The sequence below is a fragment of the Lepisosteus oculatus genome, chromosome 14, assembly GCF_040954835.1.
Source record: "Lepisosteus oculatus isolate fLepOcu1 chromosome 14, fLepOcu1.hap2, whole genome shotgun sequence".
In the NCBI taxonomy this organism is placed as follows: domain Eukaryota; kingdom Metazoa; phylum Chordata; class Actinopteri; order Semionotiformes; family Lepisosteidae; genus Lepisosteus; species Lepisosteus oculatus.
In genome coordinates, this window is record NC_090709.1 from 10,289,482 (window position 1) to 10,361,570 (window position 72,089).

The 72,089-nt window shown below is 39.9% G+C and overlaps 9 non-coding genes and 2 pseudogenes across 9 annotated transcripts in view; 6 read left to right on the top strand and 5 right to left on the bottom strand.

The window, feature by feature from the left end:
• Positions 1 to 3,613: 3,613 nt before the first annotated feature.
• Positions 3,614 to 3,686, top strand: trnak-uuu (transfer RNA lysine (anticodon UUU)). The gene has a single exon. It is a non-coding gene; the product is annotated as a tRNA-Lys (tRNA).
• A 22,717-nt stretch (positions 3,687 to 26,403) lies between these two features.
• Positions 26,404 to 26,475, bottom strand: trnat-cgu (transfer RNA threonine (anticodon CGU)). Its single transcript has one exon. It is a non-coding gene; the product is annotated as a tRNA-Thr (tRNA).
• A 2,978-nt stretch (positions 26,476 to 29,453) lies between these two features.
• trnaa-ugc (transfer RNA alanine (anticodon UGC)) lies at positions 29,454 to 29,525 on the bottom strand. The gene has a single exon. It is a non-coding gene; the product is annotated as a tRNA-Ala (tRNA).
• A 6,496-nt stretch (positions 29,526 to 36,021) lies between these two features.
• On the top strand, positions 36,022 to 36,191 carry LOC138243659 (U1 spliceosomal RNA). Its single transcript, XR_011192307.1, has one exon. It is a non-coding gene; the product is annotated as a U1 spliceosomal RNA (small nuclear RNA).
• Positions 36,192 to 38,522: 2,331 nt separating this feature from the next.
• Positions 38,523 to 38,641, top strand: LOC138216234 (5S ribosomal RNA). Its single transcript, XR_011179946.1, has one exon. It is a non-coding gene; the product is annotated as a 5S ribosomal RNA (ribosomal RNA).
• A 624-nt stretch (positions 38,642 to 39,265) lies between these two features.
• LOC138243578 (U1 spliceosomal RNA) lies at positions 39,266 to 39,430 on the bottom strand. Its single transcript, XR_011192233.1, has one exon. It is a non-coding gene; the product is annotated as a U1 spliceosomal RNA (small nuclear RNA).
• A 1,505-nt stretch (positions 39,431 to 40,935) lies between these two features.
• Positions 40,936 to 41,054, top strand: LOC138218498 (5S ribosomal RNA; annotated as a pseudogene).
• A 537-nt stretch (positions 41,055 to 41,591) lies between these two features.
• On the top strand, positions 41,592 to 41,710 carry LOC138216660 (5S ribosomal RNA). The gene has a single exon (XR_011180372.1). It is a non-coding gene; the product is annotated as a 5S ribosomal RNA (ribosomal RNA).
• Positions 41,711 to 53,050: 11,340 nt separating this feature from the next.
• On the top strand, positions 53,051 to 53,133 carry trnal-uaa (transfer RNA leucine (anticodon UAA)). The gene has a single exon. It is a non-coding gene; the product is annotated as a tRNA-Leu (tRNA).
• Positions 53,134 to 59,768: 6,635 nt separating this feature from the next.
• LOC138218293 (5S ribosomal RNA) lies at positions 59,769 to 59,887 on the bottom strand (annotated as a pseudogene).
• A 12,103-nt stretch (positions 59,888 to 71,990) lies between these two features.
• LOC138216138 (5S ribosomal RNA) overlaps positions 71,991 to 72,089 on the bottom strand; it is a 119-nt gene continuing 20 nt past the window's right edge. Inside the window, exon 1 of the ribosomal RNA XR_011179850.1 lies at positions 71,991 to 72,089. This exon is cut by the window's right edge and continues 20 nt beyond it. This is a non-coding gene — a ribosomal RNA (5S ribosomal RNA).

Below are 72,089 nucleotides of genomic sequence, written 5' to 3' on the forward strand. Positions count from 1 at the left end.
AAATATAAACATGCATGCTGTATAATCTATTGTAATTTTAAAATATGTTAGTTGAGGATGCGAGGGGGGCTATTATACCCTGTGAAACACGCAAGGAACTGTAAAAAAGGCTGGTATTTGAATAAAATTGGCGATCACAAGAAAACCACAAGTTATGTGGTATTATCATCAATATCCTTCAAAATCGACGTTCAAATGAAGGATTTGAAGAAACTTTGAAAAAAGCAACAGTAATAGCAGAGGATTTTGATTTTTGCTCTTCAAGTCAGTAGATCGCCATAGAGTTGCACCCCTACAAACAGCACAAAGGATGAATCCCACCTCCTTCGTTATTGCTATATTTGTGCCGGTGAAAGTAGCGTTTGTGCTATAGAAAGCATCTCGGAAGATGAAGGTGCAGTCACTTCCACATGTCATGATATCATTAGATCCGACGACAAGAGCTGAAGCCCCCGCCATTTTCCAAGCCAGCAATGTGAGGAAGATGAACACGGAGGAAGGTAGTGTGGCCGAGTGGTCTAAGGCGCTGGATTTTAGGCTCCAGTCTCTCTGGGGGCGTGGGTTCGAATCCCACCGCTGCCAAATGTTAATGTTTTAAGACCTGCAATACGATCAGTAAAAGCGCTTTTTGTTAGGCTGAGGGAGGTGTTTAGAGATAGACTTTATAAAAGACAGGCTGTCAGCTTAACATCAAGGCAGAAAAAATATTTTGTTTTCTCAACAGAAATTCTCTTTGGCACGTTCAGCTTTATAGGGAACAACGTCTGCCGAGATCACTTTTGAGGCAGTGCACATGATAGTGTACCGGCAAGTACATTTACGGTAATATTGGCTGTGGTGGTGAGCTGCTTTTGTCTGTGAAACTTTTAATTCTTCACGCCGAATCGTTGGCAGGGGTAAAGCTTATTAAATCTTTGAACATAGCGCTCCATCAGAAATACTTTGTTCGTGATCAAAAGAGATCAGAGGATTAAATTCATGAATTCACATAGCATACCTTACAGGAAAGATTTAAAAGGGGAATTGATTGTGCTTCCTGATGTTGTTCCTGTGGTTTCTTTGGATACAGGGTGAATGTTCTTTGACGTTCTGCTAGAGTATCCACTGGGTGGGCTTTATCAATTAGCTCGGATAGGTCATCTGTGCTCCGTCTCCGGAAAATAATCAGCACTGTCGTTTTTTCCTGTGCTGTCTTTTAAAACATATAAGATCACGAGTTTACAGATTTCTCCAAGTAACAACTATACATTTAACCCAGCGGTTAGCATTCCTTCAATCCAATAGTTTTACTCCGGGTAAAAAACAGCGAAATATGTAGAGAGATGATATTCAAATATTTCAACATTCTTATTGGATTACCTGTATGGATATATCGCTCAGAATTCCTAATATGATTTTGAGTTCAGTTTTGCTTTACTACTTTCAGAGTCTTTTATTGACCTTGCTGAAGCAGAGAAGTGACACAATCACAAATGCGACCTACCTGTGCTGCTGTTTTTGGCTAATAATAGTTAAAAAAAACAGCTCCTTGCATTAAGAGCAAGAGCAACCAACACGCTCGCTGGTTGTGTTTGGTATTTTCCGGGGTGCTCTTCCTCAGCTGCAAAGTTATTTGGCGAGCAAAGACCTCTGAGAAGGAGTCTGAATCCGTCAACAACACAGGAATTCTAAGATCGCACTGCCGTCTTGTGTACAGAGATCTGCCTTTTCCTTATAGAGTGTTTTGGTGTTTAAGAACACGTATCCTACCTTGAATGCTAGTTTCAAAAGATACGTTACCGGATCACAGATTTTCTTGAAAGGATTTGGGAATGCACTTACCGGGATTCAAACCCGGTTCAATTATTTAGAAGGCACCTATACCACCAACGCACTTCTGAGAAACACCGGCACATTTCCGCAATCCTCCCTCTCACCTACAAAGTTATGAAGAGACAGACGTCCAATGAAAACTAATTTGATTCACTCAAGGCTTCGCTCTTTTGTTGTGATGTCATTTTAATTAATGTAGCTGTGATAAGGTGTCGTTTCTGTCTCTTAAAGTTTAAGTCTGCTCCTTTCTTCCTGGTTTAGAAATAATGTTCCATGATTGTTTACAAACACCACTATCAATTATTTGTCCAGCTCTAACGCCTGTGTGCGTTGACAAGGCATCTCAAAAGGACATATTAAATAACATGATCCTTCCTGTTACCATTCCTGTGGTTGGAGTGTTGTTTTGCCCTTTTTCGTTCTTCTACAATATTTGCAGACAGGACTTTATCACTCAAGTTGTACAAAACAAGTCGGTCCATGAGAATCATCAGTACTGCTGTTGTTCTATGCGTAGTTTAATCAAGGCAGTCGAGTGAGGAGGTAAAAAAGCACTCCCCGTCGATAAATCAATCATCGTCGCCCGTGTGACTGGATATAAAAATAACGGATTCATTTTAACCAATCTCTGGAAGCTTCAATGCGGTTATTTTTCTTTCATTATTTCTTAATTCCAATGAATTTACTCTGTAGTAGAGGAAACACAAAAGTGGGAAACTGCAGGCATCCTTCGTTAGTGGTGGATTGTGTTCAGAGAGCATCAGCACATCTCAGTTCCGTTAATAAGTCTGTTGGGGATATACCTCAGTGGTAGAGCGCATGCTTTGCATGTATGAGATCCCGGCATCTCCAGGTGCTTTATATTTCTGTGCTCGCATTGCAATCTTCTGTTGAATGTGAACTCGTTGCTCATGTTCATAGAGAGCCAAGTTCACACAATTAAACTCTGGCAAACTCGAAGTGCTATGGTGTTGCTCTGCTGTTTTAAATGTACCTCTAAAGCATTTAGTTCTGTTAACTACCAAATGATTTGAACTAATTTTATGTCATATTCAGGAAATCCAGAGGTCTTCAGACGTGTCGTGGCTGTTGAAGAAAACACCTTTTGAATCTCACCCGGGATTTCTTGAGAGATCATTCAGTAAGCGAGTCCTCCTTCTGCACTCCGCACTGAGCTGAAAGCTGCACGAATTCCATTGTACAACCGAGAAAAAAACAACGACATTTGATGATTACAAGAAATTCAAGAAACACAACAGTCCGAACACAGGTTTGAACCCCGAACGCTTAATTTAAAAGACAAAGCGAAGGATACGACCTGTAAACTCTTTTACAGTTTATGATATAAAAAAATCTTCCTTTCAGAATAATTTCCTGCTGCTGATAGACTATTTATTGAATTTTAACAAAATGTTTTTTTAATTTTTAACAAAAAAGTGTGCACACTTATAGAACCAAGGCATTGAAAGTTTTTTTAATTGTTGTTCCAAAAAATGTTCCATTTGTTTTCATTCTTAATCTTGTTGATTAAAAGATTAAATGCAAAAAAATCTGAATGTGAAAAAAGGTCAAAATGCTATTGAAAAAATCAGTAATGTGAGGAAAGATGAATTGTGGGAGCCCCTTACCTCCCCATGTCATGCTGTATTTCTCACTCATTCTACTGGGAGTGGTGCCGTCGCTTCTGGATAAAGTCTGTCAGTAGACATTCCAGACGGGTCAGGTACTGTATGACTGCGCTTCGGCACAAGAAGAGACATGTGACTTGCGAGGATCACGACAGTGTCATTCACCATCCGGAGCCCGGATAGCTCAGTTGGTAGAGCATCAGGTTTTTAATCTGAGGGTTCAGGGTTCAAGACCCTATTCGGGCATTTGTGTTTTCCTTAAGTGTATTGTGAATTTAATTATAAATCGTATTTTATCTTCCACTCTTCTAGCTGTACTGTCGATATTTTAAAAGTTAATCACTTGTATTTTCTTTAGTGTTTCCTTTCACAAACCGAAAATGTTCAAGACTATTTTGTCACCACACTCCACGTAGATAATCACAGGAAAAGAAAAGGAAACGCAGTGAGGAGCTCACACAGTGAGTACTCTTGAATACAACAAGAGGAAAGGCACACTGTACATCTGTGGAACATCACGTCCGAGTTTACAGTGACGGCTTCTATTTCCACTGATGAATGAGACAGATTCATGAGGAGATCCTACGCACAACTAAGCGAACACATCGCTATTTCGGTCTGATGTAGAGGCTCCATTTGTGTCAGCAGTACTATAAATGTAAGTCTTATACACTTGCAGGGGCTGCATCTGTAGCGCTTCATCTAAGAAGACTGTTTTACTTTACCACACGGTTACATTCACCCACCCAATTTATTCTCAGAATACCCAATGGCTCAATAACCCTGTTTCCCCTGGGAACCACCAGTGTACAGTCCCATTCCATTCAAAAATATAACAAATATATTAAATTAATATAGTCAATGAACAAATATATTCAATGAACTGTGTAACAGAGGGCTAAAACTGTTTTTTGGGATGGCTGAGTAGTTAAGGTGTTGGACTTAAGCTCAATAAGCAAATGTCTATGAGGGTTCAATCCCTACTCCTGTAATTTGCTTTTGAAGTGACAGAACACTTTGAAGATTTACACTCTATTAAAATATGTATTTACTAAATTTCAGTTCTCTTCACTCCCTGGGATAACTGAACTCTCACTATCACATACTTAAGGCTTTACATGCATTAGCTGTGATACAGCTCCTAATAAAGACAGAATGAAACTGTATCAATAATAAATGACATGTTTTAAACAAACGTGTATTGCTTAACTTCATTATTAATAAATTGGTGTGACAGGAAAGCAAATTAAATATTACAATGATATTCCAAGCAACTGATGTGTGCCGGAACCAAATGTCATCCACTGTGGGCTTTGTAAATTGTTTAAAAATTGTAAGTGAAGTTGAGATAATTAACAATTTGTTGAATCCTGCAGTTACAGATTAAAATGTGAGAAGACTTTCTCTGGGTTTATCTCTGTCCGAGTGCCTGATGTGAATATGCTGAACGCAGTGTCTTTGATTTACAGTATGTACTCAAACAACCAAAGAATCCCATTCTTGTCATCCTATGGTTTGTCAAACGTGATTTTTTCAAAGTGTGTGCAATTTCGTTTAGTCTTTCGCTCCTGTACTAGAGCAGTAATGTTTCTAGACGCGCATGAGCATGGTATAGCAGGCTGACAGCAGGAACACGTGGCCAACAAGCAGTGACAGTATCAGAGGTGTCTGCAGTATGTTGGTTTGTGAGCAGCGATAAAATAAAATGCAGTGGAAGCAGGTGTGCCTGCATTAATAAAGCTCCATCGAGCAGAAAAAGTAACAGAAGAACCAACCTAAATCCAGCAGAAAGTTTCTGCAGCTGAAATCACAGGCAAACTGCCACAGGCTTGAACTCACAACCTCAGCATGACTCCATTATGTACTGCTATATAAGGACAATGCACCAACCAACTGTGCCACTGAAGCTGCACAATGGGATTGTTACATGTCTTAGATGTATTTATTGGAAGGTTGCAGATATCATAAATCACTGATTTCATTATCTGCATGTTTAATATCCAGGAGAGAGAACTCCTTCAGGTTCTACAGCTCATAAGTGCACTTTAAGAAGTCTGCTTTTGTGAGATGGATCTCCGAGGTGCAGCTTTTTTCTTATTACTAAAGATACCTCTACATTGTAAACTATTTGAAGACCTAGAAAAAGGAACATGGCGTTAGTTGAAATAAGCACTGAATGGGTTAAAACCCACGCTCTTTGAATTGCTAAAGCGATGCCTTGAGGAGAATAAATCAACATACTGTATTCACACAGGTCACTTGGCCATGGACAAGAACGATCAGCTACCACCACTATTATTATCATTATTATTATTATTATTCAACCATTTGGGGAACAATACAGTTGAACAATCCCACTGTTCTTATGGCAAGAAAAATAACATGAGACCACTGTAAGAGGACGAGTGCTGTAATTGTTTGAACAATTGATTTCTATTTTTCCCTCTTATGGGCGACCCTGTGGTATTTCTTTTTCTCTTCGTTGTTGTGCCCGGGCTAGTTCTGCAGCGATATTTGCCGCAGAAATTTCTGCGCAGCTCCGTATTAAATCTGTTCTCAACTGCAATGGACAGAAGACGACTCCAGTAGATAGCTGTGTAGTTCTGTAGGACCACACATGACACAGTGATAGTGCGGCTCTTAATGGACTGGTACACAGACCACATGAGAGGCAAGCAAAACGCTTTTAAAATTCCAAAGGCTCACCAAGTCAGAGGAACAGCAATGAACTGAAAAGATCTGTTACAGACATCTATGTCAACCTCTTTAGAGCTATAAATGCCATTTTTTTTAATTTATTTGTAGATTAACACTCCCAAGTAACAGCACTTTACAGTATATTAATGTTAATTCCGCTGGTGGACATTAGCTGGTGTTTTTTGTAACAATTTGTTTGCTCTGCTGTAAGGAATAATAATAATAACATCACTTTATTAACCCTTTACAATTTATTGCATTAGGAATGATCTTTTTGCATACCCCAGCTTGCTCTCCATGAGACACACAGATAAGGAGAGAGCCTGGGGTCAGAGCACAGGATCTGCCATTGTATGGTGCCCTGGAGCAGTTGGGGTTAAGGGCCTTGCTCAGGAGCCCAGTGGAGTAGGATTCCTCTGCTGGCAGAGGGATTTGAACGAGCAACCTTACAACCACAGGCACAGATCCTTAGCCACAGAGCCACTGCTCCACCCTAAATATGGAAAGTAAAGTATAGTAAAGAATATACAGTATATAAAGCACGCAAACCTAAATGTTCAAAGTTTTCAGGCTCTTTAGCATTTTCCTTCACATATGGAAAAAGTTTGATGTGTTCTTGTCACATTTCTCCAAGTAGATAATCTACACAAGAGCGCATGTAACAGTAAAGGACATACAGTGAGGAATTCGCGCAGCTTTCAGCTCAGTGCAGAGTCCAGAGGGAGGAATCGCTCGCTGAACGATTTCTCAGGAAATTTCGGTTGAGTTTCAACAGGTGCTTCTTCAACAGCTATGACAAGTTGGAAGACTCATTGAAGTCTGAAGAGATCAGCCTCTCTGACAGAGTGTCCAGTGACACTAACTAACTGTCCTACTGTTCTCTGCTAACGTAGAGGGTGAATGTTGATTTAGGTGAATGTAAGGTTTCTTTCTTGTAAAATATTTTCGAGCGTATTTTTGCTGCTGAAAATTAATCTTGTGTATTTGAATGAATTCTGATATTGTCACCTAATTCTATACATTGTTTCATCAGACTAGAACATTTAGAGGAGCTCAATTGCATTAATTAATTGCATAGTGATATTATTTCTTGCCGTTTAAATACTTCAGTCAAAACTGTAGAGATGTTGCTCCTGTTTTCACCATTATAAGAACTGTGATGCACCAGTATTATTTACTCTCATAAAAGTATTGTAATTGTATTGTTCTGTTCCGTTACAGCCTTGAGTGACACAAATCTTCTCCTTTACTGCACTACACTTCTCCAGAGGCCAGTTCAGCACACAAGGATCCTCATTCAAACAAACACTGCAATCATTTGATAAATGCCATTTCTCATCCTTTCTCTTAGTGTTGGTGCTACTACTGTATGCAAAGGAGGCGACTTGACAATGAAAGGTGTAATCATCTTAAAGAGAGTCTTCATGAAGGAGTGTGTCGGCAAGCTCTCCTCTGGCAATTGACCGGGCTTGTGAAGAAACCAATCTCATTCAACAACCATACAAATTGCACAGCTTAAGGCACATGAAGCACAATTCGTGGGCTAATTGACACAAAACAATGTCACTTCACCTTATCCACAAAGCTGTTTTGCTTGTCTGACCACCTCTTCCTACATTACAGTGAGCACATACTGTATATTTCAGTATCTTTTATTTACCTTACTATTTTACTGTCCCTTTCACCCATGTGGAGATGTATCCACAGCGAAAACCCCGTGTTTCGCCCTACGTTTGTGCCAGTTTTACAATCGGTGTAGGAGCCTGCCTTACAGAAGTCCAGTAGCACAGTTGGTCAGTGTGTGGTATGCATGTAGCTGTGCACAGTGGAGTTATAATGAGGTTGTGTGTTCAAGCCTTCCCTGGAGCATTAAGTCTTTTGAACGTTTTCCACCCAAAAAACGTTCATTCGCTGTAGTAGTTTCACTGTGACTTTGCAGGTAAAATATTCTTAATGAGAATAATATTTCATATGCGATAAATAACTGAACTAGAAAATATTGGAGAGAAATGGCTAGTCACACTATTTGCAGCAGGCACTCAGACAGAGAAATGTCCTGTCATTAAAGAAAATTCATGAAGAAGAGGAGTGACATCATTGCAAAGGCGATATTTTCTGATGTCTGTCTTGGTTAATATTCATTTGCGTGGGAATTACTTCTGTCATTATTACTAATACTGATAAAAACAGAAAACTCACAGCTCTCTGGAAGTTGGCCTGGACTCTAGAAAGTGTTTTTATTTGCAAGCTGCTCTGGAACTCAACACCTGTTGATGGGTCACTTCTGTCAGACACATCAGTGGAACCCAAGCCCACCTACACACACATTCACACACACTAACAGATATACTGTACACCTACACTCTCACACACATTTACACTCACAGACACATCACACATTTATACACACAATAAGACACTCACACACTCACATATATACACTCACAGACTCACAGATACACAAATAGACACTATATACGCACAAAGACACCTACATACACTCTTAGGTACAGACACACTATAACTAACACTAATGCAGATACTGCTAATATTACAACAGTAACACAATCACCAAAACTTACACTATCATTGTTACTAACACTGACAAAAACTACTACTAGACTAATAATACTTATAATAACAGTAATACTCTCATGAAAACTAACATGATGATGATGAGTGTTAATACTCTGACACTAACACTATAAGTATCACTAATATTACATAAATACTAGCATTAAAACTAAAACTATCAGTAATGCTATCATCATTAATACTCACATAGACACTACACACACTGACAGACATGCCCACACATACACTTACAAATATAAAACTACACACTGACAAACACCACACACTCACGGACACAAACCATACACACACATTCTCAGGCATGCATTCACAGAAACAAATAGACACTATGCATACTCATAGACACACACTTATAGACACCAAACACTCAGAGACCCCACACGCTCACACACTAACAGACACAACAAGCTCACAGACACATACCTTCACACTCACAGACACACAGCCCACACACACAGACACCACATACTTCCAGACACGCACCCACACACGCACAGATACTACAAACTCACTTACCTACAGATACACTATAACACAAATATAAATACTACTAATACTACAACAGTAACACTATAATTATAATTAATATTAACATGAATATGAACATTAAAACTAAAACAATCAGTAGTGCCACTGTCATTAATACTCACATGAACACTAGCATTAAAACTACCAGTTGTAATCTCAGTAATATTAACATGAAGACACTGATATTAGTATTAGTTGCTGCTCGTTGCTCGTGACGTCACACCGCTCTCTGTGACAAATGCGAGACACTTAGAAGCGTGCAGTGACGAGGCGCCTGTCGCCGTGGTTACCATTCTTATGATTTATAAACACTGGAAAAATGCATTTAAACTGTTACATACATTTATGAACTTGAAATATCATTTTCTAGCTCTAGGATACAGTTACCTAAATAATAATATGAATAATCATTGTTTAATTTCGGATTGAACATTATTAACCCTAAACGCACTATGGTAATTGGTCGATACAGTCTTTATTAACTGTTCTCTAGATACTTAAACAGGGTCAAGAAAAGAATCAGTACTCACCAATCGGTGAAGTTAATCGATTTTTCTACGGTTCTTCTCCGTGCGCTCCGTGCGCCTCCCACGCTCTTTCTCTCTCTGATCCCGGTGCTCTGGCTGGTGTCTGTGACATCACAGCGCTTATTCTGACAGAACAGAGCGCGTCTCTGCTGCTTTTGTGTGTCTTTTTCATGAATGCCAGAGGTACTCGAAATGTTGCAAAAAGAAAAGCGTTTTTTTTTTTGTTTTGTAAAAAAGTGAGTGCTGATTTTTATTTTATACAGGAAACGCATGCATGTTGAAACACTATTTAAATTCTATAAATAACTGAGAAATAATAAAGCAAGAAAAACATGATACAGTATATGTAAAAATGCAATTTGATCACATAATTTACTTCATTACCTCTGGTGGTTATATGTTTTTTTTCTGTTGTGTTTTTTTCTCTTGTACATGTTTCTTAATCTTCTGGTTGTAGTTAAATTTGTAAATTCTATACGTTTAATAAAAAAAGTTTTAAAAAGTAGTGCATCTCTGCTGGAGGAGACTCCTGGTTTTCATACAAATATAACATCTCCAAAAAACTAAACCGGGCTGTGAAGAGAGGCGATTTATAACAGTTGGAGAAGGAGAGCGACAAACCGAGGAATGAAAATCATTAAACAGAAAAAAAATAGTTTACTTCACAGATTAATGCGTTACAAAGATTACCCGTGTGGAGCAGTAGAGAACGAGCACGAGTCCCTGAAATAAGCGCTTTTAAGGGTTTTACACGAATCTTCAGAGTAAAAGAGCCAGGAGGATCAGACTCCTGATCCTGGAGGTGTATACTGGTTTTATTTCCACCAAGCTCTCACTTCTATAGGTAGTCTGATGATTTCACTTAACTTTATAATTGTAACTAGACTTCACCTAATTGTACATTTATAAGACTGTCTGTGAGACACTTGTGAGAGCAGCTGAATCCCAGGGCTGGTGTGGAATCACACACAGACAGATCTTCTTCTGTGTGATCTGAGTCCCACTGCTCAGAGCTACAGACTGGTCAACTGGTCACTATTTTAGTCACGACCATCGGCCTTTGGCTACTAATAATCAATATACTGATCAGAGTGTCAATACTGGTGTTTATTACATAAATACAAAAATAATTCCACACTCACTTGTGTTATAAAACACTTAAAAAACATGTTTGGAGGCTGATATACATTAAAGAAAGTAATACTGAAGGGCTGGAAGTCCTGGAAAGGGTTTATTGAAGTTTCTTGCTTCTGCCCTGGAACAGAGCCCACAGCTGCCAGATCAGTGACCCCTGAGCCCAGTTCACAGAGAGGAGAATCAGGAGCTCTTTTATGTCTCTAAGAGGGCTGGGAGAAAGGGGAAAAGGGGGAAATGTGACTTGAGTCCAGGCTGTTCTGTCTGATATTGTTCATGTAGCAGCACTGATTGTCTGAATATCTTCTGGTTCTGGATTGTGAGGATAGAGAGCAGTACAGCATTGAGCTTCTGTCTGAGTGTGAGTCTGAGCTGTGAATCTGACTGAGAAGAGAATAATGATTTTTTATTCTGCCTCTGAGAATTTTTCTTCTTTGCCAAGTGGTGTTGCATCCCCTTCAGATACTCTGCACAGACTGCACAGAGTGAGAGAAGAGGAGAGAGAGATGGACAGATAAGAGCACACACAGCGAGACAGACATACGTCTTGATTTACTTTGAAGCAAGTTTCAAAGGTAAACGCAGACGTCACTTTGAGCACTTGGTCTTTTATAGTACAAATATCACACTGTGCTCTACATGGCCGTGTCTTCAAGATCGTTGTGAACCAACACAGTGGGCAAAAGACGTATAATATACGTCTATTAAACGCATACCTTAGACGTCTAAATGTGGTCTACAATTCGTCTAGAATGAAATTCTAATATACGTCTAAAGTTATACGTCAATTATACGTCTATGTTTAGACGTTCATTATACATAAATGGTTGGAGTTCTATTATACGGATAAATTTAGAGGACTATTATACTGTACATATATGGTTGGAGTTCCGGATAACTTTAGAGGACTATTATATGTATATGGTTAGAGGTCTATTATACGTATAACTTTAGAGGTCTATTATACGGATAACTTTAGACGTCTATTATACGTATATGGTTAGAGGTCTATTATATGTATATGGTTAGAGGTCTATTATACGGATAACATTAGAGGTCTATTATACGTATATGGGTAGAGGTCTATTATACATCAAAGATAGGTTTTATAGGTGTAGAAACAAGTAAACCAAGCCAATGATTAGGTTTAGAAATTTATTCTGAAAATACACATTCACACCTGAAACATATGTATTTCAAATTATACATTGTATACAATCAATCAACAATCAACATATGGGCAATAATCATAAAAAACACAACTAGTCTTAAACTTCAGCTACAAATTCTGGCAACATGGCAATATACAGTATAGTAATGACAAACACAAAACTAATTACATTAACACACTAACTCAAAACCACATTTTGATTCAAATATACATTTTAAAATGTACAACTTCTATATTTCCAAGAAAAAAAAATATTACAATGGAAGTTAAGACGATTTTTGTCCACTATTTGCAAACCCTGTCTAATTGTCCTAACAGTTAGAACCAAAAACATATTATTTTCAGTGTCCAGATCTCCTGGCCCCCTGCCTTGCATATACATTCTTCACGTAACACATTGCGTGCTCCTTTATTTCTTTTTCCGTTGATGTAGGGTGGGACTTCAGCACCGCAGCTAGGAGAAAATTATATAATATTACTTCCCAAATAAATGATGATTAATATCTTCTTTAGTATAATCTAAAAAATGAACGGTTTACTTAGCTCAAAGCTGAAATAAATGTATAAAATTTGGCTTGCATCATAGCAGTTGAGCAATAAAGTCTGTCCTAATCAAAGAGTACCCAAAGTTTGAAAATACAACATAGAATAAGAATAGAGAAATGGCAAAACGATCTTGTGTCATCTTCCCCATTCACACTATTTTTATGTGCCATTTTCTGCTTATTCACGTACTATTTTAATCAAAATAATATTAAGAAAGATCTGTATGTATTCAGATAGTATTATTATTGTTCATACTTACTCGTCAAAAGAGAATTGCTGAGATATTTGCGGATATACTTCTACGTTTGAAAAACGTGTCCAAAATGGTGACCAACGAATACTAGCAATGCATTGTGGTATATAACCGGAAAATATGCTGGGTTCGATATTTTCTCAACGTATGCGTTTATTAATGCTGTCGATATTATGGTTGGAATTTAACATTGATAATACATCGCGGCTATGTGCCCCCTGCTATGAGCTGATGTGCAATTATAACGCATACAGTTAGTAAGGATCGGTCACTGTTGTATGGTATTATATATAATGACATTATGGAATAGGATGGGGACAGGCCTGGCATCACGGGGGGAGGGAGAAATGTCGCCCCTTCAGTTTTGGGCAAAAAGATTTACCTAACTTAATTTGCACCCTAAAAAAATAGTTGTACTTTGTCAATGGTCAGACAACACTAAATGACACGAACAGTCACTCAGTCTGTTTGATGGGCAGGAGGGCTATCCGTCCAGGAACTGCACATATCAGTGTTGTTATTGAGTGTCAACATTACGATCCTGTTTGCTCAGGTGGACCGATTCCTTGCAGTAGTTTATCATTATACTTAAAATCGTTATATAACTAGGACTAGTTATAGCAGTCTGTGCTTTCTGTTGGTTTTACAACATTTTTTTCTTAACGATTCAGAACGTCCATGTAGCTGCAAAAATGAACGCTTATGGTACTTTTCGCTCCAGGCAATACAAACCGTGAGAGTGACGAAAAATGTGAAACTGAACTTCATCGCAAATACCAGATTGCTAGTCGTAATCTTCTATCATGGCATAGCTGCGAGATTTCATTTGGGTAGCTGCACCATACAGCTCCGTTTCAACCGAAATATCACCCCCCCTCAGAATTTCAGACGCCCCCCTAAAGATTTTTCCCCGGGCACCGCGCACTGATGGGGGACGGGGTGTCCAGGAAATTGTATCAACTTTTGTCAAGAAAATAAAAATAGAAACTCTATAGGCACTCAAACATTTTACTGTTTTTTTTTCAGGCAGGTGGCAAGACCCCCTCAGCAAAACCCTTGTATGCCAAGCTGTGGGCATTGATTCGTCGAATATACGTATATTCACGGCGAAAATACGGCTATACGTATATATACGTCGCCTCGACGTATAATCAACGTCGAATTGCAACCGTAAAATCGACGACATTAATAAACGCATATATAACGTCGAAAACACATCTAACACAGTGCCTGAGGCTTTTTACAGTATGTATCGTGTGTGCCGCAACTAGGAGTATACGGCACTCTGCACAGTGTACGAAGTAAATTATTTTCGCAGTAATTAATTTACACGTGTATAATAAATGTAGTAATAAATATAATAAATTAATTACTGCGAAAAAGTAATTAATTTACACGTGTATAATAAATATAGTCATAAATATAATAAATTAACTTCGTACACTGTGCTTTGATATGGATGTTCATTGGAAGGATTTGAGGAAACTATCAAGGATCTCAGAACAACCAAAGATACATTTGGGCATCTGCTATTGGTAAAGATTAACGAATACAGTAAGTGTGAAGTTTGCACACACACGAGAGAAAAAAATCAGTTTTAATTCACTTCATTAAACTGACGGTGTGTATAGCAGAGGATGGTTTCGATCCATCGACCTCTGGGTTATGGGCCCAGCACGCTTCCGCTGCGCCACTCTGCTGACAGCTGCTGAAGTGTGATTCAACACAACTGCTCTATCTTTGCTTTCTAAAAGTGCGCCCGAGATGAAAAGTCTAAACGGTAAACGCAGACGTCACTTTGAGCACTTGGTCTTTTATAGTACAAATATCACACGCTGCACTACATGGGCGTGTCTTCAAGATCGTTGTGAACCAAAACTTCTGCTTTCCAAGGCAACTGATTCTTTCGTCGTTAATTCCCAAATCTTCAATGAGAATCAGTGAAATGAAAACCAAACACATGTACACACTCGCGTCCTAGCGTGAAAGAAAAAAGATGGAAGCATTTGAGAAATAACGAGTAGTCTGAACAGCTCCAGCCTGTCAACTGCTCTTCAAAGTGATCGCTACCTCCACACCCAGTTTATAACACTGAAAATGATTCAGGAAGCATAGCAAAGGTCTAAAACCAGTGGTTGAAAAGCGTCTTGATACATAAAATGACAATTTCTCAAAAGTAATATCTTCATCTTTGAAATATTGTCATCCATATATTTTCGTTTTTCTCTTTTTTACATACCACGCTTTCGAGAAATAAACTGTCTTGTAATGAAGGCTGCATTAGAAAATGTGTATCTAGCTTTGTTCAAATAAAACTGGCACATCCCAGTGGGCAAAAGATGTAGAATATACGACTATTAAACCCATACCTTTTAAATTGTAATCAACAAATGGCTAATCATCATAAAAAAAACACAACTAGTAAACTTTAGTTACAAATTCTAGTAACATGGCAATATATATATATAGTAATGACAAACACAAACTAATTACATGAACACGCTAATATTTGACTCAAAACCACATTTTGATTCAAATATAAATTTAAAAATTTACAACTTCTATATTTCCACGAAAATATTATTAATGTATCACAAACGCTACTTTCTAAAAAAGACAGAATTAAACTGTTTGTTTTGTGTCTCATGGTGATCCTCCTCTCGATATGAATGAAATGTTTAATATGATCCCTCGAGAAAAAAAAAGAGTCAATTTCCGCCTGGAATGATTGATGCCCCATCAAACATTTTGTAATATCCCCGGAAGTTCATACAGTAGAATCCTGGTTCGTGGGTAAACAAGACTAAGGAAACGAGTTGGAAACTTGATGTCGAACTGGGATTTAGATCACCCGAAACATTACGCTACATTGGGCAGTATGTGCCAGAGAGTGGCTTTTTCACTCAGACGTTGATCAAAAGCTCAGTAAACGGCTCACGTCTGATTTTCTTGTTTTGGCCAAGATCTGAACTTTGAATTCAGCGACTACTTGGTCTGCTTTGTAATTCAAATGTAGATACAAATGTCACGGTTTTTTTGTAGATATAAAGGTGTTCTCTGTTTTCAAAGGATAGGTACTTAATTGGCTTTATGATTTGGTTTTGATTTTGTATCGTTGTGTTATTAAGTTTGTGCTTTTTGTGTTTTTAACGTATCGTGAACTTATTTTTGAAACAAATGCTGACAAAGGCAAACATGGCACACATCTGTTTATACCAGCGCTGGATTGTGCATTTTTTTAAGTAAAATCTACTGTGCACTTTTGGGAGTATAATACTGTAGGTTCGATATAAAGTGGCAAAAATATAAAGGGGGAAAATACCCCAGACTGTGTGTAAAGGCCTCGTTGAGACTGTTGTTCTCTTGTTAAATATGGCGTACTGTGCACGAAATGTTACAGAAACACAATCTGATATTTTTAATAATTTATAATAATAATAATAATAATTTCTTACACTTATATAGCGCTTTTCTGGACACTCCACTCAAAGCGCTTTACAGGTAATGGGGTCTCCCCTCTACCACCACCAAGTGCTCTCGGATCCAAATATTAAGTTCTAATTTTTTTAAAGGTGATATCTTCTCTTCCTCTAGTGGAAATCACACGATGTGAGCAATTGTTTTTGTTTTTTTTTTTCACGTTGTGATCCAAAGAGCCTGAGACGCACAGTCTGACAGTAACCGAACCAGAATGGATTCTGTTGGGAGTCGGACTGAGCTCATTCTCACTCCCTGTGCTGAAAAGAGAATCGGCTCTTCCCCGAGCACCATCTACAGCTGCTGGATGGTACTCTGCGTCCTGCTGCTCCAGCAAATATTTTGACGAAAGACAGATCACTTGTGCGCTTTTAACTTTCTCGCAGCTACAGACGATACCGAAGCTGGCGATATGAAGGCAACCGCTGGTACACCTTCTCTAACTTTCACAATCGCGATAAACATGTTTTTTAAAAAAAAGACCTTTGAAGAACTAGATATAGAAATATATAACTAGATAAAAACATTAGCTTTATCGGTTTTTACATTAATCGATTTTGAATGTAATTTGATCTTTTTACATTGCATTTTACATTGAAAAAAAAAAACGTGCATACCTAATCCACCAACGGACAGAGCAATATTTTATTTCATTTTATTTCAGAGCTTCCAGCGTGTGATGGATTTGGATGGGCGTCTGTATGATACCACTACAGCACTGGCGCAGGTGCAAAATCGACTTTCACAGGACTTTTTCAGTGTCTTCTCCTCTCTCAAATGGACCGAAGCACAGGAGCCAATATTAGAGAAAACGACAGGTGTTTAAACAGAGTATGTCCCAATGTCTGCGACAACGTTTTGTAATTTTGTATAAACGCAAACGGTTCATCATTTAAAAGCCAACATCATTCTTTTTCTCACTGGCGCAAATACGCTACCAGACATGCGAGCTGTTGTGTGAAAGAAAATTCATATGTGCGTAGGAAGGCAGAATAAAATCCAGAACTGTATTGGTGATATCGATAAACAGGGCTCATGTTCACAATAAAACTTTATTGTATAAAACGTAAAAATTCGTAAATATTTGTTTTAATCATGCAAAGTGTCTGTTAAACCATTCTTGAAGGATTCTTAGACAAAAAAAAAACACCGTTATATGAGAAAATATATTTACTATATGTGCATTTAACTTACTTTTTAACAATTTTAGTTTCAAGGTCAATGAAAATTGTTTCCCTGCTTTTTTGTCATAAATACACAAGCTTGTTATGTCTTGTGTCAGAAATAAACTGCATGAAATTTGCTAAAGCAACAAAACGTAAGTGCGACAAAGAAGACAAACATTTGCGTTTATAGTGCAATGTTATCTCGAGCCTTTAAAATTACTTTAAATGCAATTTGTTTTTCTCTGTAGCTCTAAGGCTTTGTCATTTAGGTGTGCTGTTTTTTTTACATGTTGTAAAAAAGTCGCTAAATCATACGAAACATAAAAACTCCAATTGTAAACAATTGACCATTCATATTCCTGAATTTTAAACCTATGGAGTATTTATACCTTGTCTTTGTATTTGTGCATATTACAGAGCTCCTTTTCAAAAGCTGTCAGTATAGATTAGTGCTTAGGTTTCCTGTTTTTTTATCCAGGTGGTCCAGATAAGACTCTTGGTATAGGAGCGCGTCTGTGTTGCCTTCTGGATTTCAAATGAGCAGCTCAGTGCAGAAAAGAACCCTGTAGATTAGCATGTACATTTGCATGGACAGTAGATTTTTCAGAAAGTGTAATTGGATTATAGCACGTGCCCCTGACGATGTTGTTGATACGTCATATGTGCTCTCTTTTGTATTATATGTATTTTTGTTGTTCAAATAAGAAATATTTTAAAAAAACTTTCAGGATGGTTGCTGCTGTAAAAATAAAATGACATCAAGGGCGCTGTATGCAGAGGTCTGAAACCTGCTCCACAGAAGAACTTTATCCAGAGGTGTTAAAGAAAATTGATTTATTTTCCTGACTACAATGTATGGTGAAGCATAAAATCTAGCTGCATAAATCTCTATTACGTGTCATTTATGAAGGCGTTTCAAATAGCAGCCAGTGAAGGATTAACGCTTTTGGAGCATGTATTATGTTCTAAATACTCTTATTTAAATAAGCTTAAATTCGCATACTGTTATTTAGACATTGCAAACCAGTCTGACCTCATACAACATTCTGTGCCCGCTGAGTAGATCTTAAAGCAGCTTCAGCCAGAGTAGCAGTAATGGCAACACAGTGCTTGGAGTTCAGCTTTTCTTATTTCTTCTGCAGAACCACTGGTATCGGAATATACTGATCCGCATAAGAAGCGCTACCTGTTTCAGATAGTTTTTATTGAGCGCTGCTCTAAACTTTACATTTGCTCAGGCTTGTTTTCCCCATGAAAAAAGACATTTCCTTAATTACATTTAACTTTTTTTTCCCTTATCATCAAGTAGAAATAAATAAAACATATCGTTCCATTTAAGAGCCACATGCAGGATGGCTGGTGGTCCAAGGCGTTGCGTTCAGGTTGTAGTTTCCCCTAGAGATGTTTGTTCAAATCCCACTTCTGACAAAGAAGTTAGAGTAGAAACGATAACATCCCTAAGTAGAAAACATCTCACATTTCATGTGTTTAATGTTAAGTGTCTTAGTGGTTGCCTCGGTGGTTGATGGCTCTTCTCTCTTGCAGGGTGATGGCAAACTTCTTGAGAAAGGGAGTCTCCTACGTAAGGCTGCTCTTCGTCAAGAGCGGAGACAAAAGGAACAGACTTCAAACCGACATTAATTACTGAGAGCAGGCGAAAATGTCTTTGGAAAAGAGGAAATGACTGCTGACCGTAAACAGAGCACCGGACAAGCGCTCCTTGTTAGTGTAGTGCTGAGTACCCCTGCTTGTTGCGCGGGAGACCAGGGTATGTTTCTGTGACAGGGCACAGTGTCCATGTGGGTTCAATCCCCACTCTTGGTAGTGTTGTAATAAGTTTTAAGTGACAGAACACTTTGATGATTTGCACTTTAAATATGAATTTACTAAATTTCAGTTCAGTTCACTTCACTCCCACTCCCTGGCATAACTGAACTCTCACTATCGCATACTGAAGGCTTTACATGCATTAGCTGTGATACAGCTCCCCAATAAAGACGGAATCAAACAGTTTGTTCTGTTTCTCATGGTGATCCTCTTCTCGATCCAAATGAAATGTTTAATATGATGCCTCAAGAAAAAAAAAGGAGTGAATTTCCACCTGTAATGATTGATGCCCCATCAAACATTTTGTAACATCCCCGGAAGTTTATAAAGTAGAATCCTGGTTTGTGGCTTAAATTCAAGGTAACCAAGACTAAGGAAACAAGTTGGAAACTTGATGTCGAACTGGAATTTAATCACCCAGAATATTTCACTACTTTGGGTAGTATGTGCCAGAGTGGAGTTCTTTAGATCCATTGACAGCTCAGTTGGTAGAGCGGAAAACTGTAGTGGGAACAGTAAGGAATCCTTAAGTCGCTGTTTTGACTCCAGCTGGAAGGAAGGTGCTTTTTGTGAACTTTAATCAAAGAGTTAAAATAGCGAATCTTTTTCACTCAGACGTTGATCAAAAGCTCAATAAACGATGAAGCAGAGGCTCTTGTTCCGAATTCAGCTAACATCTGATTGTCTTGTTTAGGCCAAGATCTGATCTTTGAATTAAGGGACTACTCTGTCTGATTTGTAATTCAAAAGTAGATACAAATGTCACTGTTTTCAAAGGATAGGTACTTAATTGGCTTTATGATTTGGTATTGATTTTGTATCGTTATATTATTAAGTTTGTGCTTTCTGTGTTTTCCATCGTATTGTGAACTACTTTTTTAAACAAATGCTTACAAAGGCAAACACAGCACACATCTGTTTATACCAGCGGTGAATTGTACATTTTTATTAAGTACAATCTACTGTATTTTTAGAAAAAAATGGCGTACTGTGCACGATATGTTGCAGAAACACAACCTGATATTTTCATAATTATTATTTTAATCATTTGACAAGTATGAGGTCCAGGATCCAAATCTTCAGTTCTGATTTTTTTTAAAGTGATATCTTCTCTTCCTCTCTCGGAAATCACAAGATGTGAGCAAATGTTTTTTTTTTTTTTTTTTTCACGTTGCGATCCAAAGAGCCTCAGACACACAGTCTGACAGAAACCAAACCAGAATGGATTCTGCTGGAGGCCGGACTGAGCTCATTCTCACTCCCTGTGCTGAAAACAGAATTATCTCTTCTCCGAACATCGTCTACAGCTGCTAGATATTGCTCTGCGTCCTACTGCTCCAGCAATTCCTTTGACCAAAGACAGATCACTTGTGTGCTTTTAACCTTCTTGTAGCTACAGGCTCTTTGATGGCTCATGCTGATCGTCCTCTGGATCCAAAAGAAAATTTTAAAGCTGATGCATTTTCGATTGTAATTTGCATCTAGCTACAACGTCCCTGGAAAAAATATTTTATTAGTTGTGTGCAATCGGTATCTTTTACTTTACAGATGGTAGTGGAAATAGTTTTTAAAATGTTTTCTAAAGAAGATTGTATTGCCAGGACCTGCCTTTAGCGCTCAGTAGCGATTACACTGTTGATATAGATGGAGAAGAAATGTAAGATGAATTGATGATCTAAGTTAAAATAGCCCTATCACGCCTCCTGTAACAGTGTTTGTATTCATAGCAAGTAATATTCTTTTTCAAACCCGAACGTTGCTTTTGCATTAAGTGTTACATAACAATTACCGGTTTCGGTAGCTTCTGAAGAGCGCACTTTTCCAAACTGAAGCCTATAAGAACATTATTCAAGATGCACCATGGCCCAGAATCGTGCATCGGGACAAGGATTAACATCAATTGAAAGAACTCGCAAATAAAAGATTTGACCGAAAAATTAAATGAGTAGGCAAGTATTAAAACAACACCATAACTTCTTGACTTCCAAACTCTTTCCTGGTTCAGGCCATGTAAAATGACATCATCAGTGGAGTCATGCCGAGGTTGTGAGTTTAAGCCTCACCTGGAGCAGCCTGGTTTTCTGTCTTGACAGGTAAACAGTGTTTTGTGTTATTTGCTAAATGGAGAGAGGATTCTGTGTTAATTGTGCTCCTCCTGGAAGAGGTCAAGATGAGATGTTCACGAGGCTGGTGGTAAATATCCTATCCAGGAATATTTTTTGTTCTTTATCGGGGAATATCGAATATCGGGGCTGTATAAAGGGGCTGTAGGGGGTCAGATCTATAGATGTAGTAAACACATCAGTGGAGACGGTGTGTCTGCTCTCTGTGAGAGAGACGGGCGGAAAGAATAATCTGTGGTCTGGGAAGAAGAGACCCTCTTTTGAAGAGCGGCGCTCCTCACGGAAGAGAATGAAAAAAATATTTTTCAGGGACGCTGATTTTTCTCTTTGGGGGAATTAATGTGTGACCTCGTGGCGCAATGGTAGCATGTCTAACTTCAGATCAGAAAGTTGTGAGTTCAAGTCATGTTGAGGTCAGCTGAGGTGCTGCTGGTCCCGAACCCAGAAATTACACCACGCGGTTGGGTTTTATCTGTACACCACTTAGGTAATCTGAACAAAATAACAGAGCAGTACAGAACACGCAATAAGGAGCTTATGCAGCGAATAATCTTGAACTCGACGAGAGAAAACTGCCCATCTGCGTAACATCATGTCCGACTTTAGAGACAGTAACATCAGAGAATGGAAGTTTCAGACCATGTTTTTGTTACAGGTTCAAGCAAACCTGAAAGTTAGGGAGTGTTTGGTCACTTTTGTATGAAAACGTGTCTGAAGCCTGTAATTATAATTCGCCCCTTTTTTAATTGTGGTTGAAATCCACTCCTATGTACCAAGACCTTACAGTATATTCATGTTTACTTAAATGACTAACGCTATTGGACATTAGTTGGTGTCTTTTTTTGTAATGATTTGCTATTTCATGCAGGAAAGAAAGGAACCCAGACCCAACGTTTGCTTTCAGGTGCAGTTCATTTACATACCGGACATCTATTTCTGAGGAGCCTGATTTAAATCACACAACCCCGGAAGAAGTCGAATCGATAATCTTGTAAACCGAAATAAGACGCGTTATCCATTAAACCACTAGCCCGTCACGTAAATGAATTGCACCATGGTGAGTTCAGTGCCGCTACTAGTAATACCCCACCCCCATCTTAAATTTCTAAGTGAGAAACGTGTTTTCTACATTTTTGTCAGTTTTAAAACTAGGAGTATACGGCACTCTGCACAGTGTACGAAGTAAATTATTTTCGCAGTAATTAATTTATTTACACGTGTATACTAAATATAGTAATAAATATAATAAATTAATTAATTACTGCGAAAATAATTTACTTCGTACACTGTGCAGAGTGCCGTATACTCCTAGTTTCGGCACACACGATATATACAGTAAAAAGCCTCAGGCACTGTGTTAGATGTGTTTTCAACATTATATATGCGTTTATTAATGTCGTCGATTTTACAGTTGCAATTCGACGTTGATTATACGTATATTCGTATATTATACGTTGAATATACGTATATTCGACGATATATATATATACGTATATTCGACGAATCACTGCCCACTGGGAATAGGTTTATTCCATGCTGAAAAGAGAAGAGAGAAAACATAGCTGTGAAACCTTCTTCAGGTTTGTTTTCTCTCTTCTCTTTTCAGCGTGGAATAAACCTACAGTATTACTTGTTCCTTTGCAGATACGAATGCTGACGTAGCTACCCACCTGAATATATTAAACGCTTCATCTATATGATTAACATAATGTTCTCCTGAATAACTACTCGAAAGAAGCCGTAGCTCAGGTGTTAGAGAGATTTGAAATCGGATCGGTGGATTTAGAGTCCAGACTGTGAACCGACAGCTGACACAGGTCTTTTATAGAACCGTTTTGATTTTCTCTACTTTGTCCCCGTGACGTCATTGTCCTGCTCGCAGCCGAGCCCGACACACGATACTGTCTGGTTTCTGTCACTGGGCGGGTCTGTGTTGGTTCTAATGCCCCAGTATTATGACGGGGACACTAAACTGTAAACAGGTGCCGTCCTTCGGCTGAGACGTAAAGCCGAGATCCGGGACCTCATACTTATCAAATTATTAAAATAATAGTTATTAAAATATAAGATTGTGTTTCTGCAACATTTTGTGCACAGTACGCCATCTTTATCTAAAAATAAAACAACAGTCACAACGAAGCCTTTACACGCAGTCTGGGGTATTTTTCCCTTTTATATTTTTGCCACTTTATATCGAACCTGTTATACTCCCAAAAGTGCACAGTAGATTGTACTTAATAAAAATGTACAATTCACCGCTGGTATAAACAGATGTGTGCCGTGTCTGCCTTTGTAAGCATTTGTTTAAAAAAGTAGTTCACAATACGATAAAAACACAGAAAGCACAAACTTAATAATACAACAATACAAAATCAATACCAAATCATAAAGCCAATTAAGTAGCTATCCTTTGAAAACAGAGAACACCTTTATATCTACAAAAAACTTGACATTTGTATGTATTTTTTAATTAAAAAGCAGACAGTGTAGTCCCTTAATTCAAAGATCAGATCTTGACCAAAACAAGACAATCAGACGTGAGGTGAATTCAGAACAGGAGCCTCTGCTTCGTCGTTTATTGAGCTTTTGTTCAACGCATGAATGAAACAGATTCACTATTTTAACTTTTTGATTAAACAAAGTACACAAAAGGTGCCATCCTTTGAGCCGGAATTGAACCAGCAACCTAAGGATTCCCTGCTATTACCCACTACAGTCCTCCACTTTACTAACTGATCTATCAAAGGGATGTCAGGATGTCAGGAGCTGCTCTCTGTCACATACTGCCCAATGTAGTGAAATATTCTGGGTGATTTAAATCCCAGATTGACATAGTTTCCAACTCGTTTCCTTTTTTTTAATTTGAATTTAAGCCGCGAACCAGCATTCTCTGTATAAACTTGCAGGGATATTAAAAAATGTTTGATGGGGTATCAATTATTCAGAAATGGACTCCTTTTTTTTCTTGGGGGATCATATTAAACATTTCATTTGGATCTACAAGAGGATCACCATGAGGAACAAAACTAAGTTTCATTCTGTGTTTATTAGAATCTGTATCACAGCTAATGCATGTAAAGCCTTTAGTATGCGACAGTGAGAGTTCAGTTATGCCGGAGAACTGAAATTTAGTAAATCCATATTTAAATAGATTGCATATCTTCAAAGTGTTTTGTCACTGCAAATATTATTACAGGGGTTTACCAGCTGCCGCACGTGCTTGTTTTGGGATTATTTCCAAAAAGTATCCCATTAGTAGTTGTGTGTCCTTACTGGTATCTTTTAAACATTCGATTATATACAAACGGGACAGAGACAAAGTAATAATCCCATTTTAAGGTGTCTTGCATTTTAATTTACTGAACAGATAAATTGAAATGCTCTGATTCAGAGCCCCTGCAGTTCGTGCTAATTAGAACCACAACAATGCTCCTGAGTCCTGGGCACTACACTGAGCACACGTTCAGCTGGGCTCTGACTTTGTTAAGCACGACTTCTTGTTGCAGTTGAGCTCAGAGCTAGATATGATCTCCATATTCTACCGCAATAAGTAGTCTGAAACTTAGTAAATAGTACACAGTTTTTAACTGAAGTCAGGTTGTTAAAAAATTAAACCAGCACCCTGTCACCGAAACTTACCCCGGTCTTCCGCGCGACAAGCGGGGGTACTCAACACTGTACTAACAAGGAGCGGTTGTCCGCAGTTGAGCGTGAGCTCTGATTACTGTCAGCAGACATTTCTTCATTTCCAATTACGTTTTCTTCTGCTCTCAGCTTTTTACCGGTCATAAATGCTCAAGAAGTAATTCATTTGAGTTTGAAGTCTGTCTCTGTTACCTTCGGTCCTGATAAAGAAAAGCCGTGCGTGGGAGACTCCCTCTCTGAAGAAGTTTGCCGTCACCCTGCAAGAAAAGAGAGCCATCATTCACCGAAACAGCCACTAAGACAAATAACATTAAACACGTGAAATGCGAGATGTTGTGGAAATGTTTTCTACTTAGAGATTCTGTCGTTTCTACTCTAACGAGAGAGGCTCTTTGTCGGAAGTACGATTTGAACAAACGTCTCCAGGGGAAACTGCGACCTCAATGCAACGCCTTAGACCACCAGGCATCCTGTCTGTGGCTCTTATATTGCATTATATGTTTTATTTATTTCTACTTGTTGATAGGAAAAAAAGTGAAATCGTGTAATTTGGGAAATGTATTTTTTTCATGGGGAAAACTAGCCTGAGCAAATGTAAAGTTAAGAGCAGCGCTCAATAAAAACCATCAAAGCCGAAAGCGCTTCTTATGCGGATCAGTATATTCCGATGCCGGTGGTTCTGCAGAAGAAATAAGAAAAGCCGAACTCAAAGCACTGTGTTGCCATTACGGGTACTTTGGCTGCAGCTGCTTTAAGATCTACTCAGCGGGCACAGAAAGTTGTATGAGGTCAGACAGGTTTGCGCTGTGTAAATAGTGTGCGAATTTAAACTTATTTAAATAAGATTATTTACAATGTAATACATGCTCCAAAAGCGTTAAAACTGCACTGGCTGCTATTTGAAACGCCTTTAGAAATGACGCGTAATAGAGATTGATGCAGCTGGCTTTTATGCTTCACAATACATTGCAATCAGGAAAATAAACCAATTAGAAATATGCAATACAACGTCTTTGAGTTCGGCTATTTTTATTTCTTCTGCAGAACAACTGGTATGGGAATGTACTGATCTGCATAATTCGCGCTTTCGGTTTCTGATCGTTTTTATTGAGCGCTGCTCTGAACTTTACATTTGCTTGTGCTAGTTTTCCACATGAAAAAAAAGAGATTTCACTTTAACAGGAAACTGTGCGCTTCCACAGAAAGAGTAACAAGAGGAGACGTTTCCATGTTACTTGTAGACTTAGATAAAGGAACGTGGCGGTGAATGAAAGAGGCGCAGACGGGATTCGGACCCGCGATCTTCGGTTTACGAGACCGACGCCTTACCACTTGGCCACCGTGCCGTCGCTGGGAGCGGGGTCAGCTTACTATATGTTGAATCAACCCTAGTAATTTTACTGTTGTAATAGAGGAACAAGAGGCGCAGTCGGTAGAGCTTGCGACCCTTAAGTTCAAAATCGTTGATTCATGGGTTGTTTGTGTCCTTTCTGATCCCTCTAATCTTTTAGTAGGACAGTGCAAGCAGGACGTGATAGGGTACAGTGACTCCCAATGTCATATGAGCTTTGTGTAATTTAGCTTTCTTAACGCTATGGGGCTCGATTCAAATATCGCTGTGAAAGGTTTTTTCTAGATTGAGGGTGATCTGCTCCCGAGTAATTATAAACACCTGAGCGTTTACTGTTTACTGTTGTGTTACTGTGATAAAGGAACACCGCACTTTATCAAAATACTGCTGCTTCCTAATTTTACATAATGGTATTTAGACCGGGGAGAGTGACTGCATTCCAAGAGGCTAAAAGTTGATTTCACAAAGCCCCCATTTAATAAAATACATTAGAAACCGCAAGGAAAACAGTATGTTTTAATAAGTCTTCTCCTGGTTTTATATTATTATAGTCTTTCACATTTGAATGCATACCTTACCGAAAATCTTACCTAGATTACAGGCAACACAAACAGTTCTTAATGCACAAAGTCTATTTATAGTTGACTTTCTGCTAATCACATCTAATAGTTCATGAATCTTCCTGCCCATCATGTGTCTGCTAAGCAGTTTCTCCATTTTCCTCCTCCTGTCATTGTCAGCAAGCACATCAAGATGGGAAAATGTAACAGGGAAAAAGAGTAGCTGGTAGGAGTGGGATTTGAACCAAAACCTCGATCTAGAGACAAGAATACCCATGAGAGCTAGAAAAACAGAAGTCCTTAATCAGGGTGCGTTAGAACACTCAACCATCCTGACAAGCAACTGGTAGGAGTGGGATTTGAACCCACACCTCGATCTGGAGACAAGAATACCCGTGAGAGCTAGAAAAACACAAGTCTTTGATCATGGTGCTTTGGTGGTGGTGGAGGGGAGTCCCCATTACCTGTAAAACGCTTTGAATGGTGCTTTAGAACACTCAACCATCCTGACAAGTGATGGATGAATGGAGGTGTATTGAATACACCAGTAGTTCACCAACCTGAGTTGCTTTGCTGGAGAAGTGCCATGTTACATGTTGTAAACGTCAAACGTACAAACGTGTTGTACTTTCCAACCTTTGAGTAATATTTTCCAGAGCTAGGGGGCAGTTGTCTTCACAATCTGGATTATCTCAAAAGCAATGATGTCTGTGTAAAACAGATTTTATTTTCGGGAACCGACGTTGTATTGCATATTTCTAATTGATTTGTTTTCATTATTGTAATGTATAGTGGAGCATAAAAAAACATCTGCAAAAATCTCTATTACGCGTCTTTGGCATTTCAAATAGTAGCGAGAGCGAGGATCAAACCCCCCTCTTGGCGATAGTTGCCTCACGCTCTGAACAACCAAGTCCTGCTTATTCCCGCTGTGGGTCATGGATGGTGTGTTTTGGTATTTACTCGAAATTACGGAGGATACATGGGACTGCATTTACCTGATAACATACCATGATCTCTAGTACCTAATGAGCTTTGATATTTCAGCTTGCTTATCGCTTTGGGCTCAATTCAAAAGTTGCAGTGAAAGGAGGAGCTGAGCAGGATTCTGTTTAAATGGAGCCAGATCTGTTCACAAGCGGGGAAACACTTCAGCGTTTACTAATTGAAGACCACAATCCGCTAAAACACCCCTGTTTCTTAGACTAAAAGAAGCTAAAAGCATTTTTGAACATGGGTTATATTGTAAATACTGTTATTAAAAAGCTTATTCGCATACTGTCGGTTATTTAGACGGTGCAAAACAGGCTGCCCTTATAAAACTTTCTGTGCCCGTTTTGACCAAGGAGAAAGTATTTTCTGATGGAGCGCTATGCGAAAAGATTTAATTAGCTTTACCCCTGCCAATGATTCAGCATGAAGAAGTAAAAGTTTCAAAGGGAAAAGCAGCTCGCTAACACAGCCAATATTAAATGTACTTGCCGGCACACTATCACGTGCATTGGCTCAGAAGTGATCTCGGCAATGTTCCCAAAGTAAAGCTGAAAGTGCCAAAGAGCATTTCTGTTGAGAAAACTGCCTTGATGTTAAGCTTAGAAAGCTTGTCTTTCAGATGTTCTATCTCTAAACACCTTGTGCAGCCTCCCAACAGACTAACAAATATTTTTTTTGAGAAATGGGCACACACCCGGAAGACAATAACGTTTATCTACATTCGAGTATGTGAATAACAATTTAACAGAAAAAAGTTTGTAAATGAGATTTTGCAAAAATTCAATAAATCGTCTATAAACAGTAAGAAATTATTAAGAAAGTAAGATATTGTTTTATTTTATAAACTTTAAGACAATGAAGAGAGTTTACAGGTCATCCTTCGCTTTTGCTCTTTCAACTTAAGCGTTCAGGATCCAAGCCCATGTGCGGATGGTTGTATTTCTTAAAGTAACTTGTAATCATCAAAAGTTGTTGTGTAGTCCTTCAGTTCTTTCTCGAGTTGTACCATGGATATTTTATACGATCAATACTTTTCATGATCATTTGCATTTTCCGTTTCAAACGGAAAAAGTTCAAAGTGTCCTTATAACTGTGCTCCACATCTACACGAGAGCGCTTGTAAGAGTACAGGACATGCAATGAGGAGTTTGTGCAGCTTTCAGCTTAGTGCGGAGTCCAGAGGAAGGACTCACTCGCTGAATGATCTCTCAAGAAATTCAAAGGGTGTTTTCTGCAAAAGCCATGACAAGTGTGAAGAACAGAACAAAATGTTTTGGAGTTACATTTAAAACAGGAGAGAACACTGTAGCACTTCGAGTGTGTCTAAATTTAATTGTGTAAACCTAGCTGTCTATAAACACAGACAAGGAGTTCTCACACAACAGAAGATTGCGATGTGAGCACAGTAATATGAAACACTTGGAGATGCCAGGGATTGAACACAGGACCTCATACATGCAAAGCATGCACTCTACCATTGAGCTACATCCCCAACAGAACAGCTTGTGGAACTGACTTAGAGATGTGCAGATGCTCACTGACCACAATCCACCACTCACGAAGAATGTCTGCAGTTTCCCACTTTCGCGTTTCCTCTAATACAGAGTAAATTCATGGGAATGAAGAAATAAGGAAGGAAAAATAGTCACATCTAAGCTTCCAGAGACCGGTTAAAAATGAATCAGTTATTTTTATATCCAGTCACATGGATGACGGCCCAGTGGGCAAAAGACGTATAATATACGTCTATTAAACGCATACCTTAGACGTCTAAATGTGGTCCGCAATTCGTCTAGATTGAAATTCTAATATATGTCTATTGTTATACGTCTATGATAAGGTGTTCATTATACATAAATGGTTGGAGTTCTATTATACGGATAAATTTAGAGCACTATTATACATATATGATTGGAGTTCAGGATAACTTTAGAGGACTATTATACGTATATGGTTAGAGGTCTATTATACGGATAACTTTAGAGGTCTATTATACGTATATGGTTAGAAGTCTATTATACGGATAATTTTAGAGGACTATTATACGTATATGGGTAGAGGCCTATTATACATTACAATACAGATTTTAAAATGTACAACTTCTATATTTCCAAGAAAAAAAATATTACAATGAAAGTTAAGACGATTTTTGTCCACCATTTGCAAACCCTGTCTAATTGTCCTAACAGTTAGAACCAGAAACCTATTATTTTCAGTGTCCAGATCTCCTGGCCCCCTGCCTTGCATATGCATTCTTTAAGTAACACATTGTGTGTTCCTTTATTTCTTTAAAGGTAGGGTGGGACTTCAGCACCGCAGCTAGGAGAAAATTATATAATATTACTACCCAAATAAATGATGATTAATATCTTCTTTAGTATAATCTCAAAAATGAACCATTAAGGTTAACTAAGCTCAAAGCTATAATAAACGTATAAAATTTGGCTTGCATCATAGCAGTTGAGCAATAAAGTCTGTCCTAATTAAAGAGTACCCAAAGTTTGAAAGTACAACATAGAATAAGAATAATTAGAGAAACGGCAAAACGATTTTGTGTCATCTTCCCCTTCACACTATTTTTATGTGCCATTTTTTGCTTATTAACGTACTATTTTAATCAAAATAATATTAAGTAAGATCTGTATGTATTCAGATAGTATTATTATAATTATTTATACTTACTCGTCAAAAGAGGATTGCTGAGATATTTGCGGATTTCTTCTACGATTGAAAAACGTGTCCAAAATGGTGACCAACGAATACTAGCAATGCATTGTGGTATATAACCGGAAAATATACCACAACGTATGCGTTTATTAATGTTGTCGATATTATGGTTGAAATTTAACATTGATAATACATCGCAGCTATGTGCCCCCTACTATGAGCTGATGTGCAATTTTAACGCATGCAGTTAGTAAGGAAACGGTCACTGTTGTAAGGTATTATATATAATGACATTATGGAATAGGATGGGGACAGGCCTGGTGTCACGGGGGGAGGGAGGAGTGTCGCCCCTTCAGTTTTGGGCAAAAGGATTTACTTAACTTGTAATTAAAAAATACTTGTACTTTGTCAATGGCCAAACATTAATTTATTTACACGTGTAAAATAAATATAGTACATATAGTAATAAATATAGAAAATACAGTAATAAATATAGTAAATTAATTAATTACTACGTAAATAATTTACTTCGTACACTGTGCAGATGGCTGTATACTCCTAGTTGCAGCACCCACGATATATACAGTAAAAAGCCTCAGGCACTGTGTTAGATGTGTTTTCGACGTTATATATGCCTTTATTAATGTTGTCGATTTTACGGTTGCAATTAGATGTTGATAATACGTCGCAGCGACGTATACACAGATGCAGCCAAAATGGGTGGGGTATTTCGTGGTATACCCCGGTGGGCGTGTCACATTAAAACGCAGTATCATGCAGTATCACGCAGTGTATCGCGTCATTTGAGGTCATGCTGGAACCTCTCATGTACAGCATTTGAGCTTGGACAAAAGTTGGACAAAAGTACACAACCTACCTTTATCAGAAATATTTATGCATCAAAGCCTTTACCGAAGATATTACAAATAGTATTAATAATGAATGACTTTGGACAAGCTGTAAACTCAAAGTATTATGCTGGTCCACATTCTTTCTAACCGTCATTTTAAACGAAAATACTTTTAGTTTTTTCTTTGACAAACACCACAGCATTTCGTGGATAATTTCTTAAGCACATTTGTACAAGCACTTGGAATCTGTCCAAGCCCTACTTTGTCAGGCATTTTCTTTTACTGCAACGGACATAAAAACTCCCTTGCTTTTAACAGAGCGTTTCATAATTTCTAACTACGAAAATTATTTAAACTGCAACACTTATCATTCAACCAGGGCTCAAAATATCACAAGGATCCTCAAGAGCACATCAAAGACTGTATTAAAAGATACTTGTATCAGATACATGAGAATCCAGGCTTTTTTTCTCAACACTTTCTTTTCCGTATACCAGATATTATGGAAATACTTCAGAAGGCTGTCAGCCAGTCAGATTCCAGGAATCAGTACTTTAAAGAAAATTCGATTTCTCCCTAAACATTTTAAGCATCGAAGTCTTTAACATGTGAAATAGTGGCAGTTTTAAGCTTTTCTGCTAATATAATATGGAATTGCGTATCTAAAGAAATTAATAACGATATGATTATATTTGTGTACTGCGACAGGGCTGTGTAGGGCTGTTTCGCCTCACAATCAGACAAATGCAACATAAATTGGGCTGTGTAGTCTTCTAAGTATCTTAATAAACTTTCAGCATAGCTTTCTCCCCGTTTAGATTTATTTTTCTTGGGATCTTGGGATCAAACGTGGAAAGATTAGATTGTAATCGTTTTTATTTTTTAAATACATTTTAGAAAAGTGTAATCTATACTAAAAAGCTGTACACCACCTGCTATAAAGATACATATTGTAATACTTTCGGTCTCAGATAGGACGGACACAAGAACTCAGACTTGCAGAGTTAAAGCAAGTTAAAGCCTTGATTTTATATATCATCTTTAAAAGTGGCATCACCAAGCAATACAGATTACAAAGTAAATACCGAACACTGATTGCACCCATCTGTCATGTTAATAAAGACCTTTAAATTGAATTTAGTTTTATTACTTGTTTTTCAGGAAGTTAAAAAAAAAACACTTGAATTACTTATCCAGTCTCTCGAACTAAGATTATTTTTCAATCAATGCAACTAACATCGGGCAACGTGTTTTTTTTAATCCAACATTGACAGCCACATCTTGTCAGTCAGCTCTTTTTTCTCTATCTGAATTGTGGCGATTCAAACAACCTGGGATAACAAGTGGTCTCAAAGTCACCGAGCTCACAGAGCTTCAACAACAGATGACAATTTCCTTAGTCCTTCCTTAGTCTTCCTGAAATTGTCAGATTATGAGTGAACAAAGCATTTTATTAAAAACACGTTTGTGTTTGTTTGGGAGCTATATTATGTATTTTTCATATGTAAGAAATAATGATGTGTTCCTGCTTATACATTGCACGACTTTAAAAGCTAGAAAAACAGGTTTCGATTCACATTATCTGGCGAGCCTTGTTTTGTCAAAGGAAAATTCTATTCTACTCTGAGAATGTAGGGGGAGGAAGAATGTCCCTTGTCTTTTTACTTACTCCAATACACCAATGCATTAGCATGTTAAAGCGATTTCATTGAGGAGCCTAGCTTTCTTAACTAGTAAGTACTGTACTTACTGGGTTTTGAAGGGGGGGAGGTGTCTTTTGCTGGAAATCTCGCCCCCTTCTACTTTGAAAATACCTGTGAAACAGGTTTAATTCGTCACAGCCAGCACTCCCGCAGAGAGGAGGGTTGTACTTGCAGTGCATCGGTATAGATGGGAAAGCCAGAGCCGAGTCAAGTCTAGCCATGTGTGAGTCTAGTCTCACAGAGCTTCAACAGCAGATGACAACTTGTGAGTTTGATTAAGAATGAATAAAAAAATTTCATTAATAACGCGTTTGCGTTTGTCTGGGTGCTGAAAAAGTAAAAAACAATTACTTTTTGACAATGAAGAACTGTGTGTGTGTCTCTCTCTCTGCTGGCGTTTGTAATCGTTTTTATTTTTAAATACATTTTAGCAAAGTAATGTACCATAAAAGTATTGTGAGACATATTTGGGTTAACATGTTCAGTGTTCAGTGTGTGGTAATTTGTTTGGTGCAAGTGAAGTTTTATTTAAAATCTGACCCAGGGAAAAGTGTGGTGTGGACGGCTGAGGAGAGAATGCAGGCTCGCGCTGTGTCCGTTATTCTTTTTGTCTTTTTGAGCCAGTGAAAGCTCTGTTGTCCTTCACATGAATGCCTGAATCATTGTACCGAACCCAGGATTTTACAGTATTTTTTTCTTTAAAATACCAATAACAGCAACATACAGTTTACATAATATGTTGATGTTCCAAAATTAATATAGTTTATGACCTTTATGACCTTTGTTATGCTCTTCGTTAATGTCTAAGCCGGAACACATCATTATATCTCATTTTGTATTTCTTTAAAAAAAAAATCGTTTGCCCAGCCTAACAGTAATGTTGTTATTGTTTTTATCCTGTAAAGCGCTTTGAGGAGCCACCTTTAAAGGCGCCATATACAATAAAGTTCATTATTATTACTATTGTTAATTTGCTGGACAGAGAGGTGAACATTATTACGCAGAAGACAAAGATAGCGATTTACGTTGCATTGTGCATTGTGCTGCTATAATACAGTTTTAAATAATTAAAAGTCTAAACACTATCAGCTTTATTTATGGGTTTTAAATAAAGGCGATTTAAACGCGATTTAAATCAATATAAATGTTTATATTGCAATGCATAGGTGACTATTCATTGTTATTAAAATGACTTAAATTCGATCATGTTGTGATATTTAGAAATATAAATTTGTTTGGTGCGAGTGAAGTTTTATTTAATCTCTGACCCAGGGAAATGTTTTATTTTTTCAAAGATGTGATATATAGTATATTCGACGAATCACTGCCCACTGGGTGTGCGGACCTTTTCTTATTTACCTTGTGCAATCGTGTTTCATAAAATGTAATTGTATTATAGCATGAACCCCTGGCGATTTTCTTGATACGTTATATGTGCTCTTGTTTGAATTGTATGTATTTTTGTTGTACAAATAAAAAGTAAAAAGCACAATTTTCCGGAAGCAGCTGCTGTAAAAAAAATTACTCCAATGAACAGACCCACTCACCTCTTAGTGTGCACAGTGCATGTCGCAGCGCTTCCTGCTTTCACTTCAATGCGCGTCCTGATGTACCCCGGTCTCCCGCGTGACAGGTGGGGATAATCACCACTATACTAACGAGGAAGACATCGCTCTCTCCGACCCCTGGCATCATATCCCGACCCACCATGCTGGAAGCCGACGCGTGCTGTGATTCCTTTATGGAGCAGAAATGAAAACCGAGGAGCCGAGAGATCATTTCAGCATTTCGCATGTGAATGGAAAACACAAATGACCAACTTGGAATGACTTGCTTTTGACGCTTTTCAAAGCATTCTTTGTGCATCAAACAGACCCACTCACCTCTTAATGTGGAGGGATCTGCACAGTGCATGTTTCCTGCTTTCACTTCAATGCGCGTCCTGATATTGATTTTTTTTCGTGTGCCGTGCGGAGGCTCTGAAAGCGAGAGCAATGAAAAGGTGCACGGCGCTGTGAAAGAAACGGAGGTAAAGACGTCTCTATACATGGATGACGTCACCCTCCTCCTCTCTGACAATGCCTCAATTAGCAGAGCACTGCAGTGCTGTGATCAGTTCTCTTTGGCTTCCTCTGCAAAAATTAACAAATCTAAGAGTGAGATTTTTTATCAGAACTGGAGGGAGCCAAAAGAAGGACATGATCTCAGGCTGCAAGAGAAGAGAATTAAGGTCCTGGGGGTGTATTTTGGAAAAGAGATAGGAACAGTAAATTGGCAGAACAATTTGCCAATCTTAAACAAAAAACTGATGCAATGGAAGGACCGAGACCTCACCATGACAGGGAAGGTGCTGGTCATCAAAGCCGAGCTCTTGCCTGTCTTGAATTTTCTGGCTTCTACCTTCCCAATCCAACACCGTGTTGCGGCGGCGCTGAGGAGATTGATGTTTCAATTTCTATGGGGTGGGAAGCAGGAAAGACTCAGAAGGGAAATAATGTACAGGCCGCTACCCTCAGGGGGGAAGTCTGTCCCAGATATTGCTACGAAGCTACGAAGCAGAAAATCTGTGGGAAATAGAGAGCATAGGTCAATATCTCAAGAAACTGTGAAAAACATTATCATGTTTAAGTAAAGAATGTGATTTGAACCAGAAAAAAAGAAATTGTTGCTATTTAACTGGTACCGTGTCAAAATGTAATGAGATGTGATCATATATACTGTTTTAAGTATGTATATTAATGTAAAGCTTTCTAATTTGTGATGTCCTGTATTTTTTTGTGAAAAGAAAATAAAGTTCATAAAAATCGAAATCGGTTCACCCAGGGCGAGGCTCGGCCATTGCACTCCGGCTGTGCTGACCCCTGCGAATTCCCCAAATGTGGGAATCTCGACTGCATAATTTCTGGTAGTGGGGGACTACGTTCGCGCTCTCCCCTGATGTGCTTGGTCCAATATCGGATACGGAAGAGTTACGACACCATGAGCTGCGATACGATCCCAGTTCGAAGGGAGTCGATTCCACTGCTGGTTCTCGGTTTCTTTTAGTTAGAGGTCCGGAGAAGCATTTCAAGCTCGTTGCACTACTCCTTCCGGACATTCATTCCTTTTTCAAAGTCAGTCGTTTTGCTGTAGTCTGCATTATTTAGGCTGATTATCGAGGTTAGCCTTTATTTGGTCATGGGGGCCTCGGTACTGTATGCTAATTCTCAAGACAGTTTCACCCGTTTTCTGATTGCTAGGTTCTGTACCAGAGCAGACATGTCAAACAGTGAATGGCTGTACCTCTATTGTATCCCTGCTCAATTAATGAAATCAGTAATAAATGAATATATGTATAGTTATACGAAAAACAAGTGGTTTATCGACTCATCTTCATTTGCAGATTTAGAGGCAGATTCGATATTCGTTTTACAAATGGGTTTTTTTTTATATGGGTCACACTCATGCCATAGCAACAAAACATCTCTAGAAATGAGGCTATAGATCACCTTTCCATCCTCCAGGTTTTCTTCCCAAAGCCTAAGGCACCAACGGTGACCCCTGCTGGCCGAGAGAGCAAAAGCTTGCAGCACCTGGTATTCCCAGGCAGTCTCCCATGCAGGCACTAACCAGGCCTGACCCTACTTAGCTTCAGAGATCAGACACGTTCAGGGTGGTGTGGCCGCAGGCGAAAGTAATAGCACCTGACTCGCTACTTGAAGCTGTGTGTGGCTGGGGTTCCGTGCCCCCCGAGCTTGACTGAAGTATCGTTCGTGTGCAACTCTTTGGAAAGGAGCTGCTTTCCAAATTGCATTGCGTACCTGGATGTTGGCGAATGTGCTCCCTTGTGTTGGCTTGTCCCGCACTGGAGGAGAACAAACAAACTGCTCGGAGGAGCACAAGGCAAGTCTTCACAAGACAAAAACCTCCAGTGCACACGTCAAACAGTGAATGGCTGTACCTTTATTGTATCCTTGCTCAATTTGGGTGGGCAAAACGAGAAAACGAGCGCACCGTTTCCTACACATCTGCAGTCACCAATGGACATTCGCAGCATTTCCCGGGACGCAATTTGGCCTCATTTGCATAACACCAGACCGGCAGATCGCTACGCAAGCTCGCTTCGTGCACCTGCCATACACCGAACAAACACCGGAGCCATTTCAGCAATTTCCAAAAAACGGGCCTGCTCGCCTGCCCACAAGGCTCCATCTCTTACCCGCTCTCCAGAGCCTGCTGTCTTCTGTGCTGTTCTCTCGGCACCGCTGCAGCGCACACAACTCCTGTAGCGCGGGGAGAAAGTTTCCACGCTCCGCCGCAGGGAAGGCTCGCTCCGTGCGCACACGTCCTTTCAATGCCAGTTCAACAAGTGCTCCGCATTAGCAGCGTCGGGGCTCCGGCGTGTCGCACCACACCTCGCACAGCCCCCTCCTTGAATGTCTCGCGCTGGGCATGCCCCGCTCTTCTCCACCTCATCTTATCGCGTGTGACCACCGACAATGGCCACAATGCCGGGGAATGGCACCTGTAAAGTGTTAATTGGGGCACAGGAACAGCCCATCTCGTCTCGGGGGCCGGCTTCAAAGACAATACAGCAAACACAGCGGGGCGGGGGAAGTAGACGACACGACACATGCCGGTACATTCAGCTCCGGTGGGAACGAGTCATTTGTCGGTCTTTTAGTGTTCCCCTTTACCAATCAGTCGGGGTCTCCTCCTAATCCCCGTCTCATATGTAACAATCAATGACGAGGCCCCCCTGTCCCGCGATATTGTATTTGTCTCCTGGCCGCTGGCTGGCGCCGTGAGATTTAGTACTCGCGCAAGAGACCGGGGGCAGAGCGCCCCCCACAAAGTGTGCGCTCCAGGTTCCCTCTCGGGGCTCTGCAACACAGCGGAAAGGCAGCGAGAAGGAGCCTCTTGCTCTGACGCCGCAAGCCACAAGAGGGCGGAGTCGCCGCGCACCCGGCCGACGTGTTGGACTGGTGTGCTTTATGTGCTGAAATAAACACGCGACAGCCCAGAAATGTTTTCAGAGTGCTGTGCACTGGAGGTTTTTGTCTTGTGAAGACTTGCCTTGTGCTCCTCCGTGCAGTTTGTTTGTTCTCCTCCAGTGCAGGACAAGCCAACACAAGGGAACACATTCGCCAACATCCAGGTACGCAATGCAATTTGGAAAGAGGCTCCTTTCCAAAGAGTTGCACACGAACGATCCTTCAGTCCAACTCGGGGGGCACAGAGCCCCAGCCACACACAGCTTCAAGTAGCGAGTTAGGCGCCATGGCTTTCGCTTGCGGCCACACCACCCTGAATGTGCCCAATCTCGTCTGATCTTGGAAGCTAAGCAGGGTTGGGCCTGGTTAATACTGGGATGGGAGACTTCCTGGGAATACCAGGTGCTGCAAGCTTTTGCTCTCTCGGCCAGCAGGGGTCGCCGTTGGTGCCGTAGGCTTTGGGAGGAAAACCTGGAGGATGGAAAGGTGATCTATAGCCTCATCTCTAGAGATGTTTTGTTGCTATGGCATGTGTGTGACCCATATAAAAAAAAAAAAAGTTTGTAAAACGAATATCGAAGCTGCCTCTAAATCTGCAAATGAAGATGAGTCGATAAACCACTTGTTTATCGTATAACTATACATATATTCATTTATTACTGATTTAATTCATTGAACACGGATACAATAGAGGTACAGCCATTCACTGTTTGACATGTCTGCACTGGTACAGAACCTAGCAATCAGAAAACGGGTGAAACTGTCTTGAGAATTAGCATACAGTACCGAGGCCCCCATGACCAAATAAAGGCTAACCTCGATAATCAGCCTAAATAATGCAGACAACAGCAAAACGACTGACTTTGAAAAGGGAATGAATGTCTGGAAGGAGTAGTGTAACCAGCTTGAAATGCTTCTCCGGACCTCTAACTAAAAGAAACCGAGAACCAGCAGTGGCATCGACTCCTTTCGAACTGGGATCCTATCGCAGCACGTGGTATCGTAACTCTTCCGTATCCGATATTGGACCAAGCACATCAGGGGAGAGCGCGAACGCAGTCCCCCACTACCAGAAATAATGCAGTCGAGATTCCCACATTTGGGGAATTCGCAGGGGTCAGCACAGCCGGAGTGCAATGGCCGAGCCTCGCCCTGGGTGAATCGATTTTTTAAGAACTTTATTTTCTTTTCACAAAAAAATACAGGACATCACAAATTAGAAAGCTTTACATTAATATACATACTTAAAACAGTATATATGATCACATCTCATTACATTTTGACACGGTACCAGTTAAATAGCAACAATTTCTTTTTTTCTGGTGTAAATCACATTCTTTACTTAAACATGATAATGTTTTTCACAGTTTCTTGAGATATTGACCTATGCTCTCTATTTCCCACAGATTTTCTGCTTCCTCCCTCCTTTCTCTCCACAGATCTCTGAGGTAATAGTTCTCTCGGGTGATGAACAGGGCCAGGCTACCTGCTGCCTTGACTGGGACCTTGATGCCTTGGAACAGCCCCATGTTCCTCACTCTCCACAGGGCGTCTTTCCCACTGTTCACCACGGCCCAGATCCTGTCAAACAAGTCAGGAGGAAGTTTGACAGGAGAGATGCCGTTGTAGTGGCAATGCTTGTTAATAAGACAGAATTAAGCGGTGGTATGCTGTCCTAAATGAGGCCCCATCTCACCTTCCATCTCTGTGGTGCAGCCACAGAGAAAGTATTCATGCAGGCTGATTTAAGATGTTTTCTTTTGATAAGGGAGAGCTCCCAGATGGGGATGCACTTAGCTAAGCCTGGCTATCATGATCAATGGTCATCCATTGGCGCCTATCTGTCTAGGGAGTGCCAAATGGACATCTGGACTGCATTCCTAAGTGTCAAGAGTAAGTGACTCATATCTCACCTTGATCAACCAATCAGGGACTGGCAGGGCGTGGTAATACCACGTGGGTCTCCAATGCCCGCCAAACTCTCAACCAATCAGCACACATCTGTGTCTTGGTCAAAAAGTGAGCGCAAGCTCAGATCGGGGCTCTCCTTGGCCATTGTCGCACATCCTCAGAGACAATCATGTGACAACTCCTGTTGTCTGCAAAGGGACTTGGACTTTGTTATAAGCGCAAGGCCGAGGATCCCGTACGTACTCAGAATTCAGAAAGCTTTTAAGCGCAGGAGGCGCCCTATCCCCGCTCGCTCGCTCATTCCCCTGTTCACACGTGCAGTGCAGCTTGTCCTTCTGTTTATTTGTCAGCTTTGGCGAGACACGGGTGCTTGTGTATTAGCGTGAGCGTTTTTTATTCTGATCATGAACAGTTTAACAAGTCCGCAAAGGATCGAGGAAAGGTTTATCGCCAGCTGAAAAGAGACACAGCGCTTCGGCTGTGGAGACTTGTTCGGCTGGCGTTCGGAGAGTCGCGTTTTTCAGAATTGTATTGAGATCGTTTTCCACAGGGCTCAGATGTCAAAGCACAGCAGCAGCTCTCCACAGCGATCCTCTATAGCGCCCTTTCTCCCGCAGCTCCGTCCTCATTGGAAGGAAGCAAGAGTGAAAGGCTGAAGTGAAATAGAGCGGGGACGAAGGCAGTGAAGAGAGAGAACGTGGGAAGAAGAGAAAAACGCAAGGGAAAAAAAGCAGCGTCGTAAAAGAGGTGACGGAGCTGTCCTCTCAATAAGAAGGGTGCCAGCGAGCCTTGCTCTCGCTTACGGCCACACCCCCTTGAGCACGCCTGATCTCGTCTGATCTCGGAAGCTAAACAGGGATGGGCCTGGTTAGTACTTGGATGGTAGACAGTCTGGGAATACCAGGTGCTGTAAGCTTTTAAGCGCAGGAGGCGCCCTATCCCCGCTCGCTCGCTCATTCCCCTGTTCACACGTGCAGTGCGGCTTGTCCGTCTGTTTATTTGTCAGCTTTGGCGAGACACGGGTGCTTGTGTATTAGCGTAAGCTTTTTTTATTCTGATCAGGAACAGTTTTACAAGTCTGCAAAGGATCGAGGAAAGGTTTATCGCCAGCTGAAAAGAGACACAGCGCTTCGGCTGTGGAGACTTGTTCGGCTGGCGTTCGGAGAGTCGCGTTTTTCAGAATTGTACTGAGATCGTTTTCCACAGAGCCCAGATGTCAAAGCACAGCAGCAGCTCTCCACAGCGATCCTCTATAGCGCCCTTTCTCCCGCAGCTCCGTCCTCATTGGAAGGAAGCAAGAGTGAAAGGCTGAAGTGAAATAGAGCGGGGACGAAGGCAGTGAAGAGAGAGAACGTGGGAAGAAGAGAAAAACGCAAGGGAAAAAAAGCAGCGTCGTAAAAGAGGTGACGGAGCTGTCCTCTCAATAAGAAGGGTGCCAGCGAGCCTTGCTCTCGCTTACGACCACACCCCCTTGAGCACGCCTGATCTCGTCTGATCTCGGAAGCTAAACAGGGATGGGCCTGGTTAGTACTTGGATGGGAGACCGCCTGGGAATACCAGGTGCTGTAAGCTTTTAAGCGCAGGAGGCGCCCTATCCCCGCTCGCTCGCTCATTCCCCTGTTCACACGTGCAGTGCGGCTTGTCCGTCTGTTTATTTGTCAGCTTTGGCGAGACACGGGTGCTTGTGTATTAGCGTGAGCGTTTTTTATTCTGATCAGGAACAGTTTTACAAGTCCGCAAAGGATCGAGGAAAGGTTTATCGCCAGCTGAAAATAGACAGCGCTTCGGCTGTGGAGACTTGTTCGGCTGGCGTTCGGAGAGTCGCGTTTTTCAGAATTGTATTGAGATTATTTTCCACAGAGCTCAGATGTCAAAGCACAGCAGCAGCTCTCCACAGCGATCCTCTATAGCGCCCTTTCTCCCGCAGCTCCGTCCTCATTGGAAGGAAGCAAGAGTGAAAGGCTGAAGTGAAATACAGATGCAGCCATTCAAAATGAGCGTTAAAAACCCGCGGTTCAGTAACCGGTAAGTGATTGGCTGGCCAAAATGACCGACAGGGGCACTCGTGGTGCATTGGTTGGTAGTGAAAAGATTTAATCATTTAATGTCTTTACTGTGCACGTTTCAATCCACTTAGTTTTGAATATTTATATGGAATTTTACCACTAAAGGGAAATTTTAGTAGCTGAGCATATAAAGAAGAGGAGCATAACGCATCTGAAGGTCATAAACGATATTAATTTAGGAACATAAACATTACTGTATGTACATAAACTGTACTGTGTATGGCTGGTCTTGATAGTTTAAAGAAAAAATACACACCAGTCTTCCATTTCTCCCTAAACATTTTAAGCATGAAAGTTTTATGAAACGATACCCAAATAAGTGATTGCTGTATAGAATGAATTTTAATTTTTAAAAATTATTTAACACAAAAATTAAGCTGTTTACATCTTCCGCCTGAGAACAGTCACCCGTTGCTACCCAACGCAGAAACACAGCCACTAACTAGCAAAGAGAGGACATTAGCTAGCCAATATGATAAAGAAATAAATGATTATTTTGTTTATTTCTTTTGCACATTTATTTGAAGATTTCCATCGATTGTACAAGCACTTGGAAACTGTCCAATCCCTAGTTCATCAAGCATTTACCGGTCTGGCGCCGGTCTATGTCTTCTAGGATATAATGCCAGCGAACTCTTGTTTTTATGTCCACTATAACTACGCTGGGCAAACGTTCCAAGGTCAAATTCTTCCAGCACGGGGGTACCTTTAAAGCGGAGACGACGGCACCGAAATTTTTTGGCGTGCCTTCTCTTTAAAGCCCTGGCCAAATATGAAGACAGTACGTACAGTTATAATTCAAACGGAATTAAAAACTACACATCCCAGTTACCATGGTGGTGCTTGTGATCATTGCGTTTAACCAACGAAACAGGGCGAAAAATCAGTCACATGACTTTGGGGCAGAGTTTCAAAAGCTTAACCTATCAGCAACAAAGCGAAATTTACACGATAGGCTACCTCAAACTGTCAGTTACACGACTGTGTATGTCGCTTAAGCCACTCCTATTTGGCATTTTAGTTATGGAGGCGAGAAGACGCCCCCCCCCTCTCTGGGTGTCTGATTTGCCGCCATCTTTAACTGTTCGGTGTCTGAATCGGAGTAGCTACGCGTACGAAATAAAGTTAATCCCAACTACAAAACATATATTTTTGTGGTAGGAGGGCACAAAACATCAGTATTTACTGCTATTAATTACTGTACGTTTTATAGTTGAAATCTGAGCCTAGATATAAAGTTAGATATAAAGTTAAAATCTCCACAAAGCAATGTAGGAAATACAGAGAAAATAAATCCTTTCTGACATCTAAAATCAATTTCGATCAAGGTCTCTAAAACGAACAAGAAAAAGAGGATTTTCGGAGGGCAATTACGCTGTGTTTATATAGAATAACTGATTTATGAGCAATCTAATTTCTTGTTCGTTTAAAACAGTGAAATGTCAGCTGCAAAAGATCGCACCAGAAACAGCACTCTCTCTGCCTGTCATAGACGTTCAAGAAAGGCTGAATGAAGTCATGTCAAGTACAATAATTCGGTGATCAATAATAACAGTTGTAGGACAGTATATAAGGAGGATAAGGATTTTGAAGTTGACTCGAAATCTGATAGGTAACCATTGCAAGGACTTGAAAACAGGTATAATGCATCCCTGATAGGATTCTTGCTGTCATATTCTGAACATATTGAAGATTGCTCAGTGTGGATTTAATTTCCCCAGTGAACAGGATGTGCATTTATTAATTCTAGAAAAAAAGCCTTTCTTGATTTCTCTAGTTCTTAGTTTCTCTAGTTCCCTTTAAAATAAACTATTATTCCACAATGCAGAGAATTACATGGCCAGTATTTACACATGATATTTGTGATTTAAAGAAATTAACACAAGCAGCTTTTGGAGATTTAAGTGTTGGCTGAGTTATTGCAGGATAAAAGACTAGAGATGTTGGCAAGAAGAAGATAATTTGGGGAAAGCTGAGGAATACACTTATAACAAGAACACTTCCTAATGGGGTTAGGCATACTTTTGATGAAGATGATGAAGTTAACAGACTATATGTTTACATAGATACTGAAATAAGGATTGTATTTTAGATAATGTGTAGTTGCTGGCATTGAACTGTGTGTTGGATGCACATGAATTGAAGGAATGGGCAAACATAGCTGATGCGGATCCACAGAGCCAGCATATTAAGATGTTTATAATTAGAGGCAATTTGTTTAAATAACTAGGTATGGATACTGATGTGCAAGAGAAGTGGAAAGGCTGTTTCCTTAAGCCAGCACTATGAGATATTTTATTCTCAGTGAGATGCTGCCATTTCATAGTGGGTTTCTAACACTGTGTATAGTTCCATCCACACAGTGCCTTTACTTCCATCCATTTCTAATCTCTTTATCCAGTACAGAGGATTTGGAGCCTATCCCAGTAAGCAACGGACACAAGGCAGAATACACCCTGGACATAGCGCCAGTCCATCACAGGACAGACAGACACAAACACACACACACCAGGGCCAATTTTCCCATAAACCAATTAACTTACCAGTATGTTTTGGAGTGCGAGAGGGAGTCATATCACACATATGGAGAAAAACCATGTGACCCAGAGAGAACATGTAAACCCCACACACACAGGATGGCAGGAATTGAACCTAGGACCCCAGTGCTGCAAGATAGCAATGCTAACCACTTTGCCACCATTATAAATGGATGGATATCTTAGTTATCTTTTTAGTTCACAGGTTTGCATGCATAATTTAATTTTGAAAGCCACTGAGACATCAGGTACAACTGTTGTATTTATGAAAAAGAAACAAAACAAAAAACATACTAACAACTGTGCCATCCTACTCCTTAGTTAATACATTTTATTATTCATAAACAGTTAACATTGTTAGCAAAATATTTTGAATTATATTTAACCCTATTTTTTCTTTAGTTTTGTATTTAACTTATTATATGATAGTCAGACTTAATGTATATTTGAACAATGAAAATATATTTTTACAAGATGCGGGGGAAAGTGCAACAGCTTATTACAGTGCTAAATTCTTATATTATTGATTGCTAATAGTTTATGCTAACACCTAACTTTCTTAATTAGATGTTTTTAAAACAGTGAACTAAGTGTAACATACTATTCAGAAATACAATCGAAAATAGTTTTGTGGTGTTTGTATGGATGAAACGTTTCTAAAATGTATAACGTAACAAAATTAATGTAATGTCATTAGACAGAACAACACGTTTCTGGTTTGTTTTAATTAGCTAGTATTAGTTAGTAGTTAGTAGTTTTAATTTAATTAGTATTGCAATTCGCACTGATTCCCTTGTGAAGATATGGACTTAAGAATATTCGTGCATGGTCAAAAAAATGGCATTAAGCACTTAAAATTAATATGGTTAATAATAGTAAACTGTAACGTGCTGTAACAAGATCGGTTAAACTGCGAAGAAAATGCTTTCAGAGAAAATGTTTCAGGTGTGAAGAACATAGATCTCAAATGCAATTTCAACAAAAACCTGTTCCCACACACCCTGCCCCCACTACCATTAGAATATACACAAAGCACTGAAATCTTTCGAGCTAATGATCAGGTGACCCGAGAGAGAGAGAGAGAAACACCAAGGGGTGCGGAACCAGGGAACTATTTACGTGGAAAACGGGCGATCTCCCCAGACTGTCCGCCCGTTTCACTGTTACCTAGCTACCTCTTTATTTAGAACTCACTAACACTGATTTTTAGTTTAGAAGGATTCAAGTAGGGTTTTAGATGAAAGGCAGCGACCTTAATCAAGCCCAAATCATAATTGAACCCATTCAGAGCCTACATTACATTTTAGCATTTCATTCTGAGCAGAAGACCCTCACACCTGAAGAAGGCTTGCATTTTCTCTCTTCTCTTTTAAGCATGTGTACAATGTGTAATACAATTACAATGTGTAATTACAATGCTGTAATACAATTTGAATCGTATGAGGGTGGGGGGGGGAGGGGGAGGTGTCTTTCGCTGGAAATCTCGCCTGCTTCTACTTTACGAGTCCCTCTCTGCCGGAGTGCTGGCTGTGACGAATTAAACCGGTTTCACAGGTTTCAATCACAGACCATGTGACATGGGAGTCAGGAAACTAACACACAGCGTCACCGGATTTGATAACGCTATAAAAACGCTATAAAATAATGTGACTAGGCACAGAACAAGTTTACAGCACAGTACAATAATAAATGCTGACCATGACTTTAGAAGCATAAATTGCCTTACACTCAATTTAAACACAAGCTGTCTTTAGCCCTCTAAGCTGGTTCATACAGAAATGTAGAGATCCAGGCTCAGAACACACAGCTTCATTAGCGAATACATATGCAGGACAACTAGAGAAGACGTTTTACAGAGGATGGATTTTTAGAAACATCCCATCAGTGACATCACTGAAGTCAACTCCTAGGTACTGTAACTGTCGTGTGGATAGTTTCACAAGAATCAGACAAAGGTTTAAGCATCGCTTGTTCTAGATAAAACTGCGAAAAAAAAACCAACAACCCATAATGTACTTCTTTGCGGGTCTGTTTGCCCAAATCATATATTCACAACGTGAAATCTAGAAAATAATATTACGTAACCAAAATCCGGAATATGGAAACAGAACCTGTGTAATTGTTGATAGATGATGTACTCGTAACATTTTTACAAGACAAACTACAACATTTAAAAAATGACTTGTATGTACTTGATATCTCTAATCAATCCACGGCGACATTGTTAAAGCAGAGTCCCAGTAAAATGAAACTAAAACGCCCTGGGCATACCGTTTCGCGCTTCATATTAGTTGCTCAAAAGTAATTTGACCGTATGAAATGCATAATATAAACCTAGAAACATATACGTGAGCAGTATTTACGTACTGTAGTATCGGTGTTAAGACATACCTCTCAAATACTGTAAATCAAGTTAAAAATATCTCAAGACCGATTCTGGTCATAATGAAACCATGTTTCGTGTATGTTTTCTTTAAAGTACCGAGACCAGCCATATAATGTATGTTTATGTTCCAAAATTAATATCGTTTATGGCCTTCACACGCGTTGCAGTATGCTCCTATTCTTTTTATGCTCAGCTACTAAGATTTCCCTTCAGTGGTAAAATTAGATATGAATATTCAATACTTAAACGGGCACAGTTAAGACATTAAATATACATATACATACTGTATACAGTACAGTTTTCATACAGTAATATGTTTATGTTCCTAAATCAATCTCTTTTATGAGCATGTGAAAGGCATGGTGAATCGATTCTCAAAAATTACTGTACTTTGCATGATTGGAAACAAATGCGTGATTGCAAAATGCTGTGGTGTTACTTTTACAAAGACGGTCAATGAAAAAAAGAATGTTAACCAGGGCAATACTTTGAGTTTACACTTACAGCTTGTCCAAGGTCATTCATTATTAATACTATTAGTAATATCTTCGTTAAAGACTTTGATGGCCACAGCTCAAACATGAGAGGTTGAGCTTTATTAGCTCCACCTTGCCAAAATTCCGGATACTATTATTTTGCTTGTCATATTATAGGAGAATTTACGGTAACTAGCGGTATTTACCGGTAACTTGCGGTAGACTGCGTACAGCGTACCGGAAAATAATGCGGTATCGCCCACGCATTTTGAATGGCTGCATCTGTATGTCCCCCAGCTCGGAGCCCATTGGGCCTGCTGGTGTGACCAGAGCTGCAGCGTCGCCATGCTGGTGGGGGTCAGTTCGGCTTTTCTGTTGGAATGAACAGGGGGGTTACATGATGGTGCTGTCTGTGGTCTGGCTGTCCTGCTGCTCTGGATGAGGGGTGCGTAGTGTGGTGCAGGTTCTTGTCCCATCCTGCTCTTGGTCCAGGTTGGAGGGTTGCACCGATTCTGAGTCTTGTTAGCTGGTATGGATGGGTTTGGGGGTGTTGATACCAGAGTGGTCCGGGGGGGGTGCAGGTGTCTCGGGGGCATTCTTGTTTTTCTGTGAGTTCAGGTTGATTCTGTTGGTTTTGCCACGAATCTCCCTCACGCAGGCAAGTGCTCCCGCATTCCTACGAGCTCTCCCCGTACCAAACGTGCACGTGTCAATCATTCCTCTGCTTAAACCCTCATCTGCCCCCCGGTCATTGCTCACGATTGAGATTCTCTCCAGGAGCTTACGTACTAACTACACCTTTGCCTTACTACGACTTCTCCCCTGGACCTCGACCCCGCTTTCCCACTACAGCTTTAGCCACTCGATTTTGTACCTTCGCCTGTTTAACGCTTTCTCGGATCCTGACCCCAGCCTGTCTCTTCGTTTACGCCTCTGCCTTCTGAATCCACACCGACGCAACTTCTACGCCTTCCCGGACTCCGACCCCTGCCAGTCCCTCGACTACACTTTCGCCTGTCGATTCTGTGCCTACGCCTGTGCTACATGTGGAAGACCGAGTCAAAAGGTCAGGACAGTGACTATGCGTGGGAAAGGTTTTCTGTTCGCACCTAAGATCCCTGTCTTAGGTGCAAACTAAAGCCTGTGATTCCTCACACCCATTCAACCAGAGAAAATTGAAACAGATTGTAGGATGCCAAATGGCACCCCCCTGTCCTGTTTGTTTGACTTCTGACACTGCACCTTTCCCTGTATGTTCCTTTGATATGATAAAGTATTGCCTACTTTTAATGTTTAAAAAAGGAAAGTATAACTTCAGTCCAGTGAGCATGTCTTGAGTGCTAGGGGAAACCCTTTCTCTGTGATATGCTCCCCTTCAGCTGATTGTATTAAAGATCTCTGTTGACAATCTCCCAACCTGAGTGAAGACTGAGTTTTCTTCGACATCCGCCTTCCCGGACTCGGACCCCTGCCTGTTTACTCCGACTAGGCCTGCGTCTCGCGCCAACCCTACCAAGGGCACCGCATTGGATCCCTATCCTCAGCAGTCAGCCCCTGCGTGACAGGTTCTGAGTGTCTTGGTTACATCCGTTTGTGTGTATAGATGAAAAAGCTATTGAAGAGCACCCCGACACCCCCCACCCATCTCGGTGGAAGTTGCCATGTTCAAAAAATCCTAAAAAGATAATTAAAGTTTCACACAACAAAGCATGACTGTGAAAGGTCAGGAGGCCTGCCTAATGGTGGTGCTGGCCCCACTAGCACCTCTTCCAGCAGCAACCTTAGTTTTTCCCAGGAGGTCTCCCATCCAGGTACTGACCAGGCTCACACCTGCTTCAGTACTGAAGGCTGCTGATTATGGCCAGCAGCCATATCACCCTGCAACTCACAACTGGCAACCCACTGAAGCTAAGCAGGTGGGAGCCTGGTCAGTACCTGGATGGTAGACCTCCTGGGAAAAACTAAGGTTCCTGCGGGAAGAGGTGCTAGTGGGGCCAGCAGGGGGCGCTCACCCTGCGGTCCATGTGGGTCCTAATGCCCCAGTATAGTGACGGGGACACTATACTGTAAACAGGCACCTTCCTTCGAATGAGATGTAAAACTGAGGTCCTGACTCTCTGTGGTCATTACAAATCCCATGGCGTTTCTTGTAAAGAGTAGGGGTGTAACCCCGGCGTCCTGGCCAAATTTCCCCATTGGCCCTTACTAATCATGGCCTCCTAATAATCCCCCTCTTTGAATTGGCTACATTTCTCTTCTCTCCTCCTCACTGATAGTGGTGAGTGTTCTGGCGCACTATGGCTGCCGTCGCATCATCCAGGTGGATGCTGCACATTGGTGGTGGTGGAGGGGAGTCCCCATTACCTGTAAAGTGCTTTGAGTGGACTGTCCAGAAAAGCGCTATATAAGTGTAAGCAATTATTATTATTATTATTATTATTATTAATGAGCACAACACTTGATTACAGTAAAAAAATCATTAAAAAATAAAGAAATGTTCCACAACTCAAAGCAAGGTTGTATAAGGTTAGGGGAGCTGTCTGGTGTGTAAAACACCTGGTTGCAGCACTGTGGCTGTTGTGCTTGAAGAGCTATTGACTCGTGAATACCACCCCCCTATCCCCATGTACCGGCTGTCTAATGGTGCCATATTGAAAAAATCATTACAAAATAAATAAAGGGGCCACAGCCACAGCAAGGTTGTATAAGGTTAGGGGGCCTGTCTGGTGTGTAAAACATATGGTTTCAGCAGTGTGGCTGTTGTATTTGAATTGCTATTGAGCCATGAAGAAGACCCACCTATCCCACTGTATTACCTGTAGTGTTACCTTCAGAAAATCATAAAAAAATAAAGAAAGGGGTCACAGCCAAAGCAAGGTTGTATAAGATTAGGGGGCGTGTCTGGTGTGTAAAACATATGGTTTCAGCAGTGTGGCTGTTGTATTTGAATTGCTATTGTAGCGGCAATGCTTGTTAATAAGACAGAATTAAGCGTTGGTATGCTGTCCTAAATGAGGCCCCATCTCACTCTCCATCTCTGTGGTGCAGCTGCAGAGAAAGTATTCATGCAGGCTGATTTAAGATGTTTTCTTTTGATAAGGAACAAGCTCCCAGACGGGGATGCACTTAGCTAAGCCTGGCTATCATGATCAATGGTCATCCATTGGCGCCTATCAGTCTAGGGAGTGCCGAATGGACATCTGGACTGCATTCCTAAGTGTCAAGAGTAAGTGACTTATAGCTCATCTTGACCAACCAATCAGGGACTGGTAGGGCGTGGTAATACCACGTGGGTCTCCAATGCCCGCCAAACTCTCAACCAATCAGCACACATCTGGGTCTTGGTCAAAAAGGGAGCGCAAGCTCAGATCGGGGCTCTCCTTGGCCATTTTCGCGCATCCTCAGAGACAATCACGTGACAACTGCTGTTGTCTGCAAAAGGACTTGGACTTTGTTCTAAGCGCGAGGCCGAGGATCCCGTACGTACTCAGAATTCTACCAACGTGAATGCTCCGCTTGATCAACAGCAGCCTACAGTTGGACCCTCGTCGACAAGCTGAATAGCTTATTCAGAAGCAGCGCTGGACCGGGAACGAACCAGCTTCTTCCCAGGCAAAAGAGTGACTTGTGAGGACTCGCGGTCACACTCTGTGCATAGAGACTTTCTACTAGCCAGCCGGACTGCTGGTAGATCCCCTCGGAGCAACGACTGCCCTGCGCGCCGCAGTCAGATTTCTCCGCCCGTCCTACTCCGAGCTGCACCTTGACTGGTTGGCCGGTAGCCAGAGAACGCCGACACAACGCCCATTGGACAACCGCTGCAACAGAGGCTGCAACAGAGCCTGTCAGCTGGTTTGGTGTTCGTGCCGGGAGATTCCAAATCCATACACAGTGGATAAGTAAACCCCATGTTCTATATTGCGTCATTCAATTATACCTCAACACAAGTTGTTATCAATTTAATTCATGAGTAATGTATTTACTTCCGAGTTTAGAGTTTAGAGTAACAGTGGGTAATAACACTGATTAGCGATTTGATAACTGAACGATATATATTGACATATATTCTCTGTTGTGTATCTCTTTGTGTTTGCATCTCTTCGAGATTATATACCTTGTATATTGATAACCCTCACAGTAAGGTCTGCCGCTCGTATCCAGGCAGACTAGTATATCTTTGGTGCACAATTTATATTAATAAATGTATCTCGTGTATTGAACCCGTGTGTGTGCGTTGTTAGTTGTTCTGACGGTTGATTTTCTAAAAGCTACAACGAACAACCTCCTGATTACTGTTACAATTAATAATTGTCTCAGTAAACCCATCAAACCACTACACTATTGAGCCATGAAGAAGACCTACCTGTCCCATTGTATTACCTGTAGTGTTACTTTCAGAAAATCATAAAAAAAATAAAGAAAGAGGCCACAGCCACAGCAAGGTTGTATGAGGTTAGGGGCCCTGTCTGGTGCGTAAAATATATGGTTTCAGCAGTGTGGCTGTTGTATTTTAATTACTATTGAGCCATGAAAAAGACCCACCTATCCCAGTGTATACCTGTAGTGTTATCTTCAGAAAATCATAAAAAATAAAGGTTCCACAACCCAAAACAAAGCTGGGAAATGTCAGAAGACCTGCTTAGTGTGCAAAACACTTACTTGCAGCATTGTGGGTACTGTGATTTAAATGCTATTGGTTTGTGAACAGAATACCCCTATCCCAGTGCATTGTGCCATATTAAATAAAAGCACGAGAAAAAGAGATTCAGAACGCAAAGCTGTGTCAGTGTTCTGTGTAAAAAATCGGTTTGAACATCATGGGAGCTGTTTTTAATGAGCTGCTGAGTAAAGAATATTTTAATCTTCCTGCTGTCAGTAGTATTGTCAATATAGTTGACCCTTACCTGAATGAAAACAGGGCGTAATTGAAGGGTTTCAGAAATCAAACATAGCTTTATTCCTGTGCTTACAGTCTGGGTAATTGGAGACTGCACTGTTCTGCTTCCTAAGGTCATATATGGGTTTTTCGCACGAAGCCGTATCGAACAGTATTTTTCGCGTTGTGAACGTGTGCACACAGCGGTCCTCCGGGTTCCAGTAAGTGCGTAATTACGCATCGATGAAAAACCGGAGGTTTAAAAAAAGATAATTAGCCCACTGATAGTTTGATGTAGAGGCTGTGGAAATATCCACAAGTCTTGGTCTTTAAAATGCATTTGGTTTGACGGCGTTCTGTGCTTCCATTGGGAAGATATGGACAAAAGAATATTCGTGCTTGGTAAAAAAAATGTCATAAAAACGAAAAAGTAAAGGCTGAGAAAGCATTCACAATGTATTTTATACACAAAGGAAGTATTCTCGCAACTCTAAGAGGTTTCGTGGTTTAATTTTTTTTAATTGTTGAATCATATTTAAATGTTAAACAACTGAAGAGTATATTGCTGTAGACCAGGATGGCCGAGTGGTTAAGGCGTTGGACTTAAGATCCAATGGACAAATGTCCACGTGGGTTCAATCTCCACTCCTGGTAGTGTTGTAATAAGTTTTAAGTGACAGAACACTTTGATGTTTTACACTCTATTTAAATATGAATTTACTAAATTTCAGTTCAGTTCTCTTCACTCCCACTCCCTGGCATAACTGAGCTCTCACTATCGCATACTGAAGGCTTTACATGCATTAGCTGTATGCGATAGTGAGAGCTCAGTTATGAGTTCCCAATAAAGATGGAATCAAACAGTTTGTTCTGTCTCTCATGGTGATCCTCTTCTCGATCCAAATGAAATGTTTAATATGATGCCTCGAGAAAAAAAAAGGAGTGAATTTCCGCCTGTAATGATTGACGCCCCATCAAACATTTTGTAACATCCCCGGAAGATTATACAGTAGAATCCTGGTTTGTGGCTCAAATTCAAGGTAAACAAGACTAAGGAAACGAGTTGGAAACTTGATGTCGAACTGGAATTTAAGTACCCGGAACATTTCACTACATTGGGCAATATGTGCCAGAGAGGAGCGTTTTAAATCCTTTCGATAGCTCAGTTGGTAGCGCGGTTGACTGTATTAGAAACAGTTAGGAATCCTTAAGTCGCAGTTTTGACTCCAGCTCGAAGAAAGGTGCTTTTGTGAACTTTAATCAAATAGTTAAAATAGCGAATCTTTTTCACTCAGACGTTGATCAAAAGCTCAATAAACGATGAAGCAGAGGCTCTTGTTCCGAATTCAGCTAACATCTGGTTGTCTTGTTTTGGCAAATATCTTATCTTTGAATTAAGGGACTACGCTGTCTGATTTGTAATTCAAAAGTAGATACAAATGTCACTGTTTTCAAAGGATAGGTACTTAATTGGCTTTATGATTTGGTATTGATTTTGTATCATTATATTATTACGTTTGTGCTTTCTGTGTTTTTCTATCTTATTGTGAACTTATTTTTTAAACAAATCCTTACAAAGGCAAACACAGCACACATCTGTTTATACCAGCGGTGAATTGTACATTTTTATTAAGTACAATCTACTGTATTTTTAGAAAAAAATGGCATACTGTGCACGATATGTTGCAGAAACACAGCCTGATATTTTCATAATTATTATTTTAATCATTTGACAAGTATGAGGTCCCGGATCCAAATCTTCAGTTCTGATTTTTTTAAAGTGATATCTTCTCTTCCTCTCGTGGAAATCACAAGATGTGAGCAAATGTTTTTTATTCTTTTTTTTTCACGTTGCGATCCAAAGAGCCTCAGACGCACAGTCTGACAGTAACCAAACCAGAATGGATTCTGCTGGGAGCCGGACTGAGCTCATTCTCACTCCCTGTGCTGAAAACAGAATTATCTCTTCCCCGAACATCGTCTACAGCTGCTAGATATTGCTCTGTGTCCTACTGCTCCAGCAATTCCTTTGACCAAAGACAGATCACTTGTGCGCTTTTAAACTTTTTGCCGCTACAGGCTCTTTGATGGCTCATGCTGATTGTCCTGTGGATCCAAAAGAAAATATTAAAGCTGATACTGATATTTTCGATTGTAATTTGCATCTAGCTACAACGTCCCTGGAAAAGATAATTTATTAGTTGCGTGCAATCGGAATCTTTTACTTTACGTATGGTAGTGGAAATAGTTTTAAAAATGTTTTCTAAAGAAGATTGTATTGCCAGGACCTGGCTCAGCGCTCAGTAGCGATGACGCTGTTGATATAGATGGAGTAGAAATGTAAGATGAATTGATGATCTAAGCTAAAATAGCCCTAACACGCCTCCTGTAACAGTGTTTGTATCCATAGCAAGTAATATTCTTTTTCAAACCTGAACGTTGCTTTTGCATTAAGTGTTATGTAACCATTAGCGGTTTCTGTAGCTTCTGAAGAGCGCACTTTTCCAAACTGAAGCCTACAGATGCAGCCATTCAAAATGCGCGGTAAAAACCTGCGGTACGGTAACCTACCCACAAGCCACCGCGGGGCACCAGAGGGTACCGCAGGGCAAGTGATTGGCTGGCCAAAATGACCGACAGGGGCACTCGTGGTGCATTGGTTGGTAGTGCAAAGATTTAATCATTTAATGTCTTTACTGTGCAAATTTTAATCCGCTTAGTTTTGAATATTTATATGGATTTTACCACTAAAGGGAAATTTTAGTAGCTGAGCATAAAAAGAAGAGGAGCATAATGCATCTGAAGGTCATAAACGATATTAATTTAGGAACATAAACATTACTGTATGTATGTAAACTGTACTGTGTATGGCTGGTCTTGGTAGTTTAAAGAAAAAATACACACCAGTCTTCCATTTCTCCCTAAACATCTTAAGCATGAAAGTTTTATGAAATGGTACCCAAATATGTGATTGCTGTATAGAATGAATTTTAATTTTTAAAAATTATTTAACACGAACATTAAGCTGTTTACATCTTCCGCCTGAGAACAGTCACCCGTTGCTACCCAACGCAGAAACACAGCCACTAACTAGCAAAGAGAGGACATTAGCTAGCCAATATGATAAAGAAATAAATGATTATTTTGTTTATTTCTTTTGCACATTTATTTGAATATTTCCATCAATTGTACAAGCACTTGGAAACTGTCCAATCCCTAGTTCATCAGGCATTTTACCGGTCTGGCGCCGGTCTGTGTCTTCCAGGATATAATGCCAGCGAACTCTTGTTTTTATGTCCACTATAACAGACAATCTCCTTTGCTTTTAACCGAGCGTTTAATAATTTCCTAAAATGAAAATGATTTACTTTATTTCACTCAAAGGATCAATAAAAGTATCTATCATCTGTCTAAACTATGGGACAGAATTCTGGGGTCTCCCCATACCAGAGATTATGGTAGGGCTTCAGAATAGTGATTGGCTGACACCATCTGACACCCCTCTGATTGGAGAAAAAAAGACGTGCTGGTTTGCTATACATACTGTACCAGGAAGAGGATTTCTTTCTATTCAAAACATGTATTTTAAAAGTTTAAGAAGTAAAAACCTTACAGCGTTCACAGATTTCTAAACTGATCAGGATCGTTATCTTTGTCTTATGCATAATAATGTTCAGCAAATTAATAATAAACTTTATTTTATATAGCTTTTTAAACGAATAAGTAATTAGATTGCTCATAAACCTAATCACTTGCTTTTTCTTTTTATTTAGGCTCAGATTTCAACTATAGACCGTATTATTAATAACCATAATAACAACCAACCAACAAAAACAACCATATAAACATAATACCAACCAAAAACATAGATAACAACCACAATACAAAATCAAATAATCAAACCATTTTACTCTCGCAAAGTCCTCCAATTATCATAATCCCGCCCCTTATGCAAAACCAAACCTTCCTCCCATCCCAGTTTATCCTGTTTATCATAAACAAAATCCACCTCAATTTTCAACATGAAGCATTACACAAAATCAATACCTCAACACTCTATACTCAACAACGATAATTCACAAACAGCCAGAACATGTAACTACACATTCCCAAACAGACCTAATTTCCATAGCCCCGCCCTTTATGCAAAACCAACATCCCTCCCCTGTTCTCTCACTCCCCTGGTGGTTGTAATTGTTTTTATTTTCAAATAAATTTTAGCAAAGTCATGTATTTTAAAAATCTTAAGATTTTTATATTTATGTCTTTATTTAGTGGTTTCATTAGTGACAAAGGCTAAACTTTCTTGGAAAAATGTCTTTTATGTAAACCATGTTTGCTATTAATTCATTCAGGGCTAAAATATGTTCATTGTCTTCTAATGAAAAAGGGTTCCTTTCGCCGTAGTCGGGAGCCTAGCCTTTAACTAGTAAGTACTGTATTTACTGGGTTTTTGAGGGGGGGGGGGTGTCTTTCGCTGGAAATCTCGCCTCCTACTTTGAAAATACCCGTGAAACCGGTTCAATTCGTCACAGCCAGCACTCCTGCAGAGAGTTGGGTTGTACTTGCAGTGTATACAGTACACGCGTTATGCTCTTCGTTAATGTCTGTGAAGTTTTATTTAATCTCTGAGCCATACTGATTCTTCTGGAAGCCAGTTTCCGCCAGGGAGTAAAAAAAAAAACACACTATGGTATTCTCTCCAATGCAGTGCAGTTAAAAACATACCTCTGATGCTGCTCCTAAATGAATATCGTTTATGACCATCAGAAGCTTTATGCTCCTTTTCTTTTTTCCAGTGGATTGAACAGGGAGAGGCATTTCATGATGTACTTTTCACTGATGAAACAACAGTGGCTCTGGAACAGTTTTCAACCAAGTCGTTTTATAAAAAGGGGAGATATGTACACGTTACTGAAGCTAAAAGTTTAGCCTTTGTCACTAATGTAACCACTAAATAAAGACATATAGAAATCCCTACGTTACAGACTGTGTATGGCTGGTATTGGTAGTTTAAAGAAAAAATACACACCAGTATTCCACTTTCTCCCTAAACATTTTAAGCATCAGAGTCTTACATGTGGTTATTTCGAAAACGTTTGTACGTGCTCCTTCTTACCATGTTACTGTTTACTGTTACTGACCATATTAAGTTTAAGTGCCTGTAGGCACTTTTCCTGTCCGTGGGGGGTGGACCGTCTTTCATTAGAAGGTTAGTCTGTTCTACTCTGAGAATGTAGAGGGGGTGGAAAGTGCCCGCTGTCATTTAATTAGTATTAAAATCTTAGTTATCTTTCTAGTTCACAGGTTTGCATGCATAATTTAATTTTGAAAGCCACTGAGACATCAGGTACTACTGTTGTATTTATGAAAAAGAAACAAAACAAAAAACATACTAACAACTGTGCCATCCTACTCCTTAGTTAATACATTTTATTATTCATAAACAGTTAACATTGTTAGCAAAATATTTTGAATTATATTTAACCCCATTTTTTCTTTAGTTTTGTATTTAACTTATTATATGATAGTCAGACTTAATGTATATTAATGTATATTTGAACAATGAAAATATATTTTTACAAGATTTTACATTAAGCACTTAAAATTAATATGGTTAATAATAGTAAACTGTAACATGCTGTAACAAGATCGGTTAAACTGCGAAGAAAATCCTTTCAGAGAAAATGTTTCAGGTGTGAAGAACATAGATCTCCAATGCAATTTCAACCAAACCTGTTCCCACACACCCTGCCCCCACTACCATTAGAATATACACAAACATTTTAGCGTTTCATTCTGAGCAGAAGACCCTCACACCTGAAGAGTGCTGGCTGTGACGAATTAAACCGGTTTTACAGGTTTCAATCACAGACCATGTGACATGGGACTCAGTAAAGTAACACACAGCGCCACTGGATTTGATAATACTGTACCTAACCAAAATCCGCAATATGGAAACAGAACCTGTGTAATTGTTGATAGATGATGTACTCGTTGAAATAACTCATTTCTAAATACCTTTTTCACTGTTAACATCTTGTAGCAACTTTGCGACAAAATATACACTCTGACAGTTCATCCTGCTACCAACATTAAATAAAACAAATCTTAAGATTTCTATATTTATGTCTTTATTTAGTGGTTTCATTCGAAGCTTACAATGTTTAGGGAGAAATGGAATACTGGTGTGTATTTTTTTCTTTAAAGTACCGAGACCAGCTATATACTGTATGTTTATGTTAAGATTTCCCTTCAGTGGTAAAATTAGATATGAATATTCAATACTTAAACGGGCACAGTTAAGACATTAAATATACATATACATATTGTATACAGTACAGTTTGCATACGGTAATATGTTTATGTTACGCGATTAAAAAATAAATAAATAAAACTGAAAGGTCCAGCACCAGCTGGATTTGAACACACAACCTACCAGTTGGTAGTCACACACCTAGACCAGTAGGCTACAAGACAGCTCACATAAGCAGCCAGGCGAAACAGCCCTACACAGCCCTGCCGCAGTACACGGATATAATCATACCGTTATTAAATTCTTGAGATACGCGATTCCATATTATATTCCCTTTTAATCAAATTCTAAAAGTATGCTTGTTGACTCCGGTATCACGTTAGTTAAAGACTTCGAAGCTTACAATGTTTAGGGAGAAATGGAATACTGGTGTGTATTTTTTTCTTTTCATGATAGGTGTCGCATTTTAAATCATTTTCGTAGTTAGAAATTATGAAACGCCCTGTTAAAAGCAAGGAAGTTTTTATGCCCGTTGAAGTAAAACAAAATGCCTGACAAAGTATGGCTTGGACAGATTCCAAGTGCTTGTACAAATGTGCTAAAGAAATTATACTTTGAGTATACAGCTTGTCCAAAGTCATCCATTATTAATACTATTAGTAATATCTTCAGTAAAGGCTTTGATGCATAAATATTTCTGATAAAGGTAGGTTGTGTACTTTTGTCCAACTGAGCAATCTTGCTTTCATAAAATATACCAACATTTTAATGACTGATGATTAACATGCTGTAATACACAGTTCAAAATTAAAGGCTCAAATGATGTACATGAGAGGTTAAGCTCCCCCTGGCGGTTTTACAAGGCGACGCCGGATAGTTATGCGTGATGCCCCGGTGGGTGTGTCGCGGTATGCCGCAAAATACCTCACCCATTTTGAATAGCTGCATCTGTATAGATCACCTTTCCATCCTCCAGGTTTTCCTCCCAAAGCCTACGGTACCAACGTCAACCCCTGCTGGCTGAGAGAACAGAAGCTTGCAGCACCTGGTAATCCCAGAAAGTCTCCCATCCAAGTACTAACCAGGCCCAACCCTGCTTAGCTTCCAAGATCAGACAAGATCAGGCACGTTCAGGGTGGTGTAGCCGCAAGCGAAAGCCATGGCGCCTGACTCGCTACTTGAAGCTGTGTGTGGCTGGGGCTCCGTGCCCCCCGAGCGGGACTGAAGGATCGTTCGTGTGCAACTCTTTGGAAAGGAGCTTCTTTCCAAATCGCATTGCGTACCTGGATGTTGGCGAATGTGCTCCCTTGTGTTGGCTTGTCCCGCACTGGAGGAGAACAAACAAACTGCTCGGAGGAGCACAAGGTAAGTCTTCACAAGACAAAAACCTCCAGTGCACAGCACTCTGAAAACATTTCTGGGCTGTCGCGTGTTTATTTCAGCACATAAAGCGCACCAGTCCAACACGTCGGACGGGCGCGCGGCGCCTCCGCCCTCTTGTGGCCTTGCACCATCAGAGCAAGAGACTCCTTCTCGCTGCCTTTCCGCTGTATGCAGAGCCCCGAGAGGGAACCTGGAGCGCACACTTTGTGGGGGGCGGGGGACCGCGTTCGCGCTCTGCCCCCGGTCTCTTGCGTGAGAACTATATCTCACGGCGCCAACCAGCGGCCAGGAGACAAGTACAATATCGCGGGACAGGGGGGCCTCGTCATTGATTGTTACATATGAGACGGGGATTAGGAGGAGACCCCGACTGATTGGTAAAGGGGAACACTAACACCAGAGTGACACCCCCGGCGTCTCTTTTTGAGAGACACCCTGGGATTTCTTAATGGCCAAGGAGGGTCGGGACCTCGGTATTACGCCTCCCCCGAAGGACGGCGCCTGTTTGTGCAGCAGAGTGTCGCCATCAGGATGCTGGGGCATAAGAAAGCCAATCAGACCGCAGGGTGAGCGCTCCCTACTGGTCCCAGTCACACCTCTTGCAGGAGCAGCAGCAACCTGAGCTTTTCCGGGGGGAATCTCCCATCCGGGTGCCGGCTAGGCTCACACCTGCTGGGCTGCCGTGGGTGAGCCCAGTCGAGAGTCGCAGGGTGAGATCTAGTCACCGGGGAGAAACGATACAAGCAAAGGATTACTCGGCTCCCTGCACTTGAAAAGAAAATAACAAATGACTCGTTCCCGCGGGAGCTGAATGTACCTGCATGTTGTAGTGGTTTGATGGGTTTACTGAGACAATTATTAATTGTAGCAGTAATCACGAGGTTGTTCGTTGGGGCTTTTAGAAAATCAATCGTCAGAACAACTAACAACGCACACACACGGGTTCAATACACGGGATACATTTATTAATATAAACTGTGCACCAAACATATATTAGTCTGCCTGGATACGAGCGGCAGACCTTACTGTGAGGGTTATCAATATACAAGGTATATAATCTCGAAGAGATTCAAACACAAAGAGATACACAACAGAGAATATATGTCAATATATATCGTTCGGTTACCAAATCGCTAATCAGTGTTATTACCCACTGTTACTCTAAACTCGGAAGTAAATACATTACTCATGGATTAAATTGATAACAACTTGTGTTGAGGTACAATTGAATTCTCAAGACGCAATGTAGAACATGGGGTTTACTTATCCACTGTGTTTGGATTTGGAATTTCCCGGCACGAACACCAAACCAGCTGACAGGCTGATCATGATAGCCAGGCTTAGCCAATTGCATCCCCGTCTGGGAGCTTGTTTCTTATCAAAAGAAAACATCTTAAATCAGCCTGCATGAATTCTTTCTCTGTGGCTGCACCACAGAGATGGAGGGTGAGATGGGGCCTCCTTTAGGAGCATACCAACGCTTAATTATGTCTTATTAACAAGCATTGACGCTACAACGTCTATGACAGGCAGAGACAGTGCTGTTTCTGGTGCGATCTTTTGCAGCTGACATTTCACTGTTTTAAACGAACAAGAAATTAGATTGCTCATAAATCACTTATCCTATATAAATACAGCGTAATTGCCCTCCGAAAATCCTCTTTTTCTTGTTCGTTTTAGAGACCTTGATCGAAACTGATTTTAGATGTCAGAAAGGATTTCTTTTCTCTGTATTTCCTACATTGCTTTGTCGAGATTTTAACTTTACATTTAGGCTCAGATTTCAACTATAAATCGTACACTAATTAATAGCAGTAATTACTGATGTTTTGCTCCCTCTTACCACAAAAATATATGTTTTGTAGCTGGGATGAACTTTATTTCGTATGCATAGCTACTACCATTCGGACACGAAGCGGTTAAAGATGGCGGCAAATCAGACACCCAGAGAGGGGGGGGGGGGGGGCGTCTTCTCGCCTCCATAACTAAAATGCCAAATAGGAGTGGCTTAAGCGACATACACAGTCGTGTAAATGACAGTTTGAGGTAGCCTAGCGTGTAAATTTCGCTTTGTTGCTGATATGTTAAGCTTTCGAAACTCTGCCCCAAAGTCATGTGACTGATTTTTCGCCCTGTTTCGTTGGTTAAACGCAATGATCACAAGCACCACCATGGTAACTGGGATGTGTAGTTTTTAATTCCGTTTGAATTATAACTTTACGTACTGTCTTCATATTTGGCCATAAATTAATATCGTTTATGGCCTTCACACACGTTGCAGTATGCTCCTATTCTTTTTATGCTCAGCTACTAAGATTTCCCTTCAGTGGTAAAATTAGATATGAATATTCAATACTTAAACGGGCAAAGTTAAGACATTAAATATACATATACATACTGTATACAGTACAGTTTGCATACGGTAATATGTTTATGTTCCTAAATCAATCTCTTTTATGAGCATGTGAAAGGCATGGTGAATTACTGTACTTTGCATGATTGGAAACAAATGAGTGATTGCAAAATGCTGTGGTGTTACTTTTACAAAGACGGTCAATGAAAAAAAGAATGTTGACCAGGGCAATACTTTGAGTTTACACTTACAGCTTGTCCAAGGTCATTCATTATTAATACTATTAGTAATATCTTTGTTAAAGACTGATGGCCACAGCTCAAACATGAGAGGTTGAGCTTTATTAGCTCCACCTTGCGGAAATTCCGGATACTATTATTTTGCTTGTCGTATTATAGGAGAATTTACGGTAACTAGCGGTATTTACCGGTAACTTGCGGTAGACTGCGTACAGCGTACCGGAAAATAATGCGGTATCGCCCGCGCATTTTGAATGGCTGGATCTGTATATGTATAATAGTCTTCTAAATGTATCCGTATAATAGAACTCCAACCATTTATGTATGGTCTATGATCTATAATCATAGATGTCTAATTGACGTATAACGATATTCGTATATTAGAATTTCATTCTAGACCAGTTACGGAGCACATTTACACGTCTAAGGTATGCATTTAATAGTCGTATATTCTACATCTTTTGCCTACTGGGATGTGCCGATTTTAACTTAGCAAACCAAGATACACATTTTCTAATGAAGCCTTAATTAAAAGACAGTTTGTTTCTCGAAAGTGTGTTATGTAAAAAAAGAGAAAAACGAAAATATATGGATGGCAATCTTTCAAAGCTGAAGATTTTACTTTTGAAAAAATGACATTTTATTTATGCAGATGCATTCACTGGTTTTAGAACTTTGCTGTACTTCCTGAATCATTTTCAGTATTATAAAGTGGGTGTAGATTTTTCTTTCAGGTTAGGACGCGAGTGTGTACATGTGTTTGATTTTCGTTTCACTGATTCTCATTGAAGATTTGGGAATTAACGAGGAAAGAATCAGTTGCCTCGGAAAGCAGAAGGTTTGGTTCTCAACGATATTGAAGACACGCCCATGTAGAGCAGCGGGTGATGATTTGTACTATAAAAGACCAAGTGCTCAAAGTGACGTCTGCTTTTGCCGTTTAGACTTTTCATCTCTGGCGCACTTTTAGAAAGCAAAGATAGAGCAGTTGTGTTGAATCGCTACATGGCAGCTATCAGCAGAGTGGCGCAGTGGAAGCATGCTGGGCCCATAACCCAGAGGTTGATGGATCGAAACCATCCTCTGCTATGTACACTTTATGCACGATTGATTTAGCACACCATCAATTTAATGAAGTGAATTTAAACTGATTTTGTCTCTCATGTGTATGCAAGCTTCACACTTAAGGTACTCTTTCCTCTTTACCAATAGCAGATGCCCAAATGTATCTTCATAGTTTCCTCAATTCCTTCAAATTAACATCCATATCAAAGCAATTATGTGTATATATATATATTACAATTAAGGTACATATTAAAAATATCAACGCACATTTGTATAATGCTCATTTAATAATGATTGTCAAGGATTGTCAAGTTCTCCAACAAATCTGTGTTCTAATTTTAAAATATTTTTGCTAAGGATACAACGGGTGTATAAATGAATTCTCCCAACAGCCAGTTAAAGAAAAATTCCACACGTGAAGATGGTTTTCTTGGACATTGACTTAGGTACTTATTTGTTTACCTGTTGTAGTTGCACACAAGTAAAACACGAAGATTTCCTGCAACATTCAAGAGGGTTTGCGAAGAAATCCCTTCAATTTTTAGCGGAGATTATGTTTACATCATCACAATCTGAAGCCCGTCCCTGAGTGCGTTTGACCCATCAGCCCTTTGTTTAACAGCTGCACAGGGACACATTCCCATTGCTTTTCACAAATCACTGGCATTTGTTTGCAGCATTTCTTCTGTCCTGAGAAGCAAGATTTGTATTTTATCTTTCAGAAGTTGTATGAATTTCTTGAAGTTCAGAAACAACTTGTTCCAGAAAAGAAATGAACACTTGCTTCAAAGTAAATCAAGACGTATGTGTCTCTTGCTGTGTGTGCTCTTATCTGTCCATCTCTCTCTCCTCTTCTCTCTGGCAGTCATTGCAGAGTATCTGAAGAGGATGTAACACCACTTGGAAAAGAAGAAAAATTCTCAGGAAAAATTCTCAGGAAAATTCTCAGGCAGAATAAAAAATCATTATTCTTTTCTCAGTCAGATTCACAGCTCTCACAGACCGTCTTATAAATTTACAATTAGATAAAGTCATGTAACAGTTTTACAGATAATTTAAATAATCAGACAGCAGTTTTGGCAGTGGATACATCTCCACATGGGGGAAAGAAACTGAAATATATGTGCTCACTGTAAAGTAGGAAGAGGTGGTCAGACAAGCAAAACAACTTTGCAGATAATGTGAAGTGACATTGTTTTGTGTCAATCAGCTCACGGATTTCGCTTCATGTACCTTAAGTTGTGCAATTTGTATGGTTGTTGAATGAGATTGGTTTCTTCACAAGCCCAGTCAATTGCCAGTGGAGAGCTTGCCGACACACACCTTCATGAAGACTCTCTTTAAGATTTAATTGTCAAGTCGCCTCCTTTGCATACAATAGTAGCACCGACACTAAGAGAAAGGATGAGAAATGGCGTTTATCAAGCGATTGCAGTGTTTGTTTGACTGAGGATCCTTGTGTGCTGAACTGGCCTCTGGAGAAGTGTAGTGCAGTAAAACAGAAGGTTTGTGTCACTCAAGATTGTAACAGAACAGAACAATACAATTACAATACTTTTATGAGAGTAAATATTACTGGTGCATCACAGTTCTTATAATGGTGAAAACAGGAGCACCTTCTCTACATTTTTGACTGAAGTATTTAAACGGAAAGAAATACTATCACAATGCAATTCATAAATGCAATTGAGCTTCTCTAAATGTTCTAATCTGATGAAACAATGTATAGAATAAGGTGACAAGGTGAATTCATTCAAATGCACAAGATTAATTTTCAGCAACAAAAAAAGTGCTCGGAAATATTTTACAAGAATGAAACCTTACATTCACCTAAATAAACATTCACCCTCTACATTAGCAGAGAACAGTAGGACAGAAGGTTAGTGTCACTGGACACTGCGTCAGAAAGGCCGATCTCTTCTCCCTCATTATGCAGGCTTGCCCACTCATGATGAACTGTCCTCCAGCGATACTCAGCTGCCATCATCGACTCAGACATGACGTTCATGTACATATTATACCTTAATATGGCACTGCATTACAATAATTTGATCAAAACAACTGGTGAAAAAATAATAATCAAATATTTCTTTCCTTCTTTTAGTAGATAAAGACTTTGTCCAAAAAAGAAGCATTTATTCCTTTCCTCTCCTACCACCCTTACAAGTCACCCAGTTTTTAATTCAGAGGTGGATTAAAGCTCTAGTCTCTTTGGGGGTGTTAGTTGGAATCCCACTGCTGCCAAATATCTCCAACTATCTCAGTGTTAAGAAGCAAAAAACACACATTTGCTGCAGAAGGAACAGGAGAATTTGAGCCATTCAGCCTTATAGTGTGATGTCATTTTCTCATGCTCATTTTTAGATGCTTGTGATCGAATCTATGATTCTTATGAGTGTGGTCACCCTCCATAAAGGTTGCACAGATACAGATGCAGCCATTCAAAATTATTTTGCGGTGCGCTTTATGCATTCTACCGTGAGTTTCCGTAAATTCTCCTATAATACCGCAAGCAAAATAATGGTATCCGGAATTTCCGCAAGGTGAGCTAATAAAGCTCAACCTCTCATGTTTGAGCTGTCGCCATCAAAGTCTTTAACGAAAATATTACTAATAGTATTAATAATGAATGACCTTGGACAAGCTGTAAACTCAAAGTATTGCCATGGTCCACATTATTTTTTTCATTGACGGTCTTTGTTAAAGTAACACCACAGCATTTCGCAATCACGCATTGGTTTCCAATCATGCAAAGTACAGTAATTTTTGAGAATCGATTCACCATGCCTTTCACATGCTCAAGAGATTGATTTAGGAACATAAACATATTAACGTATGCAAACTGTACTGTATACAGTATGTATATATATTTAATGTTTTGAAGGAACCCTTCTTTCGTTGGAAGACAATGAACATATTCTAGCCCTAAATGAATTAATAGCAAACATGGTTTACATAAAAGACATTTTTCCAAGAAAGTTTGGCCTTTGTCACTAATGAAACCACTAAAGACATAAATAAAGAAATCTTAAGATTTTTAAAATACATGACTTTGCTAACGCCAGCAGAGAGAGAGAACAGGGGAGGGATGTTGGGTGTGCATAAGGGGTGGGGCTATGGAAATGAGGTCTATTTGGGAATGTGGAGTTACATGTTCTGGCTGTTTGTGAATTATCGTTGTTGAGTATGGAGTGTTGAGGCAAAATGCAATTTAGCACTTTCTAGCAAGAGGAGACCCCCAAATTAATAATGTAACATGCTATTGTTGGTGCATGAACATAGTTCATAGTAACTGTATTCTGTTATTTCTTTAGATACACGATTCCATGTTATTTTTTAACCCCTGGCGGGACTGGGAGTCCATAAGAATCAAGTAATAGGTTTCCTTGCGCTTTGACAGATTGTCTTTAAATCAATTGTTGATTTAAAGGTTGACAGTAAATGTTTATATTGTAATGCATACTGTACAGCCTCAAAAGATATTAGATATGAGATATTAAGAGAGAGCATCTGCATTTATAACTTAGTTTTTAAAATTAGTCAAGCAATATGAAGCATCTCTTTTTACTTTAAAGTCCCTTAATTATAATTGAGCACAGCTTTCTCACCACTTAGATTAGAGAGAGAGAGCGTAGAGAGAGCGTAAAACCTGGGTGTAACAGCTGTTCCTTTTTCTGATCACTCGCATTCTGGATACACGTCTCACCTGTCCTGTTCTTTGTTTTCCTAATTTGTTGATTATGCCTGTTGCGATCCACTCCTGCCCTCACACCTAAAGAAGACTATTTTAAATTTCTTTGCGCGGTCCATTGTGCAATTAACCCTTGTATGTGCTGTCCTTAAGGTGATATCACATAAAGGTGATATGTAAAATAATGTTTTTTATTATTGTTATAGAGAAACATGATCAGATTTTCCCCCGTTCAGAAAAAAATATCTAAAGTATACTAGTTTGTCACTAGCATACTTTTAATACAGTCTGTGCTCTTGAGGATACTTGTGATATTTCGAGCTCTGTTGAATGATAAGTTTAAATAATTTTCGTAGTTTCGTATGAAAATCTGTTAAAAGCAAGGGAGGTTTTATGTCCGTTACAATAAAAGAAAATGCCTGACAAAGTAGGGCTTGGACAGATTCCAAGTGCATTTATGCAATTTACGTTGTATTGTGCATTGTGCTCCTGTAATACAGTTTAAAATAATTAGAAGTCTAAACAGTATCAGTTTTATTTATGGGTTGCAATTTAAAAAAAGTCAAAAACCGCACTCAAAATGCAATTTATAGCTTTCTGGCAAGAGGAGACACCCAAATTAATAATGTAACATGCCACTGTTTGTGCATGAACAAGGTTAAACTGCTATTTCCTTAGATATGCGATGCTTGTCTGTCCTGGCTGTGCTCTCTCGCTCTTTCTCTCGCTCGCCCTTCCCCCCCCTCTCTCAATTCAATTCAATTCAAGGTGCTTTATTAGCATGACAGATGGGTACAATCAGTGTTGGGTATTTGCTTTGAGATGCCACTTTTAAAGGTGATATATAAAATCAAAGCTTTAACAGACTTTGATTTTAGTCTGAGTTCTTGTGTCTGTCCTATCTGAACCCAAAAGTATTACAATATGTATCTTTATAGCAGGTGGTGTACAGCTTTTTAGTATAGATTACACTTTTCTAAAATGTATTTAAAAAATAAAAACGATTACAATCTAATCTTTCCACGTTTGATCCCAAGATCCCAAGAAAAATAAATCTAAACGGGGAGAAAGCTATGCTGAAAATTTATTAAGATACTTAGAAGACAAAAATATCAATTTATGTTGCATTTGTCTGATTGTGAATCAAAAAAACACATATATTTAAACACGTGTTTGCAATTTAAATCAAAATGCGATTTAAATCAATATAAATGTTTATATTGTAACGCCTAGGTGACTATTCATTGTTATTAAAATGACTTAAATTCGATCATGTTGTGATATTTAGAAATATAAATTTGTTTGGTGCGAGTGAGGTTTTATTTAATCTCTGACTCAGGGAAACATTTCATTTTTTCAAAGAAATGTTTGTTAAAAAACAAGTCATGGCTCCAGCACGATTTGATCACAGACAAGGTGACATAGGAGTCAAGAACCTAACCCACTGCGCCACCAGCAAGGTCACATGGAGAGTGCTGAAAAAGCACTACAGAAACATTATCAACAGACAATGTACAGCGTGTACTATTCTTGTGTTGCGGTACATGAATATATCGTTATTAATTTCTTTAGATACGCGATTCCATATTATATTCCCTTTTAATCAAATTCTAAAAGTATGCTTGTTGACTCCGGTATGACGTTAGTTAAAGACTTCGATGCTTAAAATGTTTAGGGAGAAATGGAATACTGGTGTGTATGTTTTCTTTAAAGTACCGAGACCAGCCATATACTGTATGTTTAAGTTCCAAAATTAATATCGTTTATGGCCTTCGCACGCATTACAGTATGCTCCTATTCTTTTTATGCTCAGGTACTAAGATTTCCCTTCAGTGGTAAAATTCCATATAAATATTCAATACTTAAACAGGCACAGTTAAGACATTTACTGTAAATCTTTCTACAACCGACCAACGGACCACGAGTGCCCCTTTCAGTCAACCAATCATGTACCGCAGTATTTTGCTTCATCGCGCGTCACGATGTGCGACGCCATAGCCAATTAACTCCAGTATGTGTCTGTACACCGCACTTTGAATGGCTGCATCTGTATAACGTGCCACGTTTTCAGAGAATTGCATTAAATACAGGTCAGAAGAAGGCGACAAAGTGTCCACTAGGCAGTTCAGCGATTTCAACGGTGTTCTCTGTTGTTTAGGTCCAGAATGACACCCGTTACAACCAGGAAACCCACAGTGTCAGGCATCAAAAAGACTTCCCAAAACCCTGATCCTCTCCTTGATCGGGTGATGGCATCCAGACATTTCCTGCAACAAAGCCAGGATACGGTCTTCAACAACACGAGTGAAAAGCTAATTCCCAACCTTTGCAATCCTTTGCAAAGAAGGACCGCATGTGCTCAGTGTTAAATGCACTGTTCATTATTAATAATAATAATAATCTTTACATTATATAGCGCTTTTAAAGGTGGCTTTTCAAAGAGCTTTACAGAATGACAACAATAAAGTTAAAAAAATACACAAGATAAGCAGCATGAGAATACACAGTTAGAGGAGACAATAGATGGTGGTATTAAATACAGTAGGAACAGAGGGGTAAAGAATAGTTCATTAAAGGCTCTTCTAAAGAAGAGGGTTTTGAGTCTGGATTTGAAGGAGTTTAGAGAAGGTGACTCTCTGATATTCTTGGGGATAAAGATCCAGAGCTTTGGGGCAAAACAGGAGAAGGCCCTGTCACCCATAGAGTGTAGATGGACTGGGGGACAGATAGGAAATCACAATTAGAAGAGCGAAGGTTATGAGGTGGGGAGTAGGGCGATAACCCAGACAGGTATTCAGGTGCCAAGCCATCGAGAGCCTAATAGGTGAGAATGAGGATTTTGAAGTTGACAGTGTAAGAAAACCGGCTCAGGGACGCCAAATATGTAACTGTAGTGGCTCTCTAAAGGCACCAGTTCTGTAGGGTTTGGGCATTTACTGGAACAATTATTAATTGTAGCAGTAAATCACAAAGTTGATTCTTTTGATGGCTTTAGAATCCAACCATGCGATATAACTCAAACAACGCACACACACAGGTACTAATACACGAGGATACATTTATTAATACATAGAATATGCATATAAAACTAACAGATCTTATCGAGAGGTTTATCAGAATACAAAAGATATATATTCATTCAGTTACAAAGAGTTACATATATCAAGAGGACTTACGTTCAGTATATCATTCATTAAGACCGTTTCGTAAATGAACTTGGTTATAACTTCTACATTAAATACTCAAAACAAGTACATAACCCTTAGGAATTAAATTGATATCAACTGGTTGGGATAACAATTGAATTCTCGAGCTGTAATGCATTGAAGTTGAATACTCATCCAATTTCTGGGGATTCAGATCTCCTGCGGGCACAAAGAAACAGTTGCAGGCTTGTTGCTGTCCAATCCGCGCTCTCTGGCTCGGTGCCAGGCTGTGCTGTGCGGCTTGCGACGGTGCGCTGCTGATGCTCACTGTTGGCTTTAACTAGCAAAGTTTGTGCACAGGAGAAAAGATGACTGTGGGTCCCAGCAAGTCAGGAAGAGGACTGGTTCGTTCCTGATGAAGAGTTAGTTCTGAATAGTGATTCAGCTGTCCACAGTTCTGACCTAATCACGAGGCTTGCTGCTGGTGCTAACCTCGAGTGGATCCTCTGGTTACTCTCTGGCAACCTCCGCTCTAGACTCCGCTATAAGTTCTGGCACTCGGACACACTGGCCGTTCCGTGGTTGTCCGGGCTGAGTCGCAGGATGGTCAGGAGGCGCGCTGCGAGAATGTCCTGCCCTTGAGAGCCTTCTGCTCCTGGGCCGTCCTGCCCTGGAATTCTCCTTTGAATTCCCTTTAGAACAGTCCACAGAATCCTCCTGAATCCCTTCTGAATCTTACTGAATCTCTGTGTTGCCTGTTTTTACCTGGAGGAACTTCAGCTCATTGATTGGCTGAAAGTTCCATGGGCATCAGAGTCCCACGTGGGTTACTCGGCCTTACCAGTCCCTGATTGGTTGATCAAGGTGAGATATGAGTCACTTAATCCTGACACTTAGAAATGCAGTCCAGATGTCCATCTGGCACTCCCTAGACAGATAGGCGCCAATGGATGATCATTGATCATGATAGCCAGGCTTAGCTAAGTGCATTCCCCTTTGGGAGCTGTCCCTTATCAAAGGAAACCTTAAATCAGCCTGCATGAATAGTTTCTCTGTGGCTGCACCACAGAGATGAACAGAGATGGGGCCTCATTTGGGAAAGCTCGCAACACTTAATTCTGTCTTATTAATAAGTCTCGCCGCTACATATGTATAGTTATATGAAAAACAAGTGGTTTATCGACTCATCTTCATTTGCAGATTTAGAGGCAGCTTCGATATTCGTTTTACAAACTGACTTTTTTTTATATGGGTCACACACATGCCATAGCAACAAAACATCTCTAGAGATGAGGCTATAGATCACCTTTCCATCCTCCAGGTTTTCCTCCCAAAGCCTACGGTACCAACGGCGACCCCTGCTGGCCGAGAGAGTAAAAGCTTGCAGCACCTGGTATTCCCAGGCAGTCTCCCATCCAAGTACTAACCAGGCCCAACCCTGCTTAGCTTCCAAAATCAGATGAGATCAGGCACATTC